The sequence below is a fragment of the Uranotaenia lowii genome, chromosome 3 (genome assembly GCF_029784155.1).
Source record: "Uranotaenia lowii strain MFRU-FL chromosome 3, ASM2978415v1, whole genome shotgun sequence".
Lineage (NCBI taxonomy): Eukaryota > Metazoa > Arthropoda > Insecta > Diptera > Culicidae > Uranotaenia > Uranotaenia lowii.
Genome location: NC_073693.1, coordinates 51,604,182 through 51,676,270, shown reverse-complemented (window position 1 = coordinate 51,676,270; position 72,089 = coordinate 51,604,182). Strand labels below are relative to the sequence as shown.

General features: G+C 34.7%; 1 protein-coding gene, 2 long non-coding RNA genes and 1 other non-coding gene across 4 annotated transcripts; 1 reads left to right on the top strand and 3 right to left on the bottom strand.

Moving 5' to 3' along the window:
* Positions 1–20,060: 20,060 nt before the first annotated feature.
* Positions 20,061–20,166, bottom strand: LOC129758891 (U6 spliceosomal RNA). The gene has a single exon (XR_008740115.1). It is a non-coding gene; the product is annotated as a U6 spliceosomal RNA (small nuclear RNA).
* Positions 20,167–29,273: 9,107 nt separating this feature from the next.
* Positions 29,274–47,392, top strand: LOC129758306 (uncharacterized). Its single transcript, XR_008739942.1, has 5 exons — positions 29,274–29,650; positions 29,711–29,802; positions 29,868–30,354; positions 46,102–46,245; positions 47,274–47,392. It is a non-coding gene; the product is annotated as an uncharacterized LOC129758306 (long non-coding RNA).
* On the bottom strand, positions 34,292–34,834 carry LOC129758308 (uncharacterized). Its single transcript, XR_008739943.1, has 2 exons — positions 34,697–34,834; positions 34,292–34,492 (listed from the first exon to the last, which is right to left on the bottom strand). It is a non-coding gene; the product is annotated as an uncharacterized LOC129758308 (long non-coding RNA).
* Positions 47,393–62,115: 14,723 nt separating the features above from the next.
* Positions 62,116–67,287, bottom strand: LOC129752177 (uncharacterized). The gene has a single exon (XM_055747967.1). It carries the CDS (start codon positions 67,285–67,287, stop codon positions 62,116–62,118), a length of 5,172 nt encoding a protein of 1,723 aa, XP_055603942.1.
* Positions 67,288–72,089: the final 4,802 nt, after the last annotated feature.

Below are 72,089 nucleotides of genomic sequence, written 5' to 3'. Positions count from 1 at the left end.
GTCATTTTTGTCATTTTTGTCATTTTTGTCATTTTTGTCATTTTTGTCATTTTTGTCATTTTTGTCATTTTTGTCATTTTTGTCATTTTTGTCATTTTTGTCATTTTTGTCATTTTTGTTATTTTTGTCATTTTCGTCATTTTTGTCCTTTGTGTCATTTTCGTCATTTTTCTCATTTTTGTAATGATTATGAAAAAATTTCAAGTTAACCTGTTTATTGCTTCGAAAGAAAGCAAAAATAAAGCATGGTAAATTATTTTCCTTTGGACCGTTGAAAGAGTCGACAAAATGTATCCTAAAATCAGTTGCTAGCTTTGGCTATATTTTAGGTAAAGCGCTGTCAAAGTTAAAAATGAAAATATTAATTTTTTATACAGATTGAATCAAGCATAGTTAGCGGTAAGCATATGCGAATTCATTATAAAACATCAGCTTTAATATTCATGCTACTGACCCGGAAAAGTTTTGAAGTCTTTACTTAGTTTAACAAAAATATTCATGTATAAATAAAAATAATCACTTTTTTAGTATTAAGCTCAAAACTAATTTTTGTATCACAGAAAAAAAATAGAAAAATTAAAAAAAAAATTGTCACTTTCTTCTTTCTATCAACTTTTTATTCATAATCTTTGGTAATAAAAAATATTTAAATAATTTTTGCCAACATTTTTGGATTTTGAACCAGTGTTCTGCGGTAGGGATCGCTCTGAAAACCACTGGTTTAGTCAATGTATTCCTAACAGGCTAGTAGTATTTTTCAATCCTAGATGAAAGCTCATTATTTCAATCAAAACCTCGTAGCGTTTTGAACAGTAGAAGGAACAAAAAAGCCCATCAAAAATTTCGCTATCAATTTTTCAATCACTAGCAGGCTTTGATTTGCTGTCCAGAATACGTGAACTCTGCACACACTAAGAATGCAATTCTTCGGCTCGGGATACTGATTCTTCGAATCACAGGAAAATTGATAAATTATCACGAAAATCGAACGAAACCCCACCCGAATCTCGTGACATTCCATTTCTCCTGAAATAAAGGATGACATCTTTACAAGAGCCAATTATAATTACTAAATCCGGGTAAAATCTGGGCATTTCTCTACGAAATTCGGGCAACCGGGTCTTTCCCTAAATTTTCTATCGAATTTTTGGGCAAGTCCGGGTAAAACCGGGTAATCTTTCACGCTGCCTATAAGGTAAGCTTGAAACTTGAAATGTCCAAATGAGCTAAAATTTGCCAGGTAATTTTGTCATGTGTAACACGGCTGATAAGCTGTTCTGTGATCAAGCATAAAATTTTCCTAGTAAATTCCAAAAAAACAGCAAATAATTTATTCTAGTAGTCTAACATGGACTGACTTTCGTGCATTCCTTTCATTATCCTCGTTAAACATCCGGTCTCATTCATCACCTCCGATTAACTTCCGTTTCGTGAGCAGACTCTGGCCACTGCATGCACCTCTTCATTCTCTTTAATAAGAAAGAAAAAAAGAGTCTGTTTGTCTCGCGCTATATTAAAAGCAAACTGTTGCATCAAATCACTTTGTTCCGAGGTCCACTTTGGAATAATTAAAACATAATTAAATTACACGCTTCTCGGTGCATTCGATTGCCCCGCTTCACTCTTGGCTAACTGCAGAATAAATTTCGGCAAGACTCCTCACAACCGACGGACCTTAATAATTAAGCAAAAATGAGTGTGGAGATTTATCAAAGGCGGAGAACTATTGTCCTTCGAACAGGGGGTTTGAAACTAAACTTTCATTTTTTTTTTCAAATTTTAAATTATTGTTTCACTTTGTTCCTCCGGCCATGCCTACAAAGTGTTGAAATTAAATTTTAAAATCATGAAAAACACGCCTTTGGAAAGCCCTAATGAGTGCAGCATGAAGTCTTACACGAAATGACTTTATCATCAAGATTTGCATCAAACGAAGGGCAAAAACGACGATACAACGAAAAATCCAAGTAAAAATGTTCCCCACACCTACATCAGCCCGAAGGAAGTTGTTGGCTGACACCTTATTATTTTCATAACTTTCCCTTCTGAGCTGCTCATCCTGATTTTGCCCCACTAATGTATACCCTCGGAGGTTCGAGTAGAAAAAATGATAGCAAATTACAAAAAAAATATACATCTACAAGGAAACTCCCAAAGTGGGGTGGGAGGCATACTGTTTTCTTTTATCAACGCTAAGCTTTCAACGATGCACTTGACTCCAAGTAATTTTCCTTCGCCGCTTCGCAAGTACCTTGGTAGGACTTTTCCCATCTTGGTTAGTGGATTTTAGGCACGGAAGTCGACCGTCTCAAGCGGCCCTCCTGCTGTTAGCGAGCAAGCAAAAAAGGGGGTTAAAAAACGCCCTGAACTGCATTTTCTTGCGTTGTTTGCTGCTTCGTGAAAAAATAGTAAAAAAAAAACACCCAGCACGTCCCATAAAATTGTGGAAAATAAACATAATAAAAACGACGTTTATTAAAAGCGATTGCAGAAGAAGGCTCTATCCCATTGTTTCATCAAGGACCTTGCGGGTAAGTTGAAGAAACAAGGGGAAAAAATCATGCTGAGACAACATAATTTCTTTACTCATTTTCTTGGATTCTTCATTAAGGTAGAAAAAATGGTTCAATGTCAGACTTGAAGGTTTGACAAACAAAGAACGCATTGTACGTAAATGGGTTTATTATTCACTTGAAAGAAAAATTTCCTTGGCAAAGTTATATGTAAAACCCCATTTAATACACTTGACAGTAGATTCTAGCCTTTCTTACAGACTGTTTGGATACATATTTATGTCACAAAATATTAAACGAAGTTTAAAAGATTTCGAAATTTTAAATCATTAATTTATGGATAAATAATTTCGAAAGCAGTAAATCCAAAAAGAATAAAAAAAAAATAAAGATAAGAAATTGTTTATAGCATAAAAATATTTCATGGTAACAGCCAGGCCCGTGCGAAATTCAAATTCAAATAAAGCTAAAAATAATAGCAATACCAAAAATAAACAATAAAAAAGGAAATAAATTTCTAACACCTTTTCTTACTCATGATTACCACACAAACTGAAAAAAATATTTACTGATAAAAAAATCATATCACACAATGGAAGTTTAAAATTTTTGATAAGTCATTGATACACAATTAACACACGACGTATTACAGGACACGACACTTAACGTTCTTACAAACGGAAAAAAGGATTCAAAATTACCTTTTTTGTCGACCGGTTTCGGGCTCGATGTTGCCCATCTACAGGACGATGTCCGACTGATCACACGAAGAAATTACTGGCAGGATCGTACTACGAGTGTCATAGTATTCGTCGAAGGATGGTTCCTTTTTAAATTTTTCTTTTGGTGAAGGTGAAAAGCGGCGACATAATTGGTGGGTCATCTTCATTCATTAGCGGTTTCTCTGAAGTGCTAATGAACATAGACTCCCATGCGTTCAAATGTGAGGCTTTTCTTACACATTTCTAGAAATGTGTAAGAAAAGCCTCACATTTGATACACATTTCTAGAAATGTGTAAGAAAAGCCTCACATTTGAACGCATGGGAGTCTATGTTCATTAGCACTTCAGAGAAACCGCTAATGAATGAAGATGACCCACCAATTATGTCGCCGCTTTTCACCTTCACCAAAAGAAAAATTTAAAAAGGAACCATCCTTCGACGAATACTATGACACTCGTAGTACGATCCTGCCAGTAATTTCTTCGTGTGATCAGTCGGACATCGTCCTGTAGATGGGCAACATCGAGCCCGAAACCGGTCGACAAAAAAGGTAATTTTGAATCCTTTTTTCCGTTTGTAAGAACGTTAAGTGTCGTGTCCTGTAATACGTCGTGTGTTAATTGTGTAGTTAAGTTCTTACGTTGGCACAAATCCGCTTGAAAATGAGTAAGTCATTGATAATTTATTTCAAAATGATTTTCTTTATTCCAAACTAGAAATTTCAAGGCGAATTTAAAAAAAAAGTTTCCAAAACACAGAGTTTTAAACAAATCTGAATTCTCAAATAAATGTCCAATCAGATAAAAACTTACTAAGCGAGAAAGAATGACCTTAATGGATTAAATTCCTATAAAAAAGGAAACAAATATCAAAAACTAACCATGATTAGTTGATGATAAAATGATAATAATTGTTAATTTTTATTTATCTAAATTTAAATTCTTTTCTTCATTTTAATCTTAAGGGTTGATAGAAAAATTCTGCTTTAGTATTTTGAATTTGAACAAAAAAAATATTTAATTGTGATTTAAAATGTGAATATTCGATAACTGAAAAAAATCAATTTTAAATTTTGAAGAATTTATTCAATGATTGATGGTTTAATTTAATTTGATGGAAAAAATAATATATTTATTATAATTTGAGAAGTGCCAGTGATAGAAGCCAGAGATAAAACCTTTTTTATGAAAAAAATCCTCCAGTTGTCAAAAAAACGGCTTAAAAAGTTCATTTTTGAAGTTCCAAATTATAACTTCATGTTCACAAGGAAATGTGTTCAATCATTTTTCAAACTTTTTTACGATTAATTTAAAAATTCGTGATCGATTTATATAACACGATTTTAATTAAAAAATCAATGAAAAGTTTTTACACTTTCAATCGCAGGTTTAAAATTGCAAGCTCTAAATTTTTGGTCACTTTTGAATGAAATATTGGGTCCTGTAAAGAACAAAAGGTTGAAATTATGTTTTTCTTATTACAAATCTATATTTAAAGGCTTATGTGTCAAGTACACAAAAATTCAGAATTAAAACACAAAGATGAATTTGTTAAAATTATTTCTAAAATTTAATAAGATCGACTACAAAATTCGGCAAGTTAATAAAAGAAATGAAAACACTGTACTTTAAAACTCGGTAAATTTATTAGAAAATTTGAACAAAATATGAAAATGAAAAATATAAGTGTTTAAAAATATTTAAGCTTTTACATAGTTTTATTGATGACTCAAGGCAACAGCATTTTGCTGTTTTTTTAAACGTTTGATTTGGTAGATTTTAGCGTCCTGAGCTCGAATCTTTTATCAAATTTGGTCGAACACTTTTAGTTTTGGTGATAAGGAGATTTGAAATGTATGTATCAGTTTTAAGTAAAATCGAACATTGATAACTGTTAAACCAACAAACCTACATGTATGTATGTATGTATGTATGTATCCACCTTGGGTTTGCGGCAGCGCCGCAGTTATGGCCAAAAAAATAACCTACGCGTCCATCTTGGCTACCACGCAACACAGTCATAACCCCTCAATGAGACTTCTAAGGGAATGGAGTCGCAAGCAGAGTCACTTACGGTATCCAGGGTTGTAATGGGGAAAAGTCTCGAGAAACTATAACAATATTGTTGACTAACCAAAATAGCTTGCAAATTATAATCCCGCCGCCAAGGCTTCCGAAAAAAGAGTGCGTCCTTATTTTACAAAAAGTAATCAAATACTATCTTTTTCTCAGCCATGCCAAATTCCCTTGACATAAATTGAGAAACGTCCAGTATTCGAAACGGGTAACGAGCACATACCGCTACCTGTTCCTTTTGCAAAAGAAGGTTACCCTGATGCCCCTACCCTAGTTGTTCAAATTTGTAATAATGATAATATGAATATTACAACAATATAATAAAATTAAATACAATATATGTTATATAATAGATATATTAATATGATATCACGTAATACGAAATACTACAATATAATCTAATATGGCAATGTAATACATAAGATAATATAGTAAAATATGTGTATTATAATGTTATCTAATATATGATATGATGTTCCTGGTGATTTTGATTCTGCTGAAAAACTGTAAAATGATAACTAATTAAATTAAAATCTGTTGGTTTTCAAGAATTTTAAAGAAAATAAAAGAAATAAATTATATTGATAGTATAAGAAAAATAATTTAAAACTATGATCTGATTTACTAGAATATCTGCAGACAAACGAAGCTATAATAGTTAAAATATAATTAAAGTAGTATAACATCATTGAGCGAACATCATCTGAGAAAAAATATCTAAAATACATGTTGAATGAATGTGGGCTGAAACTGAAAAGAATGTGTAAATTAAAATAAATCAATTGTTTAGCCGGTTAACTGCTAGAATTAAAAAATAGTTATCAAAATTAATGAATGGTAAAATAATAAATATTACTTATTAATTTGAATTGCGCGTTAACCCAGGCTGAAAAAATAGAGGGATACTGATCATCATTTATTGTAAGCTTATAAATATTCAAAATCATCTGAAAAATAAATACAAACAATTAATAATTCAAATGACTTTGTCATGAGAAGAGTAGAAATATAATAAACTATACGTTCAATAATATAATTTCAGCAGCTCCGCAAGTTTTCCGCATTTAAACTGAAAGTTCTGTAACTAAGTTTATAAAATTATCAAAACATTAATGATAATGAAATCCTCTTCCTCAATCAGTCAATGTTTGAAATGTTTAGAAATGTTTGAATCAGTAAAAATGTTTGAATAGTATTGAATAGTTTTGAATGACCTCAATTAATATTACATAATTATGAAATATTGATTAAAGGTAGATGCCATCACACAGCCTAAAATACTAAAAAATAAATAAAAATAATAAGAAAAGAATAAAGTTGAACATGCTGCCAGAAATTTATGAATAAATACCCCCGGCACAAAAAAACCTTAATAAGACCATTTTTAAATAAAAAAATAATCAATAAAAAACACTGAAATAGAAGATGATTAAATATGATTAATAATTAGTTTTACACAATTGCTAAAATTCTTATTTAAAAATTATTGATGAAGTCTTTTTTAAACAAACTGAAAAGAAGCAATTAGCATGAATGCCTTCGCTAATTGCTTCTTTTCAGCATACCGATTTTTGATTATTTATAATAACAGAAAAGCAACACTGATATTTTGAATATTTTTTTTAATATGATCTGCTGCTTACCTAGACAATCAACCAATTTCAAGTTTAATTCCATAAATATTCAATATAGTTTCACAGATTTATGTTAAAATTCTGTTTGGATAAACTAGTCTATACAAGAATGAAGCTAACATGTTTAAATAGTTTAAATTTGTTTCAAAATATACTTGAGCGAAGTACACTATTTAACAGTCTTAAGGCCGTGAAACTAATAAAATGGTGATTTACCATTTATTTAATTTGGATATTCAGTAATCTATTTTCTTTAATTTTTTTTACGTACCTACAATGAACATCTTCATAATATTTCAGACCATAATAAAAAAAAATAAAAAAAAACAAATCTTTGATGCTTGAATAAATTTGGCAACTATGTAATCGAGATGGTCGGTTCGAACTAAATGAAAATGTTCAAGCTCAGCTCACCTTGGCAGTCGGGCTTCGCATTTTTCTACAGTTAGGACACGAACCAAAAATTATCATAGAGTCTGAGTATTGGAATTTTTGCTGCTTAAAAGAACCATGTGTTAACAAAAATTATTCCAAATAGAACAAAGTTTAGATTTAAATAAGAAAGAACTGTATACTTATCTTTTGATTTGTTCACACAATCTATTTTGAGATGTCATCTTTTTGGATAGCGGGAGGTATCTCATCAGAACTACCATGAATAGAAGCAACACTAGCGCCACTTTTCCAACGAATGTGTGTGGAACTTTCTGGAACTATCTCTCGTCACCAATTTTTACCCGCCTATAACGCTAACGCTAGCTACGACATGCACTTTCTCAAACATTTCTAACTACCGCCATCTCTGTTTACTTTTTGAGAATTAGTAAAATGTCAAAATAAAATGTGGCGTCGCCGGAGATGAATTCGCAGACCCACAATTAAAATGCAAAATTTCACCGGTCACACTTTATTACTGTTAAAAACTTCATAATAAAAACAATCATAAACACTTCACCTATCACTTAAACAAAAAATTTACATTTAAACACGACTGAATAATGCTTAATTTTACTTTGAATCTCCGTCAAAGGGAATTGCGTTGGTCGCTATCCAGTGCTCCCAAACACCTGGTTGTTGCTTCGGTGTTGTTACGAAAAAGGTTTTGACGAAAACATTTGTGGATCTGAAATTCTAAGTTAGATAATTTGTACACTAAAGGAGGTTCCACTCATGAGTACATATCGAACACATATGTATCGGGCGGGTAGGTTTATCAATGACTTTCGGCCAACTGCGACTGTTAAACCAACAAACCTACATATATAAAAAAAATCTGATTCTGCCTCTGTTTATCTCACTTAATCCAATTAAGAAATAATATTATGATGAAAATCATGCATGATCTATAAAAGTAAAATTCATCATTTAAAAAAAATGGAAAGGAATCATTACAAGTATTTTTGACACTACTGCAGAAAGTGTAAAAAAACTTGGTTTCATTTATCATATTTGCTGAAACCTGCAAAAAGATTACATGTATGCCTAAAAATATCTAAAATTCAGTTTGTTTTAAATCTTCTTCAAAATGTGATAAATGAGAAAATGTAAAAAAAAATGTTATTCTTCCATAGCTGTTTATGCAAAACTTAAAATAACTTGAGGTCTTGAGGAAAGTTGATAATACATTTTAAACTTTTATTTTCAAATGATATGTTTTTAATTTAAGTTTTTGTAAAAAAAGTGCAGAAATTTCTCAAATACTTTTAGCTTATTCTTAACAGTCATTTCAAGAACAAAAGCTGATAGAAATATTGCATATTTAGATTCAGGGTCCAAAAGTCAAAATTACCTTTTGAATTCATTGCACCTCAGAGAAAAGTACATTTTGTGGACTTGTGTAAATTATGTGTTGTGTTGGGCATTTAGAGGAACAAAACCACGAAATTAAATTTAGTTTGAAATTCGTTTCTTGAAGAATATTTCATATCAGCATAACATTTGTAATGAAATTAACCGTTTTAAACTCTGTTCTTATTTGGTTCCTCATAAAAACCCATTCTGAAAAGGTAGGCAGTTAGGGTTTTTGTATGTCATGTTTTGAGTTCCTATGCAAAAGATTAATTGTAATTAAGAATCAAAGTTAGCTTCAATTCGTAAAAGTCGAATAGTGTCGTAGATCGAAATGTCTAAAGCCAAGGGTGATTTAAAACTAAATGCCGCCGGAGGCGAGAAAAATTTCTGACTTGCTTCTTAATACTTATTTTCAAATACATTTGAGATCAAGTAATTTTCCGTTACTAGAGTGAAAATTTTTTCTTAGAAAAAATCTTCATGGGGGGGGGGGGGTTAAACCCACCCCTAGCCCCCCCCCCCCCCCCCGTTCGCACGGCCTTGGTAACAGCACAGACTTAACTTGTACCCTAGAATAAATATTCAATTTTATACAATTTTTTTCAATATTTATTTATTCTTAATTTTAGCGTTTTCGACTGCTTATTTGGAAGCTGTATAACCGTAAAATGAGAAGAAAAAAACTCAAAAAAACTGCTCTGCATAGATAGGGAATTTTTTGATTTATATAACCTTTGCAGAAACATTTCATGACATTATTAAAAGCTCTAGCTAACAAAGTCCATCATTTTTTAATACTTTCCAATGGATTCAGATTTTTTATTTTTAAATGCTTAAAACTTTTCTTATGAAATGTTTAGCTGCTTGTCATATTAGCAAAAAATTAGGTCAAAACCAAAAATCGAAGACCAACTTCATTTCAAGCTCATTTGAATTTTATGAATGATTCAATGTGCAAAAAATTCTTCTTCCATTCAAATTTCCATACAAAATTGAAACACAAACTAAATTTAACTCAGGAATCAATAAAATCATCTAAAATTTGACACTGATGCTTGGTGACCCTGAAGGCATCGAAAAAACATATGGGAGCAAAAAGTCATTTTTTGCAGCGGTCTAATGCCCAACCATGTGTTTCAAATAATTCAACGTTTGCTCTAAGAACCTCCGAAGTGAATGAACCGAATATATTGAAATAATAATTGGGTGAAATTATCTGTGACAAAATTTTTAAATTTTATAAAATTTGCCAACATATTTTTTTTGCACTAATAGACAAATTTGTTAAAAATGACAAAAATCGAAAAAGCCTAAACTTACAAAATAATCAAACGACAAAGTTTACAAAATAAATAAATTGAAAAAATTTACGAATTCTTACAAAACTAACAAAAATTACAAGACTTGACAAAACTGCAAAACAAAATAACGTTGACAAAATAAACAAAAAATGACAAAATTTGCCAAACTGGCAATAATTGACATAAATATAAATACTGACAAAATTTAGCAAAATTCACAAAAATGACCGAAACGACAATATCATTGTCAAAAAAACAAAATTGACAAAATTTACAACATTGACCAAACTGACAATAATGGTCAAAGTGACAAAATTAATTGAATTAATCAATAACAAAATTGACCAATTTAACAAAATTGACAAAGTGGACAAAAAGAAAAAATTACAAAATTGCCACTTTTGGCAAAATGGACCAAATTGACATATTGAAAACAACAAGCCAAATTATAAATCAATGACATAAATTATGAAACTGACAATATTGACAAAAATGGCAAAATAGATGAAATTGAAGAATTGTCAAAAATAACAAAATATACAAGGTTGTAAAAAATGTTTAAATTGGCGAAATTGACAAAGTGCCCAAATTGACCGATTTGCCTGTATTGAAAAAATTAATAAAACTGCAAAATTGACCAAATTGAAAGAATTGCAAAAATTGATTAAGTTATCCAAATCTCTTCTTTTTTCCATTTGATATTCTTTTTTTAAATATTGTGTTAAATTGACTATTATTTTAAGTTTTTTAAATATTTTAAATTTTGTCAGTTGTATAATTTATGTCAATTTTTTCACTGTTGTCAATTTCGTCTATTTGTCTAATTGTCATTTATGTAATTTTTTTTCCAATTCGGTCAATTTTGTCATTTATGTCTTTGTGTCAATTATGTCAAATTTTTTTCATTTTTTCAATATTGTCAATTTCGTAAATTTGATCAATTTTGTCAATTTATCAATTTTGTCCTTTGGGTCAACAATGTCAATTTTGTCCATTTTGTAATTTTTTTTCAAATTATGTAAATTTTGCTATTTTATGCAATTTTGATAATTTTCCAATTTTGTCATTTTTATCATTAGTGACACTTTTGTTAATTTTGTTAATTTCGTCATTTTTATAAAATTTTCATTTTTATCCACTTGTCAATTTAATCATTTTTTTCAATTCTCTCAACTTTGGCATTCTTGTCAAATTTTATAATTTTGTCAACTTGTCAATTGGAACTGAGACAATTTTATCAATTTTGTTATTTTTGACAAATTTGTCATTTTTGTAATTTTGTCATTTGTGTTTTTTTTTACTAATTTTGTTAATTTTTTGTTGTTTTTTTTTCACTGTTGTCGATTTTAGCGTTTTTGTCACTTAGGTAACTTTTTGTTAATTTTTTCACTGTTGTCAATTTTTTCCTTCTTGTCAATTTTTCCAATTTTGTCAGTTTTGTCGTTTATTAACAAATTTGTGAAAAATTCCAATAATTGGCGAAATTGACAAAGTGGCCAAATTGACCAAATTGGCTGCATTGACAAAATTGACAAAACTGACATATTTAACCAAATCGACATAATTGCAGAAATTGTTATTCAATTTGACCAAATTGACTACTTTCAAAACATTTCGGTGAAAATTGATGAAATGGAATCTCAAAATTAACCAATTTAACCAAACTGAAAAATTGCTGAAATTGACAAAAATGCCTAAATTTTATATTTGAAATTTTATCATTAATGTCAATTTTATGAATTTTGACCATCTCTTCCAATTGTAAAATTTGTTTTAAATTAACAAAATAATTTTTTTTAATTTGGTCAATTTTGTAATTTATGTCACATTTGTCGATTCTGTAATTTTTTTCTTCTATTTATGTCATTCTAGTAAATTTTGTATTTTGTGTCAATTATGTCAAATTTATTCATTTTTTCAATATTGTCATTTTCGCAAATTTGATCAATTTGATCAATTTTATCAATTTATCAATTTGGTCCTTTTGGTCAACAATGACAATTTTGTTCATTTTGTTAATTGTGTCAATTTTGTTATTTTAGACAGTGAGTTTTGAAAATTTTGTCAAATTTGTCGATAGTGTCAATTTTGTCGAATTTGTCATTTTTTGCAATATTGTCAATCTTGCAAGTTTGATTAATTTTGTCAATTAAATTACTTTTGTCCTTTTGGTCAACAAGGTGAATTTTATGAAATTGACAAACTTCGTCAATTTTGTTATTTTAGACATTTTTTCAATTTTCTCAATACCTACTGTCATTTTTGTCATTTTTGTTAATTTGGTCAATTTTATGTATGTATGTATGTATGTAGATAATCCACCATGGGTGCACGGATTCACCGCAGTTTCGCCAACGTATGCGCTAAATTGCATTCTTTAGATTATTAGTTCGGCCAATCTTCAATGCAAAATACCACATACCCGACACCATGGCTTCGTTTGAACTGTCATGTAATGGATGTATTTCGTATATGTGTATGTCTTATTTGTAGAACAAGCAAACAGTTTCGCAACCGTATAAAATTCATAACATTTTCAGTGTTATAAATCTTTGACAGGTATTCCGCATGCGTGTAGATACCTGCCCAGCTGGCAACTGATTGAACGTTCTTATATAATATAGTGAATAAATGAAATAGTTATACAACAGAATAACCTTACCTTTATACCCATCTTACCTCAAAACACTCTAATCTTACCTTAAGATATAACCGACCTTGTTCAGTATTATAACCATATTTATTTTCATCTTATCTAAAATAAACAATTTTTAAACTATTAAAAAATTGCGAAGAGAAATATTTGAACAAAGAATCGAAAATGATAAATTCAGTTTAAGTACAAAAAACTAAGAAAAGTAAACAGGACCACAAATACAACCTATTCCACACTAGGTAACGGTTGAATCGCTTTGTAGCCTGCGGCGAATCGTATGTAGTTCCACCGACCCGTAACTCGTCGCTGCATCTAGAAAAGCCCAGTGATGACTTGAATTAAACGTTAAAATAGTTAAAATATCATAGGCCGGGATATTTTTTTACTAAGCAATTGAGTGAAAAGTATATGGAACTACGTTTTATAATAATATTATTGTTATAGCAGAGATTTGGATTGTAATGAGCCCTTAAGTTGAGCATACTATGGATTAAAATGGATTATATAGATGACCTCCAGATCCCATACCCGGCACCATGTCTTCGTGTGAACTGTTATGATGTGTATCTTTTTTGTGTTAATGTAAGTAAATATTTGGATGAACAATCCAATCCAGTGCACACCCAGTTCAAAATTAATAACATGTACAGTGTTATATATTTACTGCAGGTATTCCGGCATCCGTGTATATACCAAGGTTGCCGAAATCACAGAAAAATCTGTATTATAACAGAATTTTGAACATAATTTCGTCACAGAATCTGTGTCACAGAACACAATTTTTTTTTAAATTTTCACACAATTCACAGATTTTTGAACAGATTTTTAAAATTATAATTTTTTTTGTCATTTTCGACTTTATATTTCTGACTTCAATTCATGAAAATATTAAAACAAGGTAATGTAGATTTATTGTTTTAATAACTATAAGAAAATTCCAATTTGTTGATATTTAACATGATTTCCCTATGAATTTCATAGAAAAAACGTCACAGAAAACCGTCACAGAATTTTAGGTTTAAATCACAGTTCGAGATTTTTTTTTGACGAAAACACAGATTTTTTTTCGGCAACCTTGGTATATACCTGGCGATTTGGCACCTGACTGAACGCTCTAATTTAAATATCCGAAACCAAAATTTCATGTCATGAAAACAAAAAAGAACAATCTTACCAAATAACAGGCATTCATTCTTACGTTTTTCGTATGCGTTCATTGTAGTGCCATAACGCCAATCCGCATTTCTTCTTCGGCACACGTTCAAACTCTGGATTCGTCCGTTGATACTTAGGGTACGACAAGGTTCACACATCTATCCACTCAATCTCGCCAAACGCGATATTACTAAGAGAAAATTAGGCTTTCCGCACCACGCGCAACACAAATTCTGCGAGCCGATTATTAACAACCGAATAGCAGTAATAACCGGAGAAACCATGCATTCACGAAAACCCCGCCGAACCTGCCTTTTTTGGAAGCGATTGAACATTGCTCTTCTAATTGCAATTTCACCGCTACGTCATAGTAGGCCGAGAGCGTGTCACATATATGAGCTAACTATCATCTCGTATCATTAATTTATTTACCGGCCGCTTCAGATACTTTTCAAGTTCAAAATTCCAACTACCACCATTCGCGTATTTTTGTCACATCACAGCAAGCTGTTCGGAAATTCAAAACTGCTTGTAAATTTCAGGAACCTCTCTGATTATGATTCTCTCTTTCGTGTTTTCGTAGCCATGATTTCCCTTGCCCCATACATATATTTTCTCGGGCAACTTTTCTTTCAAATTTTCTACATATTTTATCAATGTCACCAAATTATAGCATACTTTTCCACTTGCTAAAATAGTCTAAGAAGTAAGCCCTTCACAATTTCCCTGGTTCACAATAACACCATTTTTTCACACACTGCTTCGCGAAAAAAAAACGCCCCAGCCACTTTTCATTGAATTTTATTTTTCACATAATTTTGAGGGCCTTCTTTCCTCACAAACCAAATCCTTATGTAAAACCACCATTTAAATCCTCTCATCAGGAGTAGTATCAAATTTCACTTTCCTATGCAAGCACTTTCTTAAAATTTCACTACTATTATATGACAAGGCAGCTATCGGAAAACGCGTCCGTTCACAAGCAAAGCTCGAGAGAGAATCCTTTTTGTTAATTTGGTCAATTTTATCATTTTAATTCATTAATGTCATTTTTGTAAAAAATTGTCATTTTTATCTACTTTGTCAATTTCATCATTTTTTTAAATTCTGTCAACTTTGTCATTCTTTGAAATTTTATAATTTTGTCAATTTAGTAAAAAATACGTCAAACTTGTCAATTAAGCAAATTTTCTGAATTTTGTTTTTTTTTTATATTTTTGTTATTTTGTCATTAGTGTTTTTTTTATTATGGGACAGTGGGGAATCATTTGCCACTTTTTTCCATGCTCCATAACTTCTTTATCACAAAAGATAAAATGAAAAAATAAATGGAATGGTTTTTTACATTTCTAACCCAAATTTTGAAAAATGGTGAAGATTCGTAGGCCACCAAATCCAAATTGACCAAATGACATGCAATGTTTATGAGTTGATCCAAAACTGTAATTTCATAATTCATTTCGTGTTTTTAAAGTAATTTCAGATGATGAAATTAAAAAGAGAGTTGTGTATGATCGAATAGTTTCAAAAACCTGGCTCACGAACTTTTCGGCGAAATTCCTTAAATAGAATGGATAAAATATTTTTCGTAACTCTTCATTTAGCATGAAGAAACTATACATATAGGAAAAAAACGTTGTTTTAACTTCTGAATGTATATAAAAACATAAAAATATTGGTGGCCCACGATTCCCCACAAGCTAAAATTGTTTGCGTTTGTGTGACTTATTGATGTTTCATCGAAAATTCCTTTTCCATGTGAAAGAACATGACAAAACTCAGATCATCAGCGTGTGAGCATATTATTGTTATTAACTTTAGGTTCCCCATCGATGCAATTAGCGGGTGCTTGTTTAATTATGTGAGTAAATTTTTTTTAGGGCTTGATAAATTAAAGAAGCATATGCTGCTTATTTAAGTCAACAGCATATTGAAAAATATGCTTACGCAAAGCGACGGCGATGACAGTTGGATTGAGATTTTTATCTCAACACACATCTGAGATATTCAGAGTAGCCCATGTTTCCCTATGGCCCACGATACCCCACTCTCCGTTACTTTAGTTAATTTTTTGTCGGTTTTTTCACTGTTGTCAATTTCTTCAATTTAGCCAATTTTGTCAATTTTGTAAATTTTGGCAAATTTTGCAATCAAGAGAGCATGCAAGCTTAGGACTTAAACATTATCAAAGAATAGGGTAGGGTGGTAAAGAATCATGATTACTAATTCCTCGATCAATCAACCTATTAAGTCGTTTTTCGTAGGGTTATCTTGGACTTTGGTTCTTGACAATCATTCAACTCATCAGCCTATTTTCTAGACCTACGAAGTCGACTGATTAATCGGCCCATGCAATGCATTTCTTTTTTTTATTTTTTTTTTCAATCAGGGAATAGTGAAATAAAAATCAGGATATCTACGTCAAAGTAACAGAAATTTCGCTCAAAGTGATGACCTTTTTTTTTTTTGATCATCTATCCACATTTTCACTTTAGCAATGGTATCTTATGCAGTTCCTACCAACCCGTTTTTCATCACATTCGCAAAAGTCTGGAAAAACCAGGAAAATCCAATGGCTTATCAGGTTGTCAGACTGAGCCTCGAAAAATCAGGCAAATCCTGAAAAATCATGCACATTGGCATCTCTGATCATCATAATCAGGTTTCGTTCATCAGGTTTCTGATGTCGTTTTCCCCTTCCCATAGCAATTTGTGCTTGCGAGCAGGGTTGCCAATGAGATGTTTTTTCCAGGATTTGCCTTATTTTTGAAGACTGATTTTCTCTGATTTTTGAGAAAATGAGTAGTACGGAGCTGCATTCAAGACATTGCATGGTGGAGGTCTAATTGTGGATTGACAACCAAAAAACAGGTCCTCACTTCGACCGAAATTTCCGTTAAACCATGTATCCTGATTTTTATTTCTCGTGTCCCTGTTTAAAATGAAAATCCCATAATACTCCCATAATTCTCTTAGAAAATGTTGGCAACCCTGCTTGCGAGTATAGCGTTGAGCGCAGTATTGATTTTACAATTGCTTGAAGGATATTCCTTATCGGACGACGCTTTTAATCTCTACCCTGCCAGAGGGTCTGGGTTCGTTCCTGGTACCTGGTATTCTATCGTTTGGTTCGTAAGGTATCGTCCTCAGGTTATTGAACGGGTACACGGACTCGGTTCCTGCAAGTGGCGTATAATAGCAGTTCTCTTGAACCGGACAGTAGTGACTTGTCGATATTCACTTTTCTTAAATTTTCTCGAAACTTTATCTGAAACTTGAATTCACGAATTTTTATTAATTGGTGCTAGAGTGTCCATTTCCCGGCCGTTTTCTCATTCCCGGGAATCGGGAAATCTGGTGGCCTGTTTCCCGGGAATTCCCGGGATCCCGGGAAATATTCAAAATCATGTATGTATGCTATTCGATTCAAACCTGTAGTGCATACAAGCCCATAATTTGTTCAAAATGTACTCTTCATAATGTTTTTCAACTTATTTTTAATCAAATAACTCAACCTGTTTTCAACAATAATAAATTTAAAACAGTCAAATGAACAATAAAATAGCCGGAATAAGTCAAATGAAGAATTCATTCATGCAACTAGGGGTTAATAAAAAAATTATCTTTTAGTTTGTTTGATTTTTCCAACCTTTTTGCTTTTCATATGAAGAAAGCGATGTCTTCTTCATTTTTAAGTTTTCAAACAAATGCATAAATATTACTTTCAAGAAAACGCAATCTACCGACCAGCTGCGCGATTTTTCATATGTTTTTCGAAGTGTTGTGGGTTTTCGTTCAATGAAAACGGTGAGGAAATACATATTATATTTTTAAACTTATCTATTTGAGAAATAAAAAATGCACCAAATGGCTCCAAAGCGTCTACTACTTCAGGAATCGGCATATTTTCAATGAGTTTTGTATGACTACATTTTCAAAAAGATCAATAAGAATAGTTCCGGAGGCTATTAGGCTTTCCCAGAGTTATAATTTCATACATGTCGGGATTTCCCGGGAATGAAACTATGATTCCCGGGAATCGGGAATTCCCGAATTTTTAAAATTCCCGGGTATTCCCGACCGGGAAAACCCGGGACGGACACTCTAATTGGTGCATATCGGTTAGGATTGTTCGATCTTCGGAAAAAGATCGATCTCCAAGATCGATTCAGATGAACGGTTGTGAGATCGATCCATCTAAAAGATCGGAGCTTGAAGATCGATCTCCGATTAATCGATCTTTTTCATTTGTAACAATATGCTAAAGAGACATAAACTTTCAAATTTATATAGTCCTTCTACATATGGAAAGAAGAAAAATTCAAGCGCTTTTATGAAAGGTGAACCGTAGTTAGTGTTTTAAAACAACATTAATCATTTTTTTATTAAAATATTTTGATATACCTATATGAAAAATATCGAACAAAATAAGCAGAAAACATTAAATATAAATTTTCTTTTTGAAAAAAGAAACTTTTGGCAAATAGCTGTTATTTCATAAAATTAGCGAATTCTAGCATTTTTTTTTATCTTAATCAATCACAAACACCTTTCTGCACCCAATTCACAAGGTTTGTAAAAAATTTGACAAATTTTATTGACATGAATTTTTAATTTCGAAAATTATTTTTCAACTGATCATAATGCTAAATGAAAAAAAAATCGGCTCGACCAGGAATCGAACTCAAGTTTTCTGGTTATATCTCCGAGACCTTACCAATAAGTAAATCGTCAGATGTAAACTAGTCAAGCTGTAGCTCCATAATTCAGTTGACTTCATCAAATTAAATTCGCTGCTAGATTCTATGGCAGAAAATGCACATCGTGCCCCGATTGATGGTGCTGATACTGCCCATATTACTGATTTTCAGCATTCAGCACAATGATTTAAAATGCATTTTTAAACGTTTATAGGTATCTACATTTTTCAAGTTTCATCCAGTTAGGAAATTGACTTTTTAAGTGACTTAACACGAAACAATGATGTAACTTACATATTATAGCTGTTTTATATGGTTAAATAAGCGTCCTCCTTAAGCTGATCATTATGCCCTTATTTTCGCTAAATGAAAAAAAGATCGAAAAATCGAATCGAAAATAAACTGATCTAATCGATTTTCTCCTGGCCGAAGAATCGATCCAAAAAATCGAAAATCGGAGTTGAAAAGATCGATCTTTCAAGGATCGATCCAAGACCGACCAATCCTAATATCGGTACTTGAATATTCGCAAAATTTTAAAAATTTGGTGATTTCAGGTATCAGGTATCAGAATGGGGGTAGGCTTAATAGCGGCACGTTATCCAAACATACGGGAAAATTGTGCCTAGCCTTTTTTTTATCCAAGATTTCATCATTTACCTGAGAAACCTGAAAAACCTATAAAAGGAAGAAATAAATTCAATCTATTTAAGATGGCATAAAGCCTTTCCACTAGGGATTATTAGCATGAAAGCTCTTTTCTACATTCGGTAAGGAATGTTAGAATGTTTTTTAAGTTTAATTTCTTAAACTCAGATTCGCTTAAAGCGTAAGATCCCAGAGTACGAAAACGTAGTCTGGCAAATGAGGGACAGTTACATATAAGATGGAAGGGATCTTCCACATCTGATTCACAACTACCACATACTGGAGATTCAGCACGCTGAATGTTGTGCATGTGATAGTTGAGTTTACAATGACCGGAGAGTGCTCTGATCAAGATGCTGCAATGAGATTTATTTAAAGTTAATAAGTAACTCGATATGATTGGAGATGGTTTTTCTAAAAATAATTTAGTTTGACGACAAGTGTCCAACTCTTCCCAGTATCGTTCATGCTGGTTAGAGGACCAAGTTTGAATTTGGTTTCTGAACCAACATGGTGATATTGGGACAGCCGGCTCTGGTCCGTAAAATTCCTTTTCCGACCCAGCTCTAGCGAGTTCGTCGGCGCATTCGTTTCCAAAAATTCCTTTATGTCCGGGTACCCATAGAAGGTTTAATCCATTGCCTTCAGCAAGTTCTTCGATTGCTTTCCGGCATGCGATTACCAGTTTTGATCTAGAACTGGAAGCACTGAGTGATTTGATAGCTGCTTGGCTATCTGAACAGAAATAAATTGTTCTGAACATAATCTTCTTTTGAAGTGCAATTTGCACTCCATACATAATAGCATATAGCTCAGCCTGAAAGACTGTACAATATTTACCTAGAGGTTGAGCATGTTCTATGAAAAATGTGGAACGCTTCACGATTTTGCGTGTCATCCTTGCGCAGGGCCATGCTAATCTTCTCTGTATCGTTCCAATTTTAGTATATGTCCAGCCGAAGCTAGGACAAAGGATCATCCAAGACCGACCAATCCTAATATCGGTACTTGAATATTCGCAAAATTTTAAAAATTTGGTGATTTAGTAAATTTTGTCGATTGGACTTCCAATTCATTCAAAATGTGTTTGGTCAATGTTGTAATTTTTGTCCTTATTGTCATGTTCGTCATTTTGTAAAATTTTTTGAGGCTAATGCGAGCACGCCCATCGTCTATCGTGCCTATGACGCCATGAAAAATATGACGTTTTATTTTTTATCATCTTTATTAGTGATTGCTGCATGTTGCTTGCAAGCCAAATGAATACGTTTTTGGATTGATCATTTCAATTCACACTTATAGACACAAATACACAGACATCGTCATAACTTGTCAAGCTGATTCAATAGGTGCATATAAAGGTATATTTATTAAATTAAAATTGTCAGACTTTGGATTAAGTTTTCTCACAATACATCAAATGGAGTCAGAAAAGGGTATCCGAAATAGGCTTAATAGCGGCACGTTCTTAAACATACGAGGAATAAACAATAAACATCTAAGGAAATCAAACCGAATAACTCAGTCATATGAACTTCCAATTTCATCTACAACTATGCATCATTTAAACGAACATTGACGTTCTCGTCTAAGACTCCAATCAAGCAATTTTCGTCGCTACTCACTCGTATCATTACTAGCTTCATTAACCCGATGCAAATATGCTTCGGTTGCACTTTTTCCTAAATCCCATTCCAAGAATTCAATTATGTACAACAATCAGCAGCAACACAAGCGAAATGTCCTCGACACTCACTGCTTAGCCGCCATAAGCACTCCACCAATCCGCACGATAACAAAAATCTGATAAATCCTTTCAATTTCACTGAAAAGCTACCCCCCAACCCGCGAAAACTATGCTGCTGTTGGATGCAATGTTTTCCATCTATTTTTTTCTTTTTTGAGGGAAAAACAACAAAAGAGCACGACATATTCGACATAGTCTTCCGAAACTCGCTGGCTCTGGCTGGCACCAGGGATCGTTTTTATGCTCCGATGGTGCTGATATGGCTATGACACGAATAAAAAGAAGTGAGATAAAAAATAAAAACACGCATAAATAAAATTGAATAAAACCTGAATAAATTCGCCACTGACTGGAAAACATTGAGGGTTTGGGGTGTTGGAGTGGAGTCATGCAGTTTTGTAGAGCGTATAGCAAGCAAAAGATAACTGGTTTAAACCCCCAAAAAAAAATGAACGGTTTGGGACCAAGTGCTCCAACAGAAGAGCAAATTTTTATTGAGCCTTCTTGTTGACTTGACTCAGCGCAACTACTATTTGGATTTTACATTTGTGAAAGCAAATTTCCTGGAAGTCCAACAGCTATTGGTTTTTTTATGCTGATGGCGATTTAAAATTCACATAAAAAATAATCATCAATAAGAACAAGAATAACAGTTCTATTGTCAGCAATAAAATTTGTCCAAAATTGTCAAATGTCAAAATTGTCAAAATTGTCAAAATTGTCAAAATCGTCAAAATTGTCAAAATTGTCAAAATTGTCAAAATTGTCAAAATTGTCAAAATTGTCAAAATTGTCAAAATTGTCAAAATTGTCAAAATTGTCAAAATTGTCAAAATTGTCAAAATTGTCAAAATTGTCAAAATTGTCAAAATTGTCAAAATTGTCAAAATTGTCAAAATTGTCAAAATTGTCAAAATTGTCAAAATTGTCAAAATTGTCAAAATTGTCAAAATTGTCAAAATTGTCAAAATTGTCAAAATTGTCAAAATTGTCAAAATTGTCAAAATTGTCAAAATTGTCAAAATTGTCAAAATTGTCAAAATTGTCAAAATTGTCAAAATTGTCAAAATTGTCAAAATTGTCAAAATTGTCAAAATTGTCAAAATTGTCAAAATTGTCAAAATTGTCAAAATTGTCAAAATTGTCAAAATTGTCAAAATTGTCAAAATTGTCAAAATTGTCAAAATTGTCAAAATTGTCAAAATTGTCAAAATTGTCAAAATTGTCAAAATTGTCAAACTTGTCAAAATTGTCAAAATTGTCAAAATTGTCAAAATTGTCAAAATTGTCAAAATTGTCAAAATTGTCAAAATTGTCAAAATTGTCAAAATTGTCAAAATTGTCAAAATTGTCAAAATTGTCAAAATTGTCAAAATTGTCAAAATTGTCAAAATTGTCAAAATTGTCAAAATTGTCAAAATTGTCAAAATTGTCAAAATTGTCAAAATTGTCAAAATTGTCAAAATTGTCAAAATTGTCAAAATTGTCAAAATTGTCAAAATTGTCAAAATTGTCAAAATTGTCAAAATTGTCAAAATTGTCAAAATTGTCAAAATTGTCAAAATTGTCAAAATTGTCAAAATTGTCAAAATTGTCAAAATTGTCAAAATTGTCAAAATTGTCAAAATTGTCAAAATTGTCAAAATTGTCAAAATTGTCAAAATTGTCAAAATTGTCAAAATTGTCAAAATTGTCAAAATTGTCAAAATTGTCAAAATTGTCAAAATTGTCAAAATTGTCAAAATTGTCAAAATTGTCAAAATTGTCAAAATTGTCAAAATTGTCAAAATTGTCAAAATTGTCAAAATTGTCAAAATTGTCAAAATTGTCAAAATTGTCAAAATTGTCAAAATTGTCAAAATTGTCAAAATTGTCAAAATTGTCAAAATTGTCAAAATTGTCAAAATTGTCAAAATTGTCAAAATTGTCAAAATTGTCAAAATTGTCAAAATTGTCAAAATTGTCAAAATTGTCAAAATTGTCAAAATTGTCAAAATAGTCAAAATTGTCAAAACTGTCAAAATTGTCAAAATTGTCAAAATTGTCAAAATTGTCAAAATTGTCAAAATTGTCAAAATTGTCAAAATTGTCAAAATTGTCAAAATTGTCAAAATTGTCAAAATTGTCCAAATTTTCAAAATTGTCCAAATTGTCAAATTGTCAAAATTGTCAATATTGTCAAAATGACAAAAACGACAAAAATGACAAAAATGACAAAAATGACAAAAATGACAAAAATGACAAAAATGACAAAAATGACAAAAATGACAAAAATGACAAAAATGACAAAAATGACAAAAATGACAAAAATGACAAAAATGACAAAAATGACAAAAATGACAAAAATGACAAAAATGACAAAAATGACAAAAATGACAAAAATGACAAAAATGACAAAAATGACAAAAATGACAAAAATGACAAAAATGACAAAAATGACAAAAATGACAAAAATGACAAAAATGACAAAAATGACAAAAATGACAAAAATGACAAAAATGACAAAAATGACAAAAATGACAAAAATGACAAAAATGACAAAAATGACAAAAATGACAAAAATGACAAAAATGACAAAAATGACAAAAATGACAAAAATGACAAAAATGACAAAAATGACAAAAATGACAAAAATGACAAAAATGACAAAAATGACAAAAATGACAAAAATGACAAAAATGACAAAAATGACAAAAATGACAAAAATGACAAAAATGACAAAAATGACAAAAATGACAAAAATGACAAAAATGACAAAAATGACAAAAATGACAAAAATGACAAAAATGACAAAAATGACAAAAATGACAAAAATGACAAAAATGACAAAAATGACAAAAATGACAAAAATGACAAAAATGACAAAAATGACAAAAATGACAAAAATGACAAAAATGACAAAAATGACAAAAATGACAAAAATGACAAAAATGACAAAAATGACAAAAATGACAAAAATGACAAAAATGACAAAAATGACAAAAATGACAAAAATGACAAAAATGACAAAAATGACAAAAATGACAAAAATGACAAAAATGACAAAAATGACAAAAATGACAAAAATGACAAAAATGACAAAAATGACAAAAATGACAAAAATGACAAAAATGACAAAAATGACAAAAATGACAAAAATGACAAAAATGACAAAAATGACAAAAATGACAAAAATGACAAAAATGACAAAAATGACAAAAATGACAAAAATGACAAAAATGACAAAAATGACAAAAATGACAAAAATGACAAAAATGACAAAAATGACAAAAATGACAAAAATGACAAAAATGACAAAAATGACAAAAATGACAAAAATGACAAAAATGACAAAAATGACAAAAATGACAAAAATGACAAAAATGACAAAAATGACAAAAATGACAAAAATGACAAAAATGACAAAAATGACAAAAATGACAAAAATGACAAAAATGACAAAAATGACAAAAATGACAAAAATGACAAAAATGACAAAAATGACAAAAATGACAAAAATGACAAAAATGACAAAAATGACAAAAATGACAAAAATGACAAAAATGACAAAAATGACAAAAATGACAAAAATGACAAAAATGACAAAAATGACAAAAATGACAAAAATGACAAAAATGACAAAAATGACAAAAATGACAAAAATGACAAAAATGACAAAAATGACAAAAATGACAAAAATGACAAAAATGACAAAAATGACAAAAATGACAAAAATGACAAAAATGACAAAAATGACAAAAATGACAAAAATGACAAAAATGACAAAAATGACAAAAATGACAAAAATGACAAAAATGACAAAAATGACAAAAATGTCAAAAATGTCAAAAATGACAAAAATGACAAAAATGACAAAAATGACAAAAATGACAAAAATGACAAAAATGACAAAAATGACAAAAATGACAAAAATGACAAAAATGACAAAAATGACAAAAATGACAAAAATGTCAAAAATGACAAAAATGACAAAAATGACAAAAATGACAAAAATGACAAAAATGACAAAAATGACAAAAGTGGCAAAATTATAAAAATTATAAAAATTGATAGGATGAATGTACTTCTTTCAAAATGTTCTCACAAAGCGTTTAAAATTAAACAAGTATAGACAACAAAATGATTGAAGTCAGTGCGACTTATGTATGATGACATAAATTTTGAGCACACATTGAGTGGAACCGTTTGAGTGAATTGTAGCCTGTAGTAGTATCACCTCTTTATCAGGGTTACAGACTGTTGCTCCCTTCCCGTATTGAGAACTCTATTAGTACAAATATGGCTCATAAATCGTAAAAGACTTGTGAATCAGTGTAAGGACCACACCATACATCACCCACGCATGCAGTCCCTCTTATTCCGGATCCCAATTTTTATATGTATCTCGAAGGAGATTTACTTCCATCGTCGATAAAACCTACCGGAGAGCGAAGTAAAAGGAAGACTAGCGCTTGGTGAAAGTGTTTCCGTGACTGGACAGAGTGCTGGCTCCGCGGCAAAAGGAAGGCAAAAAACATACTCCTACATACGACGAACGACGGTCCTGGGTAGGTAATCTGTTTTAATGCTCGAAAGGCAATAAAAATCGTTCATCGACCATGTGGGACTTTGATGATGGGCTTTCGGTACGCCACAAGAAGTGCCGGAAGGAATCAGGACAGAAGAAAACAAACGGGATTCGCAATCCCGCATAACTTTGGATCATATGGAAGGAAAAAATCCGTCCCTTTCGAGTAGGGAAGAGCTGATAACAGCAAGACCGATGGACCAACAGTGGCAAACGTAGTGATTTGACCAGTTTTATAGATTAACTTCACTCAAAATCGAAAATTTCAATTAAAAAGTTTGAATCATCACCGCAGGAATCTTTCTTCGGCAAGCTACCATTGTAATTTTCAATATACCGTAGGGGTCTCGATTAGGACCGCTTCTTTAAAGACAGTGAATGAATAAATTTATCAGACCTTAACTGATTTTTCACCAGTATTCTGATTTCAAATTGTATTTCTTACGTCAATCACTGTACCCTAGAACAGAATCGATGCAGGTTCCCACTTGTTTGAATGTTAAGCTCCATCTCAAGGTAACATTTGCTGATACTGGCAAAAAGTGTGTTGGTACCTACCAAGATTTTTTTCCCCTCACCCTAACAGCTGCCATCGTCGACAATAAGAGTCGTTTCATTACGCCAAGTGGGAGTTTCCAGGCTGCCGAAGATTTCTTGCTGCAAGGATTTGGTTATCGTTTTGCTGCCGTCGTCGGCCGTTGCGTTGATGTCCTCGAACCATTTATGGCCGGCAGTTGGGCCTTCAAATGTGGCAGCTAACTGTAGGAAATCTGCTGACCACCAGCATTGGCCTCAGAGACGTCGTCGTTGCTTTTTACGGGCTCATACTAAGAACGTTAGCCCAGCAGCGGATTTTCTCTATCGACGGAACGACTGAATGCTTTAATAAGATATTTGTTTAAGGGGGTGAGCTGGATTCAATTCTGGAACAAACAAAAATAATGAAAGTTGTTAAAGAAATTTATTTTTTTCAGCTCGATTTTGTTTAGTTAAAATCACTTATTTTAAAATAGTTAAATGAACGTGAATGACAAAAAAGGTTCTTAATCAATAAAAAAAATCAATCTTGTTAATTTTCTTTTGGAAAATATTTTCCTGAAAAATCACATCATTGGGAAATATATCCCTGTGTCATTAAATTAAAAACAAAAAATTTGATACATGGGAATTTTGATATGAAATTTGAAGCTTTTGTATTTTTTTTATAAATGCACACACTGTTCTACAATTCCTAAATCTTATATCTTCTTCCAGTTTTTTGTCACTTTTTGCCGCATTTACACGAATTATTCCTGGCAAAAACTGGAGATTGGATTGCAAACTTCGCAATCCTAGTTTTCACAAAAAAAAAGTTACAGAGGTTGTATATAAGAAACGACCGAGAAGTTCACGTAGAATTACAATGTCTTTGTGCGTCAATGTGCTTTTCGTCTTAAACTAGCATTCTAGAATAAAGTACGTCGAATTTTTGTTAAAGGAATTTATCTTCAAGAAAAGTCATTCTTCCCCAAATTGTCGTTTGATACCTATTAATGATCTAAAATGACCCATAAAGATAGTATGCAGCATTTTCAACTGCATAACAAAAGTCGAATTAAATATTAGTATAAGCAGAAACAAGGCAGATGTCGTCGAAATGATTGCGCCCGGCAGTTATGCAAGTAATGTGATCAACACACGAGCTTTGTATCAAACGCTTGCGAGAAAAGTTTACAACGACTGCTTTGATCTAAACGCTTGACTCAATGCAAAAGCTTTCAAACTGTTTAGCCTCATGCGTCTCGTTGGAATCAGTATCTTGTTTTTATTTCCCCCTTCAGATCACGTAGCAATCACTAGCTAAAACTGTTGCTTTTACCTAGGATTCCGGAGCAATCGTTGGATCAATTATGTTTTCATATATCAAACTTCTAAAAACGGTCCTTTTCAGGGCCAAAATCTCAAAAAGAGAGAGTCTTGACTTTTCTATTACATTCAGAGATAAAGAGTGTGATGGAAGGGTGGTATGGATGGGTCGGTAATGGTGGTGTGCGATGGTTGGGTGGGTGTTTGTTGTGTGCGATGGGTGAGTGGGTGGTGGTGGTGTGCGATCGGTGGGTGGTAAGGATGGATAGTAATGTTCGAAGGGCCAGTAGCATGGAAGGCCGGGTGGTGGTGTGCGATGGGTGAAAAGGATGGGTGGAGCGATAGGTGGGTGGTATGCTATAGGTGGTTGGTGAGCGATGGTTGGTGTTTGGAAGTGTGGTAGGGAGGTGTACGGTGGGTAATGGTGGGAAATAGGCTGCGGGGGGCGGGTGGTGTTTGTGTGTGTGGTGTTTGTTTGTGTGTGTGTGTGTGTGTGTGTGTGTGTGTGTGTGTGTGTGTGTGTGTGTGTGTGTGTGTGTGTGTGTGTTTGTGTGTGTGTGTTTGTGTGTGTGTGTGTGTGTGTGTGTGTGTGTGTGTGTGTGTGTGTGTGTGTGTGTGTGTGTGTGTGTGTGTGTGTGTGTGTGTGTGTGTGTGTGTGTGTGTGTGTGTGTGTGTGTGTGTGTGTGTGTGTGTGTGTGTGTGTGTTTGTGTCTTAGGTGGTGTGGATGGGTAATTGGTGTCGCAGGTGATCTGAGCTATCACTACTTGCTCCTGCCGCTGTTGGCCATCTCTGCTCTGCTCGGCCCATGCCACAGGTTTGAATTTCTCTACAAAAATGAAACAAACCGTCAGTCGACCCCTTCTTTTATACCTTTCGTAGGCTGGAAAAAAACAAAACTCAAGAAGGGGCGGGGCGTCATAGTTTTTTTTCACTTTCGAATAGCCAATCAACGTTGAGCAGGCTTGGTATGTCTTTTAAGAAAGATGTCTTTGAAAGAGGCGTTTTTCGTGACGCGAGATCCGTTCGCGAATTTCAATTTGCCCCCCTATAGTGTTGCCGTAAGACGTAATTCTACGTCAAAAAAAATCAAAAGGAATGTGAAGATAATTACTTCGAAATTTTTCATCGGAAAACACCAGCAAGGTTCAAACCTTATTCAAGGCTTTTTATAACATGTAGATGTTTTTTTGCAAGTTCTAAACTTTGCTGAAGGGTGTCCACGATGAAATTGCCGCACACAAAATTGATTCACAAAATTCAAGTTTTCATCCGATTGCCATCAAATTTTCAGGGATTGAAAAATAACTATTAAACTTTTATCATTTTACTCATATTTTATTCACAGTCCAGACGCAAATGCCCGCACCTTGGCCTTAATCCCGACACAACCTGTGAATCAACCGTTTTTTTTTTCATGTAAACCTATACTTTCTCCAGTTCCTCAACTGTCTTCACTACCTTAGGTCGTTTAAGAAGGTGCTGCTTCATAATCGCCCAGTACTTCTCGATGGGGCGGAGCTCCGGAGTGTTGGAAGGGTCGAATATTTTAGCACAAAATTGACCTTATTGTCCGCATACCACTCCAGTACGTCCTTGGAGTAGTGGCATGAGGCCAAATCTAGCCAGAAGATATTTGGGACGTTGTGGGCTGTAACAGTTTAATTATACTTGGTTCTTTTGTTAATATGTAGAACCAATTCGGATAAAAAACATGCTAATTAAAACTAAATAGATTTAGGCAAACCATAATCAACAATATTCGAAACAGATTTTGTTCAGTGCATCCACTGGTGTGAACCGACCTCAACCACAAACAACATTCTGCTGCGATCACCAAGAAAAAAGAAAGCACAAAGCATATTTCAAGACAACAAGACGTCACTGGACGTGTCAGTCAATTTTCCGGTTTGGCGACAAAAAGAGAAGACCAAAGGTGAGTCGTCATTGTTCGCCGCGTGCACATCAGAAAAGCACCAAAAACCGCTCTGCGGGGGCAAAGTGCAAGTTTACTTTACGGTTTCACGGAACCGAGTGCTGAAAGTTGTGCTGTTTAGTTTGGGTGGCCTAGTGCGTGTTGGCAAAACGTACGGAATAACTGCATGTCCGATTATCGATAGCCGCAAATTTAGTCCCGTTATTCAGTCGGAAATTTTCAACCGCGTGTTCGGTAATTCGGTGAAAAAGAGCATCACAAAACTGATCCCGAAGGTACTCGCCCGGAGGCTTTTGGGAAACACGGCCAGAATCAAGCAGAAGGGCAAAACACCATTCCACGGACCATCCGGCAAGCGAGGTAAAAGTTTTATTTTCATTTTTATGAGAGAAACTAAGTTCTCTATCCCCTTCGACACAGCCAACGCACAAAGCCACAAGCCAACAGCAAACATAGCGCGAGGATTACTTCCTTCGTGCAATTTAAGCAAAGACACAACATCCAGGAGTCAGGTAAAAAAATCAGTAAATTCAAATTATTTAAAAGGAGGCTGATCTTCCTTTTCCTGCTCCATCAGCACACACGCCAAGACATCGGCCAATGACGCATGACAAAAGAAAGCTACCGTTAGCAAAGACAAGCAAAGAATAAGAAGACACATTTGCCAAAGAGCCCCTCATTGAAGGCTTTGTGTAGGACGAGCGAAGGTGGACAACCGAAGACGAGGTCGGTTCGGACTGGGAGCCAATAAGGTGCAACGCATGATGACCTGCAGCATGTTTTAAGGAAGCTCCTGCCGGAAGAACATCGTCGATAGATCGAGCATTAGAAGAACTACTCCCAGGCACTAGTCGCCGAGATTGCATCAATTCGGCGAAGCAAATCGTTGCTGTGAGGTCTGGGAGCAGCTACACTGGGATGTCGACAATCGTGAGCCACACCGAGATGGAAGGAGGAAGCCAGCCAGCCTTTGGTGTCCTGATGACATCGTCCGCCTGTGAACGAGATTTTGTGCTGGTAGCCAACTCCACTAGCATGTCGGTGTCCTGCAGAACTGTATGCATGTAAGTTCCCAGTGTTGATATTAGTATTGTTGCCCTCTCGCCCAATCATTATGTTTTTCATTGACTGCCCAAGGAGGCAAATTAAGAGGGAGGTTTGACCTCATGAAAATCTATCAAATAAAGCATGTAAAATTAAATAAAATTTGTTTGCCCTCCATGAGCTAGCCGGAGGCTTGAAGGAAGAAATCTTCTACATCCTTTTCCTTCAGCCAAATCAAATTGTATAGGGCCTTCAAGAGAGGAAGCAGCCGCTTTTGGAGGTAGTCTTTCATGTTCACCTGTCCGTTCATCGTGTCCTGGATCACGAAAGGTGCTCTCCGCTTCCCGCACGTGCAGATGGCTTTCCAAATCAGGAATTTATTCGCAAATTTGGACATCTTCTGAGTGCGAACATGCTCCAGAACGCTGAGCTTATCCTTGGCCGTGAAAAGCGGGTTGCCGGGGATCTGTTTGAAGTCGGCCTTCACATATGTTTCGTCGTTCATGATGCAGCATTCAATTTCCGTCAGCATGTTGAGGTACAACTTACTGGCACGGGTTTTGGCAGACTTGTTCTGCTCCTCATCGCGATTAGAGGCCTTTTGTACCTTGAACGTTCGAAACCCATGCCTTAGTTTTGGCTTTCTGGACAAAACTTCGGGTTTCGGTTGAAGGCCCCAGCTAAGCGGTTGTGATTTTTGGTGTTGTACGGAATACTTTTTCCTTCACTTCTGGGCTTCCGATCGATGATCAATCGTTCCTCGAACCGCTCAATCACTCGCGATTCCCAACGTTTTAGCGATGGAACGTTGCGAGAGAACCTTGTTGCGCAATATTTTATCACGCACGAGCTGATCTTTCTACTCCATTTCCGCGAGTTTTGATCACAGGACTTAAAAACTTGCAGAATGTAAACAATGCACTATGAACTCCACCCAGATTTTCATTAAATTCTACCCAACGGTTTAATAGTTAGAGTAATTTCATTGTGTGGCCCTTCAAAAAATATCTGCATTTAGGAAAAAAAAAGTTATGTAGTAAAATTTGCGAGAAAACAGTTACATTTGAGCACCTGCAACGGTACTGGCGTAAATATTGGTTTTAGGTACACCAGTTTTAGCACAATTTCAAATTTTGGAATCGGCTAAAACACGCGCTCCCCACCGATGTGAGAGCAAATTTTAAACGGATACACTTTCATTGTAGACACCCAACAATTGAGAAGAAAAAAACCCATTTAATCAGAAAAAATACATAAGTTTGAGTTTTACACAATCTAAAATTTCAGAACTCATTCTACGAATATTATTTTTGCCAGAACGGTCATTTTAATTATTCTACCAGGATTTCGTTACAAAAGTGTGTATTTTAAAAACTATTCATTTGATTGAAAAACTTTCTATGGAGGAAATGAAGGTGTCAATATGACATTTAATGTAAAAAAAAAACTATCAATGATTTCAGGAAATCTTTTTTTCATAAAATCTCTTTTTTTTTATCTTTGCATACTTTTTTCAGTCATATATTGATTTTTTTTTACCACAGAAGCAAAACCTTTGTAAAATCATGATATTTTACACAAACTCACCTGGAAAAAGCAATTGGAATCTGGTTTGAACCTTTTCATGAGTAGGCATCTCGAAGAATTTGATCTCTTAAATCCGGTTTTAACATTAATTTTTTTGTCCATCAGAATACATCTGTCATATTGCGTAAAAACCGGATGCACAGATTGCGATCTTTGGAACTAATCATTATTAGTTATTTAATTGGTGTCTACGGCAACACTTTTTGCCTGCCGGAAATGGATTTTTTGCATTATTTAGGGAGTCTGCATTCTGTTATCCCCAATAACCATAGACTTTTTACCATATTTAAGATAAAGGGTTGAACTCAGATGGTTGGATTGAGCTTCGTGTGGATCCTAGAGTGATTCCTTATACTTCTTAACCATTTGGTCCGAAAAAAAATCAGAAAAAATCAACAGTTCATGAGCAACAATGTAGAATTTTCGAGGCGCAAAATGCGTAAAAGGAGCAAATTTGTGCAAAATTATTTTTACCATGTCTTTTTGCATCGTAAATATCTCAAACACACGTTAACTTAAAAATCTATCAAAAATAGGCAAAGTAGTCCTTTTCATAACCAACACAACGCTATTAAAGTTAAAGTCAGAGCTCTATTAACGAAGCTATCACCGAAATAAAGTGCCCGGATACTAAATAATCATAGCCTTAATCGATCAATTTTGACTATTCGAACGGACTAAACAGCTATTTATTTATTGATACTAAGTCAAAAATAGTGTGACATGCATTATTTATACTGGATATGGTTTTTATTAACATCTTTTCTCAATTTATGTTACGTATAGGTTGATTGAAGTGAAAAAAAAACTTTCAAATAATATCCAAAAAGAAGCAATTATCACACCCAATGTTACCCGAACATGTGTGAAAATAATCATCGTTGGCTAAAATTTTCTCACCGTGAACCCAAACGTCAAAATCTATCCGTCGTATTTCTTAGAATCCTGTTTCAAACTTGCATGAATTTGGAACAAAGGCGTATAACGGTTGGGAATTTTGAAATCGATAACTGTGCTAAAACAGCAATTTAAGCCACCGGTGCCAGGCGGACTGTTTTAGCGTGGTCCAAAACCGTGTTTTCCATACGCCGTTGGGACCGACCTTATGCGTCATGTAAAATTTAAAACACGTCATTTCAAACACATTTTAATTTCTTCACTAACTGAATTTACTCAATCATTCAAAAGAGTAATAATTTTTTTAGGATTCAGATTATTCATCAAATTTGTAGTGAATAAAGCACTGAAAATTTTGAATGATTAATATCGGATAGAGTGAGGGTTTCCTAAAACTTAGTTATACATTTGAAATAAACTATGCTCCTATGAAAATTGAAGAGGGTTAGATCGCAACTTGCAAACATAAATATCATTAAACAACGAAAAAAAAATATTGTCATTTCGATTTAAAATTCCAAAGTTTGAAAAATAAGTTGAAAATACAAAATACAACCAAAAGAAGATTTATAAAAAACATTAGTAATCCAAAGAAGAAATTTTAATAGAGAATTAAGAATTCAGCTATAAAATTTCTATGTTTCCATTTGAGTGAAAAATTCCAATTGAATTTTGTAACGAAAAATAACGAAAAAATACTCAAGAAAATTGTGATGTAACTGAGTCGGCTAGTCAATTGCCCCCTGATCCGAGGTTCGTGAGTTCGAGCCCTAGGGAACACGTCGGAAACAGTTGTGTGTTTTTTTAGTAGCTGTCCGCCAGCTGCAACGATGATATAAAGTCGCGAATGACAAATTAATTACTTTATTCGAAACAAAAAAAAATGATACTCAGTTAAAATGCGCCCAAAGCAAAAATTGGGAAAACTTTAAGAAACTATTTCTTATTTTTAAATTCCATTCAGACATTCCATTGAAAAATTGCTGACGATTGCCAAATCTTCGAAAACAGCCTACGGGCATGGTTGGAAACGTGTCGCGTGCCTGCCCTGCCAGTTTGTAGAACCATGTGTTCTTACATGTCATATTTCCTTGATAATGGCCCTTTTCGACTTGCACCATGATGGGTCGATAAAAGTTTCCCATCTCTGAATGAATCCGATGGATGGATGGATGGAAGTGCCCCGTTCAGAAGAAATAAAAACAAAGCGTCCCCACACGAAAGAAGAAGCTAGTGGGTAGCAGGTCGCATTGAAAATATTATTTGCGGGCCGCCTTGTTTCGTCCAAGCCAAAATGTTGGCAATAAATATATTTGAGCTATCCTTTGGAGTTTTTCGACGAGGGAACTGAAAGTGCGGGATGTGTGTTTAGGAAGTATGTTTGTACACAGGAACAGCAAAAAAAAATCGTTCATCACCCCATTCTGACGCCCTGCTTCCGTTTTTACGACCGTGTTAAATCATCTTATCAAATTTTATTGCCTTCTGCAACTTGCTCTTTTTTTATTTTCTCTAATTTATTGTCCGAAAACGGCAGATATTTTGATTCAGGCGCATTTCATCTTGCTAAATATGAGAGTGTTTTTTCCTTTATTTTCTCGAAACCAGTAGCCTCCGGACTGACCATCTTCATTGACCCTTCAGGACAACATAAAACGGAATCTTGAAGCGTCTCTACAAGGAAGAAAAATCTTTTAAACGGCGCAATATTTGACTCGGCACAGTAAATTATAATATCATTCAATATGTCAAAACACTCTTCCAAACGCTGCGGAACTCAACATTCACGGTAATTTCAGATTGATATCTAGAAAATTTGGAATATTTTCACCCTTACTTCCCCTAAAAAAAATAGGTTACGTTTTACGATAGGCAAACCTGGTGGCGTCTTCGGCAGGAATTTTTGTTGCAGAACTAAAAAACGTGCTACGCTCTGGAACCATCCCGTTTTCATCCGGCTTGGAAGTAGTGAAGCTTCAAAGAGACAGACTGTTTCTGTTTCTGCTGTTTTTTTTTATTTCCAGGATAATACGTGAGTGAATCTGCTGCACACATAATATGGAGGAAAAAAATGAACCTTCTTAAAGAAGGCTTCTTTTACGACTGCAGCAGCACTTGCTCCTCGCTCGATAAGATAAGGAAGATGATGGGCGCTAGAACAGGGTTGAGCAACCTTTTGAACCAACGGGCCAATTTAAATTTGAAATTTTGTCGGCGGGCCGCACTGATAATAACTTTTTTTTTTTTTTTCAATAATAAGCAGAGCTTCGTGGCATTTTTATAACCGAAAGTTTTTAGCGAAAACAAATCTGAAAAAGGAAAGATAAATCGAATTCACTTTTTTAACATCAGAAATTCAACACGACATTTTGAATACCCGATATTGAGAAGGTGTATCATTAACTGTTTGACATTTTTCAATTCTCTCGATTTTTTTTAAATTACTTCTTGGCAAACATTCGTTCATAAAACATTTTTTTAAAACCGATGGTACTACAACTCGTCATCACTTCCATTTAAAAATCTCCTGGAGCCTCCCACAGTGATAACTTAAAGTGTGAAAAATATGTATTCGAAGAAATTGCTGTCTTCTTAGCGTTGGAAGTTGAATCGCTAATTGACTTTGTAGGATTTTTTTCCACAGTTAAAACTTGTCCTCAAAGCCTAGATTTTCTCCTTCAAACGGTAAAACCCCCGTTTTTTAAATTGAAATTGAACAGGGTGGTCAAAATCACAGAAAAAATTTCAATTTCACATATTTTTAAGCAATTATCTACAAAACTACATTCTTAATTCTAGAATTTTTATGCAGATTTTTTAATTTTTTCATCTTATTTAGATATTATTGGGATATAATTTCTCTAGTAATATAATGACTTTGGTAATGGGGAATGCGATTGAAAAGTGAAATAACTCAATTTATCGATGTTTGTTATAAATTTTCTATCAAATTTCTAAAAAAACATCACAGATAATTCTCAAAGACCTTTTGGGTCGAATCACAGAATTTCAGATATCTATTGCTTTTATCAAAAACTTTGATTTTTGTCGGTAACTTTGATGCCGGATAATTCAAGTTGATAAAAAATTCAAAAACGTTCACCCAGTCATTATTATTAAACTTTCGTAATTTTCGCCAATATTCAGAAATAAAAAATATTTCACAAGGTTTTGGTTTTAATTTTTTCCAGTATTTTAATGCTAACCGAACCATCCTTTTTGCCGAATTCGATAGAATAATTTAAAAATATTTTCTGCTGAGCATATTTTTTATCATAAAACTTTATTTTTACTTGAAACGAAAATAATGACTTGACTAACGGGCTTCGAAATTCCTTTGATTATGTGTAGCTTCCGAATTTTAGCTGCTCTTCCTCACTTTAATGGATTTTGTTTTTCAAATTTGAAGGAGTTGAATTATTAGGAAAAATGTATCCTGATTCCTGAATAATAAAAAAAAAAAACTCCAATATTACATTATGCCAATAAACAATATTGCATTTATGCCTTAAACAGAACATAATAAATGCTTTAAAAGCTAGGGAAAAGGTCAACGATCTGAATGACTATTGGGAAAATGCATATAAGCGCATATTTGACCATGTCATATTCATTTTTCCTAGTAATCCATTGAAGAAAAAAGTTTAGGCATGAACATTTGAAAAAAGCTTCGCGGGCCGCACATAAGGGTCTCGCGGGCCACATGCGGCCCGCGGGCCGCGGGTTGCTCACCCCTGCGCTAGAAGATTCCTAGCACAAAAAATTTGCATGTGTCATTCGATATTATTCTAAGTTTTACTTCCCGGAAGGGATTCCTAGAAGATATGCAGAAAGGTTTTTTTTAAACAAGGATTGCGGTTGATTTTTATTTAAGGATCTATGGAAATTTTTCAATAAGAATAAGACCAATTAAGAAGCTTGATAGCTAGATTTTTTCTTGAAAAGCATTTGTTTTCTAAAAAATTAAGGTTTGTTTTCAAACTACTCAAAAGTGCTCACGGCTTCGTGTGCGGAAATAAACTCCGCGTATGTACCTACAGAAGGTACGAGGGAAATTGAAAAGAAAACAGGAAAACCATCAGGTTGTTGTCCTACGTAAAAGAGGACTGAATCAATCATTGTACATTTTCAAAAATAGTGACGCTTCGTAAGATATTTTCAAGAATGTTAACCTCTGCATTTTTTTTAAACAAAGAGTTCTATGTAAAAAGTTTTTAATTGAAAAAACTGTAATATGAAGTACTTTTTTTAAATACTTGGCATGAAAAAGAAAAAAGTATCTTAGTTATTTGCCACTATAAACATCCAATCTTTTCCAGAAATTTTGTGTGTTCTCGTATCCTAACAGGTTGCTCACAACAAAAAAAAATCTCCTCAAGCTAGATATTCCTATTTTTTCATATATTTGATCCAAATTGCAATTCGTAGAAAAAAAAAATCAGTGTTTCACAATGGTAGACCCGAGATCCCAAGGAATTTTCAAGGTGGCAATCAAAGCCGGAACACTGGAGCATAAAAATCGTTTACCAGAAATTGCAAAGCGTAACCGGGAAAGTGTAGTTTTGGCTTCACTTTTTGCTCCCTTGCACCTGACACTTGGAAGTTTCGATTCAAGGAGTAGGATTTAAATTCTCTTTCAAAACATGGATACAGGATGGATTCTTTTGCTCTTTTAGAAAGAAAAAAAAACTGAGAAAACCAGACGCCGTCTCGCACTTTACTTTTATGGATAAAGTTTATAATTTTCTTCAATCCTGTTCTGTCATAGCGTTAAATGGGGAAGAACAAGGTCAGTTTATCTATATTGGCAAAACTCGATATAAGTTTAAAATTTTTGTTTGTACATTTATATATTTGAGTTGCTCAGAGCCATAGAGGAATAAGTGCAAAAGTCATTTTTCATTATTTTTACAAGCAAAAATCTATAATTGTAACATTTCCGTTAATTTTAATTTTATCATGTGACATTAAACGCAAAAGATACAGATACAAAAGAGGAATGCAGCGAGGAGTTTCCTTTTAATAGCTTTATAGAATTCGGGTATGAAGTAATAATGTAAATTTGTAAAGAAAAAATTTTGAAAACAAATAAAAAAAATGGATTGATCTCACCCGAAAGATCCACAGTTTGACCACTGACCACACTGACATGAAACTTAGAACAAAAATTCAACCAGTTTCTGTCTATACTGACGGCAGGTGGCGAACCTGAAAAATTTGACAAAAAATGCCCTGTAGGAAAAACGGTCCTGTTTAGCCCGATTTACGTTACTTCCACAGGCCAATCTTTGCCACCGTTGACCTTTCCCAGTTGTTCACAGACAATGTTTCACAATTTTCACTGAACCTTAAGCTCGGCTCCTGTTCCTTCAAACTGTGATTTTTATACTGTTTTTTTTTATATCATCATGATGATGTAGAAAATTTTCGGAAAAGGCTGTCAAACACGTCTTCAAACGATCGATGCTTACTTAGATCCCTTACAATTTCATCTTGTATTGTCAACTTTACTCAATTTAACTGAACTTTAATTTTTGAAAATGATACTTAATGAAAAAAAAACAGAGTGAATCTAGATTATGGTGGAGTTTTGGAGCATAATGCGGCGCTTTAAAATTTTTATATTTATGTGATAAATTTACAAACAGACCATAATTTTTAAGTTCATTAATTTAGGTGAATCTGAAATTTTTTATCTCAAAATTTAACTTGTTCAAATTTCCATTCGAACACACGTTTTCCCCTAAAATCGAGCGATATGTTAAAAAAAATCATTATGACAATCGACAATGCATCAGAAAATGCACAAAAATGATTGAAACAGGTGTAAAATTCATTGCTGAATCGAATGATGTTCACCGCTTAGCATTAAGTTGACGAGAAGAGCCTCAATCACCCCGATTTCTCCTAAATTCATCCAATTTTTTTTGAAAAATACATGATTACAAACAAGAAATGAATTCAAGAGATGCAAAAAACATTGTTTCGGGTGTAACACTTACAGCTGAATCAAGTGATGTTCACCGCTAAACGTGAAGTTGACGAGAAGACCCTCAATCAACCCGATTTCCCCTAAATTCATGCAATTTATTCAAAAATAACATTTTAACAAACGAAAATGCTATTAAACAGATGAAAAAAAAACGTTGAATCAGGTGGTGGTGGTTGGATTATACTTTGTTTGACTGCATTTCTTTTTTCAAAAAATTCTTATTTTTAGAGGAAAATAGGCAAAATGAACCGCTTTTCTTAGTTAAAACAGAAATAGTGCAAAAAGCGACATGGTGAGCTAGAGAATAAATAAATTTACAAAAAAATATAATTCATGATAAAAAATTGTTGGATTATACTTTGTTTGACTGCATTTCTTTGAAAAATTTCTTTTTTTTAGGGGAAAAGAGGCAAAATGAACCGCTTTTCGTTGTTAAAACAAAAATTGGAATGTACCAATCGATTCAGCCAACATTTTTACGTAAAAAAGTATGGTTTACATGACTTTTTTTGTTTCAAGGTACAATTGGAATTATAACTTTACACCTTAAAATGGGGGAAATCGGGCAAAACGAGACGTTCAGAGTCTTTTAATCAGAAAGCTGTGTGGACCATTCGATTCCTCGTGTTTTTTACATAAGAAATGATAGCATACCAGGATTTAGTACTGTTTAGGCGATCGTCACAGTAATAGATACATACCTTTTTTTGATCAAAAATCCCCACTGTGCAACGGGTGGATTTTGTCAAAAAGGACATCAACCCATACAACTGCCCTCAATTCCGCCCTTTGAAAAAATTTTGCAATTGTCAAACAGAAGATGAAAAAGAATGGTAGGAAGACTCGGGATGCAACAGAGATGAAGAAAAAAATGGTCGCTGAGGTCAGCAAATAGGGTGTCTAAACTATGATGAGTGATCCTCCGGAAGAGAATTTATTTTCCGCAGATGGATCGATTTCAGGGTACGATCGTAATCCTCCGGAGGCGATCCGGTCAGGTCAGTATACTATCAGATTTAAAAAAAAAAATAACTATAAAAACATAATTTATTTTGACAGGAACTGCGAAAACGCGTCAGACCGGATGCTGTGGCCTCTCCGCTTCGTTGCCTAGAGAAACTGAAAAAGATCGATGCCAACCGATAATGACGGGATTCGCTCCAAAAAACCTGCTGGCCTTCAGCAGGGTTAGATTTTCCGGGTTATTTAATCCTTTATGATTTATATGACCCCTAAAATTGATGGATTGATGCTTAAAGTACTGTACATAAACTGGAAGTTGACCATTTGACGAATAGAACCCCGCAGCTGTATCATGTTGGTTAGCAGGCCCGTGCGAAGGCCTCGTCCATGGGGGGGGTTTTCAAAATTCAAAATTTAGCCGAAAATAATATCAATACCAAAAATATACCATAAATAAGGTAATTGATTTCTCAACAAATTCTTACTTATGATCAACCCACAAACTTAAAAAATAATAAATTTTACTGATAAAATAAATCAAAATTTTATGGAGAATTAATCACCGTAATTTATGTTTGTTACTTTAATTTATAGGCCTTATCGGTGAAAGGTGATGTAGGGACACCTAAAGATTATGAAATTTTTATAGATGGGTAGAAGGTTATTTCATAATCTTCAGATGTCCCTGCTAAAAAGGACATCACATTTCACCGATAAGGCCGATAAATTAAAGTAACATAAATCAAAATTTTCAAAACAAATCAGAATGCTTGTTTCAAATCAAAATGATGTTCCTTATTCGAAACTAGAAATTTCCTTTAAAATGAATTTAAAGCAGAAAAGTTTTCAAATTTGCAATCAATGTTTCCGAAACACCAGAAAAAGAATAAAAATCAAAATTTTGACTGAAGCTTCGGGCACAAGAGGCACAGAAATAGAATAGATAAAATATAACACCAGTTTTAAAAAGAAAATCTGAATTCTCAAATAAATGTTAGATCAGGTTAAAAATTGACCATTATTAAAAATTGTTAGAAATGTTAAAATTATCACTATTTACTATTGATTTTAATTTACATTAATTTTCTTCATTTTCAGTGGAAGGAATGATTAAAAATTCCGCTGTACTTTCTTCAACAAACAAATAAAAAAAATAACGATTTGAAATGTGGGAATCAGGAAAAAAAAACAATTTTGAACTTAGAAGAATTTATTCAATAGTTGATAACTGAATTTTATTTGGAAGAAGAAGGAAACATTTCAGTTTATTTCAAGACTGCCAGTGAACAAGTCAAAGATAAAACCCTTTTCTATTTTAAAATTCTTCCAGTTAGTAAAGTAAAAAGATTAAAAAGTTCTGAAGTTCAAAATAATAGCTCTTCATATTTAAAGTACAACATGTTCAATTATACTGACAAATTACAGATTGTGAAATGATCAAAAAGAAATTGAAAAAATAAAAATAAAATTAATGTTTTCTTATTAATATTGAATGCACAGAGTTTATATCAGTGATTGAATTTTGCTGAGCATGAATTGATCAACCATCTCTCGCTCAACGGTTTACTCGGAAGCAAAGGTTGCTTTGAGGCAGCGAAAACGACAAAACCGATGATGCATACGCTCTCACATGGCCCATCTTCAAGAAGCAATATACATTCGAGGCAGCGAATCCAAAAAACCAAACGAATGGCTCTCACTCATCTCCTGTTACATTCTTGAAGGAGCCGAATTTAAAAGGCAGAGCAAACCCGAGTCTCCTCGTTTGTGCCTGGATCGAATACCCGAAGTTTTTCTGCTATTGCTATTATTGCACAGCAACCGCACGCAGGCAGCAAGTTTTTTCGTTTCTTTTCCTCCCCTCTCCTTGCTCCATACGTTGCGGGCCTATGCTATGCAATAAGTTCGGTTCTCCTCAACGAAAGCTATCGGCTTGAGTCCATCAAATTCAATAACGTAAATGAGTATGTGTGCCTCGTTTACTTCATGCATCATGTAGCGACCGAACGTTGAGAGAGTTCGTTCTGAGCAGCGAACGGATAGTGTCTCTCGGAGCAGATCCTCCTCATGGGGGGAGGTTTGAATGAATGTATATGTATCGTCTCCTGTATTACTATACGAGGCCTCAAAGTGTGTATTTTGAATGTCTCTGATGAGAAAATGGTTGAGGATTTCAATCACTGGTTTATATAGATTAAGTTAACATTGGCATAAAAATTTAACTTTTAAGTTGCTACTTGAAATAATTTTCGAACTTTCTAAAGATAAGTTAACAATTATGATCGATTAAAAAAATGATTTAATATTATATTTAGTTTATTAAAATAAAAAAAATAAAATTTATAAATTTATAAGTTTATAAATTTTTAACAGAAGTTTTAAGAGTTTAAAATTTCTAGCTCTGTATATTTTGTCGGTTTCAATTGGAATATTGGGTCCTGGAAAGGACGGAAGGTGAAAACTATATTTTTCTTATTACAGATTTAGTTCCAAAGGCTTCCAAGAAAATAATGATTTCAGAACACAAAAATTTTTAATTAAAAAAAACAAAAACAAAATAGTTTAATATTAAAATTCGGTGAATGTATTTGAAAATTAAAACAAAATATGAAGAAGAAAATGATTAGTTTTTAAACATTTTAGAATATTTCTTCTTTTATAAACTTGTCTTACCATTTTAAAAACTAATAAATAGAATTCAATTGAATCAAAGAAACAGCATTTGGGTGCCTATAATTGAATAATTTATTTGGTAGATTTAAGCGCATTATTTTTGTTTTGTTTGCTTAGTTTTTTGCTTTGAAAATATCTAAAACTCAATTTGATTTAAAACTTCATTCAACGCTTTCGAATGTGATGTTGAGCATATAGAAGAAAAAGAAACAAAAAATAAAATTGAGACTGTAATTGGTTTCGTGAAGAACATTTCATATCAGCAAGATGTTTTGTAAATCAAAATTTTTAGTAATAAAGTAGAGAATACTAGGTTTTAGATTTAATTTTGCTTATTCTGATGACCATCATGAGTCATGTTACAGTCATGATACATGGCTGTTAATTTTATAAAATTAATATTTGGTGAATCAATTTTGATGTTAAAATGGTTGATATTTCAAACTCACAATTTGTTTCATTACACTTCTCAATAAAAATTCATTCTAAAGACGAGGTAGTGTTTTTGAATGTCAAGTTTAGGGTTTCAATAAAAAATGTTGATTGAATTGCAAATCGAAATTTACAATAAAAAAATAGCTTGAATTCGTGAACGGCAATATAAATGTAATTTCGTTAAATGAAATGTCTCCAGTGTAGGGTGAGTTAATACTTATTTCTGCCGGAGGCGAGAAAAATTTCTGACTTTCATGTTAACACTTATTTCACACCTTCTAAGATCAAGTTATTTCTCTTAACTACGGTGAAAATTTTGCTTGGAAAAAATCTCCATGGGGGGGGGGGGGGGGGTTAAACCCCTAAAACCCCCCCCGTTCGCACGGCCTTGTTGGTTAGAGTGTCCATTTCCCGGCCATTTTCTCATTCCCGGGAATCGGGAAATCGTGTGGCCTATTTCCCGGGAATTCCCGGGATCCCGGGAAAAATTCAAAATCATGTAAAATATATGCACTTCGATTCAAATATACATAGCTTATCGAACCTTTCATGCATACGAGCCCATAATTTGTTCAAAATGTAAACTTAACAATGTTTCTTTTAACTTATTTTTAATCAAATTGATCAAACTGTTTCAACAATGATAAATTAAAAACAGTCTAACGAACAATAAAATAATCTGAATAAGTCAAATGAAAAATTCATCCATGCTACTAGGGGTTGATAAAAAAATTATGTTTTTATTTGTTTGATTATTCCAATAATTTTTCGTTTTTCTCAACACTTTACATATTTACTCTTCATATGAAAAAAAAAGAATATATTCTTCAATTTGAGGTTTTGAAGTTCATCTGGCTTCCAAAGCCAAAGGGAAACAAGTGCATGAATGTTATTTTCGAGAAAACACAATATTTCTACCTGGTGCGCGATTTTTCATATATTTTTCGAACTTTTGTGGGTTTTCGTTCAATAAATACGGCGTGATTAACCCTCATCCGCATTAGATTTCATTACCCTAATCAGCACTTGTGGGGTCAATTTGACACCACAAGCTCAAATCGTTATAACTTTTGATGTATTAGACCGATTTAAACAAAACTTACATCAAAAGAAACCTTGTAATGTCAGTAAAATATGTTTCGAACATTATATACAGCTAAAGTTACAAGTTTTCTCGTTATTCAGCATGAAAGAAAAAAAATCCGAAAAAAACATGCCTTACGAAAACTGCTGTAGTTCATATGTTACACGTCCAAAAAAATATTTACCTTATGCATATGAAAGCTGAAGTTAATGCCTATATCATGAAGACAATAAATATTTTTTTAAATTTTTCTTAATGAAATGGTCACAAAAAGTTCAAAAAAGTGGTCTAAAAAACCTACTTTTCATTCGATTGCTAGTAAATACTGTTTGAGCGATGGTAGAGTTTTAAAAAAATATGAATACAAAATGCATTAAAATTCCAACATTTTGCTGTCTTTAGATTTTGGATGCAACAAAAATTGAATTTACTGGAATTTTTCAAAGTTCACTACTTTGCGCGATTTTTTTACAAATTGAAATTTCATCTGTTTTTGTGGTCCACCGTCAGGTTGTACCCGGATTATCAGTGCTTTTACTTTGTTTGGACCAACCAAGAATATATTCATAGGAAAGCACATTTAATCTTCATTCTAGTGAGGTGCAACAAATCACGCTGTGAGATTTCACAAAAATATGAAAATTATAAACGTAAAATCATTCCTGAATTTATAGAACTACAAGCAGCCGTCCAGCAAAACGTGTTTGTTTGCTCTCCGAGTAGGTACGGTGGGTGGTGATTCGGGCAGAGAGCGAAGCCGAAAGACGAAATAATGATGCGTGTCGTGAATAGCAAATGCAAACTACTCTCAATAGAATATTTTCAACCAAGAAATGTACGACACGCATCATTATTTCGTTTGTCGGCTTCGCTCTCTGCCCGAATCACCACCCACCGTACCTACTCGGAGAGCAAACAAACACGTTTTGCTGGACGAGGTGCTTGTAGTTCTAGAAATTCAGGAATGATTTTACGTTTATAATTTTCATATTTTTGTGAAATCTCACAGCGTGAATTGCAGCACCTCACTAGAATGAAGATTAAATGTGCTTTCCAATGAATATACTCTTGGTTGGTCCAAACAAAGTAAAAACACTGATAATCCGGGTACAACCTGACGGTGGACCACAAAAAGAGATGAAATTTCAATTTGTAAAAAAATCGCGCAGAGTAGTGAACTTTGAAAAATTCCAGTAAATTCAATTTTTGTTGCATCAAAAATCTAAAGACAGCAAAATGTTGGAATTTTAATGTATTTTGTAGTCATATTTTTTCCAAAACTCTACCATCGCTCAAACAGTATTTACTAGCAATCGAATGAAAAGTAGGTTTTTTAGACCACTTTTTTGAACTTTTTGTGACCATTTCATTAAAAAAAATTTAAAAAAATATTTCTTGTCTTCATGATGTAGACATTAACTTCAGCTTTCATATGCATAAGGCAAATATTTTTTTGGACGTGTAACATATGAACTACAGCAGTTTTCGTGAGGCATGTTTTTTCAGATTTTTTTTCTTTCATGCTGAATAACGAGAAAATTTGTAACTTTAGCTGTATATAATGTTCTAAACATATTTTACTGACATTACAAGGTTTCTATTGATATAAGTTTTATATGAAGTTTATAATAATTCAAACGACTTAAATAGATTTTACTGTTGTGGTGTCAAAATGACACCAAAAGTCGGAACAGGGAGTTTTTTTGTCCAGGCTTCCAGGGTTCGTCCATAAAAAAAGTAAAGATGCAATATTGAAGAACTTTTGAATTCATTTAGGGTCCCCGAAGAAATTTTTGTATTTTGAAGCTTCTGAAAAAAGTTACAAGCCTTCAAACTTGCAATGGTGTCAAAATGACACCCTAATGCGGATGAGGGTTAAAAAATGATCACGGAGGCTTTCAGACTTTTCCAAAGAAATAATTTCATACATGTCGGGAATTCCCGGGAATGAAACTACGATTCCCGGGAATCGGGAATTCTCGAATTTTTAAAATTCCCGGGAATTTCCGACCGGGAAATCACGGGACGGACATTCTATTGTTGATACGTAAATAGAATTTCGTTTATTACCTAACAAACAATTTAAAGTCTGAAAGGTACTACAAATAAAATAGTGACTTTTACTTTTGGTTTTAGGATTACAAAGAAAATATACAGGCGACTGGCCGAAAATATCACCTATTTGAGCCAAGACGAGCAAGTTAAAAAGGAAACAGATAGAAAGGCTACTGACCGTTTCAATCTGGATGCGCATATTCGCATTATATGAGGACGACTAAGGTGAGTTGACCCGAAATCCCTGTTTTAGTTTTAATAAATTATAGTTAGGATTTGGAAAAGAAATATTAGGTTGGATGTCTCAAAGCTAAGGGCCCAGAAAAATTTCTGTGCTTAAAGATTCAAAGTGTATAAGGGATCAATCTATTTAACTGATGGCTTTCGTTTAAATATGAACCACAAATTGCTTTACAAAAATCCAAATCGATCAGAACTTAATGATAAAATTCAATCTTCGCTTGGTCAACACTTCCCAGAAACAACGATATGAAGTGAAGTGGCTATCGAGTACCAAGGTACCGAATACCTTAGTGTACTAATGAAGAACCTCAGTAGTATCCGAAATTTTCAAGAATTTGATGCACGCAAAATAAATAATTAGCACGTAACGGCTACGTGAAAAACTCATGATTTTTATCCTATTGATTTTCACGAAAAAGCTATGGGAAGATTATGTAGCACGTCACTATAAGAATTTGTGATTCATTAAACTCACTACATATTACATACATATTACGTGAATTTTTAATGAGTTCAACGCGATGTGATGGTGAACGCTACGTAGAATGTATTTAGTATTGACATGATTTATTAGGATTTGCTCCTTTTCTGTTTTCAATCATAATAATAGAAATCCAACTAATTTTCTTCGAAAATAAGATTTATTTATTAGTTTAAAAGTACCATAAATGTACACTATCACTACACTTATTGCGTTATGAAATGAATCCTTAATTCTGGGGAAGGGTGGGGGGTCTCTTACCAGCGAATTGGGTCGTTAAATTCTGTTAAAAATTCAAAAATTATTGAATAAAAAAGAATCCATTAAATAAATAATTAATAAATTACCTTGTTATAACCATGCAGCAGCACAAATTTCGAAGCGAAAAGTTATCAGCAATATATCAATATGACCTGACCAAATAAAACGATAGATAAAAAAATAATTTAAAAATAATATTAAGAAAATCGCAACACTTATTTATCAATTTTTTTCGAACGTTTTATTTTCCAACGAATTGTCAATTCAGCTTATTTATCCTACGGCACGAAAAAATCCCGTAAAATTAAATTCTAAATTCTTTTGCGTGTGGAAACCGGAAACTTCCCGGATGTAGACGGAAGAAAACTAGTACTGGTCCGGTCCCGAACTGAGTCAAGTCTCCAGGAAGCAATAAATACTTTATTGTGAAAACAGATCAATAAACACATTGTAATGTAATTCCTTTTAAATGTTGTCATTTAGACCCTTTAATCCGAATAAAATCCCAAATTTTTACGATTTTTTGAGTTTACGCAACGGCGAGATAACCAGGAAAAACTTTCTGCTGAGTAAAGTGCATTTAACTTCACGTAGAGTTAAACACGCTGAACTTAGAGTTGAGTTTAATGCATTAAACTTAACGTTGAGTCCCTACACTTTTTGTCCGAGATGCGTACAAAAAACTTACTGTGAAGTTTATTTTTTTTACCGTGTTAACTTGCAGGATGTAAACAATGCACTATGAACTAAAATCAACCAAATTTTCATTAAATTCTACCCAACGTTTAAAAAGTTAGAGCAATTTCATAAGTACGTCTCGGTGGTCGAGTGGTTAGCGTGCCCGCATAGATCCTACCTACCTACCTAAGGGTCCAGCGCCGATTGACCGGCGCATAGGGCTGAGATAAAAGATCTCCACTGCTGGCGATCCGGAGCCAGCGTCTTCACTTGCTGCCAGCCAAGGTTCTCGTCAACTGTGCGGATTTCAGCGGCTAGACTGCGCCGCCACGAGCTTTTGGGCCTGCCTCTTCTTCGATGCCCATCTGGATTCCAGTCAAGCGCTTCTCTGCAAATCTCGTTTTCATCTCTTCGCAGCGTGTGCCCAATCCATCTCCACTTACGTTCTCGAATCTCCCGCATAGATCAGTATCATAAAATAACCGTTACTGTAATCTTTCTCCTGAGACACCCAAAAGATTACCCTAATGATTATCAGATTATTCAAGTATGATTATATGAATCGTTTTGGGTATCGTTTGGACACACTTTACGATACAGTGAACGGGTTGTTAAGTAGAGTTACGATTCAACAACGATTCAAATGCAACGAACCGGTTGGATCATACATGTTTTCTTTTGTTAATAAACTACCCATAAAACGAGGATGATACGATGTATCTTCAATTATTAATAATAAGATCAATAAAAATAAATAAAAGTTCGTGTTATTAGGGTTTGTTTATTCAACATTTAATCACAACATATTATAAAAATCACACTACACCAAAAACGTACACTTAAAAAGCGGTTCCACTAAGGCAGTATGTTCCCGAGATGCTGAGATGGTGCCGAGGATGTAGACCGGAAGGGTTGGTGTTACCTATAGTGGCCAAAGTGTTGCTACCGTTTCCATCTTTATTTTTCTGCGCTCCCGTCGGATTCGTTTATCGCAGTTCCAGTTGCGATTTTGCGCCCTCGTCTGAAGCTGCCAAAAATTGCTTTACAGCTCCTGGAAGAAAACATATTTTTAATATGCATCCTTTTTTGGTTACTATTACTTTAAATATAAGTTACTCACCATTACCATCAGAGCAGGTGCCATCTCCGAATGTTCCGATTTCTTGAAAATAGTCCCGATGAGTCCCGGGAGATTTTTTCACAACCCGGGCCAACTCAGCCACGTGTTTTGACATGACAGCAGAAAAATTGATGGCGTGTTGCAAAAAAACTCAATTTGTTTTCAGGACCATTGATTGAATCTTTCAAAAATAATTCGTTATCGCGTTTTATCGCGTTGCAAAAATTATCTTTTTGGGTTTTAGAATATCAATCGTATCTTTCGGAAATAATATTTTTCTGTTCTAGCAAAGACACATTGAGCCAAGATGCTATTTGACACGTTACTATTAATGTAATCAGAATGGAATAATACGGACGTTTAGGTGTATCATACTTTACTATGCGGGTGGTAAGACGGTAATCGCTAGGTCCACTGATGGCATGGGTTCGATTCCCATCTCGGTACTGGGTGTTAAATGTTAATCTTAAGTTGTCCACGTCATTTATTCAGTCTGTAAAGCCTAAATCGGCTAAGACGGTGTATGTCTTTTTTTCAATTTCATAATGTGGCAATTTCATCGTGGACACCCTTTAGTAGTGTAATGTTTACATGTTCAGATTTATTGACAATCTGTTCAATGGTTTTTGAAAAAGCGTTCAATAAAGAAATGTTCGACCAAAATTATTGCGCGTTGGGGGTGACCTAGAACGGCGTGCTGTAATTTGAATGAAAGCTAATATTGAATGATTTCTTAAAGGCAAGGAATGAGGGAGGTTTTAATAAAGTTAAATCCAAGAAGAAGTTAAGGAATGTCAATTTTTCTGTCTGGTTCGTCACACAGATAAAAAGGCTTTAGTCTACAAGTTATAAAATTTTATCAACGGTGAGATAAACAAAATACGGTGGTCAAATCGTGTGAAAACAGTTGAACTTTTAAGCTGGCACCTGGCAGATTTCCAACAAAAAAAATTTTCGTTATCAAGTAACGCATGGATTGCTAGTACCTAATGTGACTGACAATTTGTGAAAGCTGCAACTCAGTTAGTGGTGCACAAAGATGTCACAATTAAACCTAATACGCTCTTGAGCGTCATTATAACACTGGTCCATCTTCAGGGTTCATGTATCGTTCTAACTGTTGTAGAATTTTAACTTAAAATTACACGTTGTCCGAAAATGCAAAAAACGGTGAGTTGCTAAATTTTCATATAAAGATATGATGAAAATAGGAAAAGGGGATCATGTATCTTCATTCTCCACTACTTAAAGAAACTTTTTTTTTTATTTTTCGTTAAACGTTATTTCCAAGGGTTTAAAAGATACAGAACAGTGCACCGAATATGTTCTGATTCATCCTGTTAATTCACAACGATTGTGACTCTGTAACAAGTGTGTCAAAGATTATTTTGTGAAAAGAAATTTAAAATTTAGAAATTTATATTAATTTTTGAGAACCACTCGATCTAAAACTATGAGCCTTTGAACCATATGAATGAAATAAGTTGAAAATTATGCCAAAGCAGATTGGCAAGAAGGCAAATAAAAACTTTATTGAAAACTATTTTGTTTTGTATGGTAATGTGAAATTTGTTGGTGAGTTTTCATTTTTCTAAGGAACTTTATGATTTATTACTCCATTCCTCAACTAGAGAAAAAAATATTAACTATTTTTTATGGGGAAATTCCTTTTTTTGTAGAAAGCCTAATGTCTCCAGTGCGATAACTTTATTTTTATTATGAATTCATACCTGATTTCCACTTGAGCGTATACAGACAGCTAACCCGAAAATTAAAAGATAACATTTCGATGCAAACGACCACGTGTCGTGATATGATATAACTACCACTTTTTCCCTCAGAAAGATTTTTCCCGAGCACCAGATAACATGCCCCAGAGAGGCTCGCGTAGGATTTTTAACTGTTAATTGGCGTGGCTCATGCATGCATAATTTTTATTCAAAACTCTCGAGGGCAGAATGGTTTGGCAGATAAAACCAGATAGCCACTCAGTGCTTTGTTTTAGTTGGTTTGCTATCTTTAGCTTAATTTAAAATTTCATGTGAGCTGATACCTTCAATGAGAGGGAGGCTACTTAGGATGCTGACAAACTCGAAAAATACCTGTATGCCGATAAGGTTCAGTTCTGTAGTCCGATAAGGAATGCTAATGAGAAGCTTTGGAAAAAGTGAGGTTTTTAAACACGAGAAAAAGTGAACTTGGTTTTTAATGCACATTACTGAGAACGTTCAAGGAAGGGCCTGGAAACCTTATCAGTTTCATGGTAGAACTAAAGGTTTTTGAATGAAACATTCAAACAGCGTAATTTCCTGTTAGTATGCTCGAAAAAAATGCGTTCAGAAACCCGTTGGATTGGTTTCTCCTCTTCCAAACGATAGTCTAGAAAATCTGACTTTAACCAGATTCAAATTTTATAACCGGAGCTAAGAATTCACATAGCTAGATAAATTCCAATTTTCTCAGTCATTCAGTCTTCAGAGGAAAAATTAACGACTCAGATTTCTAAATTTTTAAAACTTTTATTCATAAATTCTCCTTCTAAGACGCCTCGATTTACTAAATTTATTTTGGTCAATGACAATAATGAAGATGGGATGTGTTCCTCGCTTTCCTCCTTCAGTATTTGTACTCGAAACGAAACCCCTTATAAAAAAATCTACCCTGTTCATAGCTGCTCTCTATCGTTCAGGTGGAGTGATAAAATCGTGAAACAGTATTTCGATGCGCTGTTCCATCGTTCCAGAAGAATAAAATGTAGTACAGGTATAGAGTGAAATAGAGCACACCGCATTATCCCATCAACGGAAAACGGCAGTCAAAGACGGAGAAGCACAAGGAAATAGGATTGGGCGGGGGTGTAAAATATGCTAAAATGTGTTACCTTTTAGCAGGGCGCTTTTGTCGATGGTCCGGAATGATTTTACAGTCAATAAAGTGATGCACGATTTGGTGATGTGGCGGGTGTTTTTTTTTCTTCCACCCCAGGTTAACACCATCAATGATGCACTCAGGCACACAACTCGATCGTCCTGTCATCACTTGTCTATACTTTGGACTCGAAATTTTGTAGCTTTCCAAACACGTGGAACGTGTCGACAAAATGGAGTGAAAAGCTTTTTGATCAAACGTTATGATGATATTTTTTTTGCTTTGGTGCTTTTTATCCGGCAATGAGGTTTCGATTTTTATTGTTGCACTTAGCGTGGTGAGGTGAGAATTGGATTAAAATAAATCGGATTCCGGAACTCTAACGCATTAAAGGACCGTGTTGCGGAAACAAAGTTCCGAAACAACTGACAAATAAATTTGAAACGAATGTCTACAAATAACTTGAATAAAAAGATTTTGAAATTCACACCAAGAGACGAAATTTTCACATTTATAATTTTAGAGTGGGAACTTAGAGGGGGAACTTGTTTACTACCGGACATTTAAGGTAACTTCAAAAATAACTTTTTGTTAATATTAGTTCCTCTACTGATTTGAAGAGTATCAATAATTTGATCACTAAACTGTATCAGGAAAAAAATCAATTTACAACATGTTCATGTGGTAAGAGAATTCTTTTTATGTTAGTTTTCACTTATTTCCAAAAGTGTTGTCTACGGTCGGACACTACGAATTACTTCACTAAAGTTGGAACCAATGGCATTCTTTCTCAAAAGTCACAAATACAAATACAAAAAATACAAGTACAATTTTTTACATTTTTCGAAGTCGTGAAAAATTTACCCAGTTTGACGGATTGGCTTAATGATATCCCCTACAAACTTCATATCGCTTTTGTTTTTCAATACCAACACTGTTTGTGTAAAAATATTTTTTCGGACAATCACCAATTTTTTTTGCCAAAAAGGGGAATAAGGGCAAAACGAGCACCCAGGGCATAATGAGCAGTCCTTTTTTCTACAAAAGTACGTATTTTCTTAAACAAATTTTCATGAGGATTTGTTTCGTACTACCTATAGCATTAATTTTACACCAAAAAAGAAATATCCTTTTCATCTTTACACAAATATTAAATAATAACCAGCTAGGTTCTCAAGTGACGAAAAAATTATAATTTTTGAGCACCAACAAATTTACACATTGTTTCTCAATTTTCACCATCATAAAATATTTATTTTTCACTTTAATCAATTTTAAAACGCGTTTTTACTTAAATTTGTTGACCTGGGGCGAACAGAGCACTATTAATCAGGGCAAGAGGAGCGCTTTCTGCAGTATAATCTAGCAGCGAATTTAACTCGATAACTCAACTGAATCATAGAGCTACAGTTTCATATGTCGATTTGGCCTATTGGTAAGGTGTCGGAGAGGTAATCAGTAGACTCGAGTTCGATTCCTGTTCGAGGGGATTTGCATCGGTCATGAATGATAAATGAAAAAAAAAAGTCGCCTTGAACAGGAATCGAACTCGAGTCTTCTGATTACCTCTCCGACACCTTACCAATAGGCCAGATGAAACAAATCAAGCTGTAGCTCTATTATTCAGTTGACTTCATCGGGTCGAATTCGCTGCTAGATTCCCCGGCAGAAAACGCTCATCTTGCCTTGATTAATGGTGCTTATACTGCCCCAGGGGGGTTCTCATTATGCCTCTACAGTGGCTAATTTTCAGCTTTCAGCAAAAAATTTAAAATGCATTTTTAAATGTTTTTATCTACTTTTTCAAGTTTCATCCAATCAGGCGATAGACTATTTGAGTGTCTGCGCACGAAACAATGATGTAATTCACATATTAGAGCTGTTCTCTATGGATAAATAAGCGTTTTCCTTAAGGTGGCGATTATGCCCTTATCTCCCCTACTGTTTTTCAGTTCATGACACACACAACGCCACAAATTGTCGAAAATGGGGGGCCTCTTCAAACTTTTTGAGAGGAATTCAATGCATCGTGAGTTGCACCTCATGTGCTTTACATAAGGTGCGGAGATATTTTGATGCTGTCACAAATACATCAGTATCTTCAGACTGGTGTGCGTGTAATGCGGTCTGATTCGCATCAATGACGTCATAAGAGTTTGTTTAATGAAAAAATGACCAAGTGCTGCATAAAATCCTGCAAAATTTTGCATGTCGACGCTAAGAAGCAAAATAGAACAGTGAGTTTTCATCAGCTATCGAAGGAACCCTTGGTATCTGGTAAGTATTTCTAACTTAGGCCATTATCGCAATATTCTTTATGTTTCGTTTTTTCTCTCAGCTTTGCCATCCGTTCGTTGCCCTCCAACTGAGTCTACTCGATCCATCAGAGCTAAAGTGAGGAACCGGAAGCAAGTGGTCGAAGAACTTCTACAGAGAAATGCAAACTTGGGGATCAGTTGAAGTCATCGCCCTCGATTACAATAAAGGATCTTCTAAGATGGTTATTCCACGACGACGGAACAATCCACGGTAAAAAAACGCGTTCTGTAACAACCGAATCACGCTAAAAAAAGCCATTCAATACTCATTTTGAGATGGGAAATTCACTCAACAAGGATATATGTTTCACCTTTTATACGAGTGTTCACTATTTTCAGTATTATAGTACTTTAATCAAGTTAATTTGACAACTTTTCTAGTAAACTGTATTACGCACTGCAGCCCCGATGATGTTATGACGTCATCACTGTTATACACACAATGTTTACGTTTTTTCGATCACCTATACCACGGCAAACCGAGTTCATCCACACCTCTACATCTAGCTCATGGAGTTGCACCGGGGTGAAGAATGCGTTATGACGTCACGAAAATTAATTTCCATTTTTTCGGAAACGTTATGACTTCTTACTTCAACACTATTATAGATTTACTTCAATACAAGTTTTACATAACAATGTGCTTCAATAAATGAATTCAATTATTAAATTTTTAACGAAACTTAGAAACTAATAATAGAAACAAAACCGCGCTTGTTGAACACTTGATTCGATAATAAACAAACTATTATTAACATGAAATCCTCATCGATTTAAAAAAAAATCTTTGTGAATCATAAAGCAGGTAGTTATCAGTGATTTGAAAAAAATCTTGCAAAAAGATTAAGGTCTACTATTTTATAATAAAAAAACGCGCTTATAGCTTCTATTACTTGTTGGCATTATGTTCAAACGAAATATGTATCCATGGAATATCTGATTGAGATTCAAAAAATCCTTAAACACGGTAAATTTTAAAGAGAAGAGAAGAGAACTTTTTAAAAATAAATTTCTAATAAAATAATTCTAAAAAAAACTGTCCTTTATTGAAATTTCCACCCCAAAGAATGTTACTTAAGCTTAGTTCTTTTAGAAATGGGACCCCTTCTTTTACTGATAAGAGCTCATTTACTTGTAACCCGACATTCAAAATTTTGACAGCATTTTGCTGCCTGTAAAAAGTACTATCCGACCTATTTTTTCAAAATTTAATATTAACGCGTTTTTAGATATTTACGCTGCAAGAGAAAAAAAAAATATTTTCCATCATCAAATTGATAGCTGACAAAACCAGTGATTATTCAAAGAATAACTGTATATGAGGGGTGGAAAAGTAAACAAAAACTGTCAAAAATGTTCACAAATTGCAAATCAAGCATTGGAGTGAAGCACATGATCGGCAACTACGGTTAAGGGCCATAAGGGAAGTCTAGTCTCATTCCAAAATTTTAGAAGATCGATGAAATGTCAAATAAAAAAATCCGATAGGCTGAGAGTGCTGCCTAGTTATGAGACATTCAAACCTAGCCTCAAACGACAAATTTTTGCTAGTTCCAGATCTCGTAAGATGTATAGCCGGTACCAAGGTTTTGAGATTTTGACCGGCTTTGAGATGACGAAACTTATGAAAATCCCTATTTCAAACCAACTGCAACGTTTTAATCCTATAACATATCTGCTCGTGGTAAGGTCCCTAGCATATTAAAGTATGTACCGTCAAACGGGGCATCATGCAAAAGCAGGGTTAGATGCAACATTTGTATACCACAACACTCATTCAATTTTTATTTCAATATACTGAAATAAAGTTATAATTGAATGATGACAAATTGACAATGAAATAATTTTTGACATCGTGAAATTTTTTTTTGAAGTTTTTGATTCTCATAAAAAAGTTGAAAAATCGAGCAATAGATGTTCAAATTTTTCTATTTTTCTATGTTGTAAAAAACTTTACCTCGTATGACGGATTGGCTTAATGATATCACCTACAAACTTTTTATTGCTTTCATTATCCAATACCAACACTGTTAGTGTATAAATATTTTTCGAACAATCACCAAATTTTTTAAAATAAAAATTTTTTTAATTCAGTTAGCTGACTGGGGCAAAACGCAACAAAATGCAAAACTGAACTGAATCTCATAAATCGCGTTCTCGTATGCTGAGATATGATTGTGTTGCATTATACGTTTGTTAACATAAAAATTTCATCAACCCCAAGATGTTTTTACATGATTTAAGATAATAGAATATTTTGTAGTATTTTTTACCCCTAAATGTATGCAGCAGATTAACACTTTTTTCTTAAAAACATTTTTGGCAGATAAAATGTAGAATTTAATTCGAACAAAACCAAAAATTACTGCAATTGGTGCTTTATGCGTTATGACATCACATATGTATAAAAAAATTCAATTTTTAAACGTTTTCATTTGATTTTTCATTAATTACAGAATTTGTTGCAAATTACCCCTTTTTCTTAGAAGGGTGAAAATCGCATGTTTTTGTAAATTTAAAAATAACTGGTGAAACCAATAATTTTTCTAACTACGTCAGTTTGATGTCCCATCAACCTTAAAACTTTTGATGTACAAGAGGTATGATTATCTGTAAGCATTAAGATTTTAGAAGCCATTGAAGTTGAAAAGTGTTGCATGTTGCCCCAGTTGACGGAATGTATCTGCTGGTTGTTTTGTATAAAATAGAAATTTTTGCCAGATTCTGCTCCTGTGAAAAAACAACAATATTCAAAACGAAAACTTTTGTTTCCGCTTATTTTTAAAATCCTGAAAAGAGAAGTCTTGTATATGTATTTTGCAACCTACGGTCTATATTATCCGAATATAATTTAAGTTCAATCTCATGGTGATTTTACTTCGTTATTGTCAGACTTTGCCAGCAGACTTTCCATTAAAAACGCTTTAATCGCGGGCTCAAAAATAATCAAGTTTTATTAATTTCGAAACAGCTGTATCCACTCAATTGCCCACAGTTTCTTTTAAAAAGGAGTATTGGACCGAAAAGTAGCAGAAATTGATGGAGGAGGTGTGGTATCCTGACGAAAGAGGTAAACAGCAAGAGTAAAGAGAACATAAAAAGCGAGCATAGGCGAGAGCAGAGGCTCAGTCTAGATAGAACCGGCAAGCAGTTCAGATGGGGACATCATATTGGCGACCGTGACAGGACCACTGCCCCTCTCGAAGAAAGAGAAGTCTTGATCCGATTAGCTGTGCGAGAGGGGTAGTGCTAGAGTTGGTAGTGCGAGAGTCGTTGCGATGCGAAGGTGCTGCGGAAAGTTGGAGAGGCGCTACGAGCAGTGATGTCAACCTTCCAGATTTTGTCTGGATCTTCCAGACTTTTTGGACTTTTGCCAGACATTTTTGTAGGTTTCCAGACTTCCAGACTTTTGGCATTTCTTCCAGACAATTCCAGACTTTTGTGTTTGGACATACATTGTTCTAAGATTCTATGAAAATTCGATTTTGTCATGTGTAATATGGCAGGAAACAGTGTGGCCACCCATTCGGGAAATGCGGGAAAAAGACGGGATTTGGAATCCACCGGGAAAAATGCAGGAGAAAGCCGGGAATTCCTCCCGAAAAGTCGGGAATTTTTGGCTCGGTGAAAGTTTGTTCAATGAAGTTTGAACGAAAAAGGCGAAACAAGTAAAAATTGATTCACAGTTGATCATCAATCTCTTTCCGATTGGCTTCGACCGATTTCTACCAGGTCGAAATGGATCCTCCTACCGTGTTGGATCGGTTTTGACTAGTTTTAACTTTCTTCATTGAACAACGGGAATAACCGTAACGAAATCGTTAATCCAGTATGCTCACTCGAGAGATGTCGAGTCCTATTAAAAAAAAGGAAAACAATCTGTTATAGAAACTATTGCAAATCGGAAGCGAGAGGCGGTTGAGGAGGCGAAACAATTGAAGCTTCTATCCGACGCTCATAGAGAGGAAGCATGATGGACGAAAACATTTGTACTCGGCCAACGGCCAAATACCGAATATTGACCTTTTAAACTATTCGGCCAAACGAATATTCGGTCGAGATCATTTCCAATCAGATGATATTACCATATGATGTATTACGAGGTCTTTTTCAGGTAGGGGTTTCTCTGATATTCAAAATGTCTCAAAGAATTGAAAGGACATCAGATGACTTGTCGCTGCTAGGGCGTTGGTTACCAAAGATATTTGGATCCTGTGAAATCTGGAACAAAACATGTCAAAGCAGGTGCTAAGCAATTTGAAATTGCTTATTTGATATTGAATTATATGAAGGTCGGATTTGAGGAAAATATCTTCAAAATAGTAGTTTCAAAGAACGATGATTTTTTAACTTAAAAATACCATACTTTCCATCACGCGTTTCTACATGGTCAGGCAATTCAGGACGATTTTTGAAAAAAATATAAAAACAAAGGCAAATCTTAGAAATCTAGGTCTAGGTAGGTGGTTTCAAAAATAAATATTCGGATTTTTGTTTTGTTTCCTGTTTTACAAAATTGAGAATTTCATGTTAACATGCGGGAAAAAGTCGAGAAAAATGCGAGAAATCCAAAATGGATTTCGAGTGGCCACCCTGAGGAAATGATTAGTAGAACCTATGAACTATGAATTCAATAACGGTTCGAAGCCTTGGCAAATGCTTTGAGGATGTATGTTAAATTGAGACTCAGACAGAGCACGTGACTGATATAGTGACAGAAAAAAACTATTGTAACATTGAGATCTGGGGACCAAAAAAAAGGTCGTCACCTTCAAAACATAGGTGTCCAGACATTTGCAGAAATTTCCAGAATTTTTTTTAAAATCTTCCAGATTTTTCTGAAAAATAGTTGGCAACCCTGGCTACGAGACGTTTTTATTAAATGTTTGAGAGCCGTTGCGTAAGGTTCTCCGAGAGGTTTGAGAGGCGCTGCGTAAGATGCAAGAAGTGTGAGGAGTGGGGACGTAATATAAGAGTTGTTGCGCGATATAATGACAGGAGCTGCGGGATGGCGTGCAGCACGTGAGTGATGTGTGAGCAAGGGGGTGTGCTAGATTTAGTGGTGCGCAAAATGTTCTACAGTGAATATGCAAGAAAGAAATGAGAACACTAGTCCGGGTTAGGCCCAAGGCAGTGTTATTATTTGCAGTCGGGGTTAGCCCAAGGCGCAAATAGTTGAAACTATAACACTAGTCTGAGTTGAGCTCAAGGCAGTGTAGATTTGAAGAAATTTGCAGTCGGGATTGGCCCATGGCGCAAATTAATGGAACGAAACACTAGTCAGAGTTAAGCTCAAGGCAGTGTTCGAGTTTGCAGTCGGGTTTTAGCCCAAGGCGCAAAAAAAAGGAAAAAGAAAGATGAAGGCAAGAAAGATGATGGAAAGAAAGAAGATGTCAAGTTGAAAGAAAAAGGATGATGGACAGGAAGATGATGGGAAGAGTATAATTCAAAAAGAAAGATAATGGAAAAAGGAATTTAAGAGAAAGAAAACGGAAGAGAAAGATAATGTATAAAGACAGATTATGGAAAAGGAAAATAATGAAAAGCATAAGATAATCCAAAGAGGAAGATGACAAGGAAGATTAAAGAAAAAGGAAGACGATGGACTAAAGGATAATTAGGATTGTGGAAGGAGAATGTTTATGGAAATAACAATCGAACAATCGGGAGAAATAGTTGAAAGTGAAAATCATTACCTAAAGCTTCGAAAAGAAAATAAAGGAGGGAAATGACATAGTTGAGGAGAACGCTGAATAGAGAAAACATTTCAATTTATAGATAGTAAAATAATAACATGCATGAATTAAGCGTAGAAGAGAAGGATTTTGAATAAAGACCTGAATGCAATTAGGCAGCTTTTTGTGCAAGCGGAGGATGTGGTATCCTGACGTAAGAGATAAACAGCAAGAGTAAAGAGAACATAAAAAGCGAGCATAGGCGAGAGCAGAGGCTCAGTCTAGATAGAACCGGCAAGCAGTTCAGATGGGGACATCATAGGAGGATGCAGCCACATAAAAAATAGATTAGACGAAGTATAAGTTGGAAAAACTGATCGATATCATAACCAAAAATGTGTGCGCCGGCCTATGGGAGATCCCAAAAATAGAGTTTTTTCTTACAAAAAACTATAAATATTTCTATTTTAAAATTTTTGCATGGATTGTCGTAAGATTACCTTCATTTCCTCAACAGAAAGTGTTTCGATCAAACGAATGGTTTTTACGCGCATTCGTAACTGTCTCATTTCTAAAAGAACTAAGCTTTAATTAAACAAATTCCCTAAAGATTTCGATACCTCTTTTGCTTTAACTTCCCTTTGACTTAAAGTGATTATGGTCTCGGGGTGGTCAACCATATCGGGCAGCATGTGACCACCGAATAGCAGAACTATCACAGCACAAAAAAGACACACTTCTTGCCTTCGACTGTCGTCGTCCGCCCGCATCGAAGGGCGATAAATCATTTTTATCTCGCATTTATTTCATTACCTCCATCACACATTCAAATGGGGGGAAGCCCATTAGTTAGGGGTTCGCTAAGAAGCAGAAGAAAAACGTCCTTCCAGCAGGAATGGGGGGATGTTTTGCTTCCGGATCCGGACGATTTTCTTGGCCATCGTTCATATAATTGGTGGGTTCAACGTGCGAAACCAGAGCCAGATTTTGGGCCATGGTCAGCAGAAAAACTATGACTCGGACTGATTTCGTGAAGGAGTTTTTTCGCTGATAGTTTTTTTTCTTGCTAGTGAGGGGGGATGAGGCTGTTGAATTAAATATTCCTCTATTCTTCCTCAATGTTTTTGGGGATATGTTTTTGTCTTATCGGACACGAGAATGAATGTCATTATAGCCGAATAAGATTTTACTAATTATCGCTTTTAATGCCGCAGAACTCAAACTTCCATCAGTGTAACTTAGCAGAAATTCAGAGATTACTGATTACATCTTCGAAAAACAAAGTTAAGACAAACCTCCTCTCAATCGAAAAAAGTAAACAGGCATATCACAGCTCAATGTTAATTTTATGTACCCGCTCAAAAGAAAAAGTTCAAATCTAAAAGTTCAATCGAAGAACAGATTGAATCGAACAAAAAAAAAACGATTTCAGCTTTCATTAAATTTCACTCTCTTCTGGAGTTTGGCAAAGTGAAATAGCGAAACAGCATCGCCATTTCTTCTGTCTGTCTGAAGACGCCCGACTGATATGCATTACGATAAATCACGAGCGAGAGAGAGAAAGATTCCGACATCAGTACAAAGTGAAATTGATAGAGGAAAAATCTATAGGGTAAAAAAGAAATCAACGGAAATGTACTTTTCTTCGAAGGATTCTCGTTTTGAGTTTAGGGTAGTGGAATTTAGTAACAGCTTTACAAAAAAAAATTAGTTTTTATTTTTTTAAAAGCTTTAATTATAATGTAAATTTTTTTAAATTTTAATTTAATTTTTTTAACCGAAAATTGTTCAATTACCCTTACACATATGCTGCTCGCGCTAGTTCAAATGAAAATCTTCACATACATCATGCATTGCTCTGTTTCAAAGCTTGCAGACAGAGTGTAATTGCAATCGTCTTTTTCTTATTAAAAAGAGAAAACCTTCTTAATGTGTCTAGTAAAAGCAGCAGCAGCAAAGCCTTAAATAAAAATGCAGTCGAAAAGATTCAATGAAGGGTAAAAACGCCACGAGTGATGTGGAAATCTGCTGAAAAAAAAAACACATTTTAAGCTGTTGAAGGCGAATGGGGGAAAAGTTTCTTATACTTGCCAATTTCTCTGATGCACGATATCCATACACATTCAAAGATGGAAAGGATAAGTTGAGGAACGTCATTCCCTAAACTGGATTCGGAATATTTCGTTTCGAAGACGGAGCCTTACTCGATTGATGAGGAAAAAATATGAGAGAAACCCTGTAGATTTAGGATAAATGCACTGGTTTGGATAATGGATTTTCGGATGGTTTGGTGACGAGTAAAAAGACGCGCGTGTGATCTTAACGAGAGTTCTATTTCAACTGACTTGGTAACAAAAGTATGTGTGTAGATGGTGTGGATGTTATAGCAAATTTATGGCACAAAGTGCACTGTAAGAAATGTGGACTGTAGCATCACTTTTTTTTATTTATTCATACTCCCCCCGTTGAGTCGTCAGAGTCAACATCAGGAAGCAGGCAAACCTTGGTTACAGCACGCTGGTATTCACCTTTGGCTGTACGAACTGTTACCACCCTGACGATGCCGTCCTTGCCAGGATGCGTTGAGATGATTCGACCTAATTTCCATTGTTGTGGTGGGCTATTTTCGTCTCGTAGAAGAACCAATGCGCCTTCATGGATTTCCAACACACGGCCCTTCCATTTCTGACGTGTCTGGAGCGTATGCAAGTAGTCGGCTGACCACTTTTTCCAAAAATGGTCTCGCATCATTTGAATGTGTTGCCACCTTGATAGTCTTCCAACCTTGAGATCGTCATAACTTGGTTCCGGTAATGCCTTTGAGGATCGTCCAGTCAAAAAATGTGATGGAGTCAAAGCGCAAAAATCGTTAGGATTATCCGAATACGGTGATAACGGACGTGAATTGAGGATTGCCTCTGCTTGGACCAGGAATGTATACATTTCTTCGTAGGTTAAACGCGTTTCGCCAACAACACGTTTCATCAGATATTTCATCGATTTTACTCCAGCCTCCCAGATGCCTCCAAAGTGAGGACTTCTTGGCGGAATAAAATGCCATGTTACGCCTTCAGAACTACAGTAGTCCTTCAATTTTCTTTGGTGGAGTTGATCTTCAAACAATTTTCGCAAGGCTGCAAGTTCGTGGTTCGCTCCCACAAACGTTGTTCCGTTATCCGAGTACATATCACACGGAAAACCACGACGACCATTAAAACGTTGAAGCGCAGCGATAAAAGTTTCCGTCCGCATATCTGTCACGAGCTCGAAGTGCAGTGCCTTGGTTGTCATACATACGAATACTGCGACGTAGGAGTTGTAGTACTTCGGCTTGCGTCCTCCTTCCCTGAGTACAAACGGACCAGCAAAGTCGACACCTGTACGGCTGAAAGGTGGGGCTGGCGTGACACGATAGCTTGGTAAATTGCCCATGTATTGCTGCAGTTGTGGAGGTTTACATTTAAAACAGCGATAGCATCTTCCAATGACTTTCTTGATGACTGACTTAGCTTTGATTGGCCAGAAAGACTGGCGCACGAACGAGAGCAGGCCACTGTGCCCGACATGGAAGTGCTTCTCGTGCAAATGACGAACTATCATTTCCGTTATAGGATGCTTTTCTGGCATAAGGATTTGATGCTTACCGTCATAAGGAATGTCAGAATATTTCAATCTACCTCCAACTCGAATCAATCCGTCTTCGTCGATAAATGGTGCCAAACTTGAATAGTTGGTTCGTTTCATAGAACCTGATGACAAATCTTTTTTAAGATCGCCGAATGCTTGGTTCTGAACTAATCTGCAAATTATGCGGGATGCTCTGGAAAGCTCTTCTGCTGTAAGTGGCTCATAATTCCTCGTCTTGGTACATTTGTTGGCAATGAACCTTAACACGTATCCCCATGCTCGGTTTAATCGGTTAAAGTTGCTTAGACGTGACAAATCAAACGGTTGTTGCTTTGGAGCCATTATCAGCGTGTGTTTCACTTTCCGTATTTCAGGCAGACTTTCAATTGCAAGAATCTCAAATGTGGGTTCTTCAATCGATTCCATTTTGTGTAGTGCGACTGGGCCTGTCCACCACTGCTCGTTCTCCAAAAGTTGCTCTGGAAGCTCTCCACGGGATAAAGAATCCGCTGGATTGCATTGGGATCGTACATATCTCCATTCGTAATCGTGAGTAAACTCTACGATAGTAGCCACTCGGTTGCATACAAATTCATTTAACGTTAATGGACTCTTCTTCAGCCAACTCAGGACGATTTGTGAGTCTGACCAAAGCGTAATACTGTCGAATTTAATGTTGAGAGCTTCTTTCACCTTCTTAGTAAGTTGAGCCAACAAGAGGGCTCCGCAGAGTTCCAGTCGAGGAATGGTCATAGGCTTGAGTGGTGCGACACGGGATTTACTGCAGATCAAACGTACTTCGATTTCTTCATTTTCAGATACACTTCGAACATACAGACAGGCACCGTAAGCGACCTTAGAGGCGTCACAATACCCGTGTAGTTCAACACTTTTCACTTTTACAGGAATAACACATCGTTGCTTCCGAATATTCTTCACTGAACACAATTGTTGCCGGAACGATTTCCAGATTTCCAGTTGCTCTTGTGGAAGTTCATCTTCCCAATCCATTTTCAATCGCCATAGTTCTTGCATAGTAAGTTTCGCCAAAGTCACCACTGGACCCAAAAATCCCAGTGGGTCGAAGAGACGTCCAATTTCAGCCAAAACTATGCGCTTCGTTGGTTTGATGCTGCTATCTAGCGGTGGTACGTTGAACACGAAGTAGTCTTCACTCGGATTCCATATCAGTCCAAGTGTCTTGATTGTGTTGTTGATGTCCGATCCTTCAAAATCCATCTGCTTTTCTTGAAGTTCTGCAGGAATCATTTTTAAAACTTCCTCGCTGTTGGAGCAGAACTTGTGGACACCAAAACCACCTTTCTCGAGAATTCCGTTGAGCTGCTTGTATATTTCAATTACGTCAGCTATTGTTTTGCCACCCGTAATGAAATCATCAATGTAGCTGTCTTTTCGAATTACTTCCGCCGCAAGCGGGAATGTTTCAGATTCATCAGATGCCAACTGGATAAGCGAGCGTGTTGCCAAATAGGGCGCACTTGAGCAACCATAGGTGACCGTCGATAATTCGAAAGTAGACATTTCACCCTTCTTGTTGAGCCATAAGATACGTTGAAATCGTCTATCGTCTTCATGAATCTGAACTTGACGGTACATCTTGGGAATATCGGCTGTCAGAACCACCTGATGAATGCAGAATCTTAAAATGATAGTGACTAAATCACTTTGCACCGTTGGGCCGACCAATTGGGTGTCATTCAGCGAAATGCCTGTTGACGACGCTGCCGAAGCGTCGAACACGACTCGAATCTTCGTGGTGGAACTTGATTCCTTAAAGACCGCATGGTGCGGTAGGAAGTAACATTCCTTGGGACTGTCATTAACTTCCTTCATGTGGCCGAGGGCCAGATATTCGTTCATGAAATTCTCATATTGTTCCCGCTTGGCAGGATTTCTGGAAAAACTCATCATTAGCTTGTTGAATCTTTGCTTGGCAGTTTCAAAGGAATCGCCTAGTTGACTCCTGAGATCATTGAAAGGCATGCGCACGATAAAACGGCCATCAGATGAACGACGGTGCGTTTCTTCAAAATGCTTTTCTACGGCGCGTTCCACCGCAGTCATAGTAGAAGAGTTACAACAATTTTCGAGCTCCCAAAACTTCATAAGCGTTCGATTAACATCATCATGGGTGGTGTTCACTTGGCAAACACGCTGGGAGGATCGTTTATTTGTTGTCTTTGCTGAACCGCTAACAACCCAGCCGAACACAGTTTCAGCGAGAGTAGGAAGGTTGCTACCGATTTTCATTCGTCCTTTCTTCAGAACGTCATAGAAAACTTCTGCGCCGATTATCATGTCCACCTCACGTGGAACGTTAAAAGAAGGATCGGCGAGTTCAAAATCTCGAGGAAAGTTCCAAGAATTAATGTCTACTTTACCTGTAGGCAGCTCGGTGATCGAAGGGGTGATTAAAAAATCCAGACTGGCAGAATAGGCTCGATTTCGCGACGAAACATTCGTCCGAACAGTCTTGCATGACATCGTCTTCATGCCATTCAATCCGCAGATTGTAATCGGTGGGTTCAAATCAGTGGGTGTGATATTCAATTTTGCAGCTAAATTCTCGGTTATCAAATTTGCCTCGGAGCAGCAATCAAGCAAAGCTCTGCATTTGATTTTCCTGTTGCCAGCACCGGCAACCAATACTAAAGCAGTCGAGAGAAAAATCTGTTCAGCAGTTGCTTGAGTTTGCGTGCAGCAGTTAACAATTTGCGTATCAGCTGTTCCATCTTGTTTCTTGTTGTGTTGGTGAGTGGATGTGCTTGGATTCGGAGAGTTTTCAAATTGCGTTGTCGTAGTTTCGCTCAAATGCAAGAGAGTGTGATGTGGCTTACCACAACTTTTGCAACATTGATCAGTTTTGCATTGAGCTGTGCGGTGGCCTTTACGCAGACAATTAAAGCAAAGACCCGCCTTCTTGACTCTCTCGAATCGTTCCTTTGCTGAGAGTTTCTTAAACGAGAGACACTTGTAAATGGACTCACCTTTACAGCAAGGACATGTTTCGCTCGTCGATTGCACAAACACTTTTGCTTGCTTGCTTCTTGATGCTGATGTGTTGGTTGGCTGTTGAGTTTGACCTTGAAGTTTCTGCAAAACTCGGCTTCGTTCCTTCAGGAATTCGACTAATTGCTGGTAGCTCGGCAATGTTCCACTTTTCATCGAAGATTCCCAAAGTTTCCTCGTTTCTCGATCCATACATTTGCCAACAACATTAATCAGCATCATTTCCGATAGTCCCTCCACAGGAAGATTCCTATTCTTCAAAGCATCGACATTTTTCGATAAAGCCTCTACTAGCTTGCGCAACTCATCACCGTTTTCTTTGGATAACTTTGGCAATTCTAATAATGCATCGATGTGGGTGTCGATGATGAGTCGTTCATCCTCATATGCGTCTTCCAGCAGACGCCATGCCGATTCGTAATCATTATTATTGATCACATCTTGATCAATTTTCCCAGCTGCACCACCGATCAAGGAATTTTTGAGGTGATGCAACTTGATTGCAGGGGATTCATTCGGGTAGCGATTCATGATTGTTTGGAACATACATTTAAAAGAAAACCAATTTTCTAGCTTACCATCGAATGTAGGGAGCGGAACCTGGAGGTGAGCAATCGGATTAATTGGCTGTGGCTTGGGCTGAAATTCAAGGGCGGCAGAATTCATAACGGGAGCATTCTTCATGTCGGCTATCATCGTCTGCAATCGTACATACAGTCCGTCGTGCAAGTTCTCAAAATTAGCATATTCCGATTCCACGTCATCTTTTTCTTCTGCCGACACTTGGCCAAAAATGGCTTCATGTGTGGATTCGAAATCATCGTAGCAACGACGAACTGTTTCGAGATGCAGGTTGAGACGATGGATGTTTGGTTCTGCCTCATTTTCGATTGAATCCTGCACGCGCAGCAATTTCCGAACAATGCGATCACGGCGATCCATTAATAGCAGCAGTTGCTTCTTCATGTTTCGTTTTTCTGCGGCTTGCGCTGCCACTAACACACTGCTATTTGAATCGAACTCCACTTCTCCAAAGTTTTCTTCAGTACACTCAACCAACTGTCGTGGTTGTATGTTTTCAATTACTCTCTTGGGAGTATCACTATCTTGCTTTCTCGCACTTTTTGTTTTCCTCTTTCCACTCATAGAGGTTCACTTGGAAGAGTTCCACAAAGGATATTTCCCCCACTTATGCACACATGCATCCAACACTTGTCGGATAGGTTTTTCTGTTCTTCCTTTGTGCTTTGCTTCTTCGGCCAATCGGCGACGATTCAATTGTCCATGGTCAAACGACGACAATGTTCACACACACACTCATTCACTTGCATCATTCAGTAGCAACCGGCTTTTTGCGTTCTTCTTTGTTCTCGGCCAATCGGCGACAAGACAAAATTCACATATGTTTGTGTGTGTGATCGGATAGCATTGCACTACCGATTCGGTTTTCTTCGGCCAAACGGCGACTCACTAACACAACTAAACTTTGTTCGCTGCTTTGCGCAACGGTTACCGAATGATGCAAGAAATGGCGGAGCACAAATTCACACGCGGTTCAAGAACTTTTGCGACTAAAATCACCGAAAACCATCACAAAATTCGCTCGGAATTCTTCTTAAAACACGATTTATCCAAATCCGGAATCGAACGGACCAAAATAATGTAGATTTAGGATAAATGCACTGGTTTGGATAATGGATTTTCGGATGGTTTGGTGACGAGTAAAAAGACGCGCGTGTGATCTTAACGAGAGTTCTATTTCAACTGACTTGGTAACAAAAGTATGTGTGTAGATGGTGTGGATGTTATAGCAAATTTATGGCACAAAGTGCACTGTAAGAAATGTGGACTGTAGCATCACTTTTTTTATTTATTCAAACCCTCATTGGTTCAAGAAGGTTCAGCTTTGATTTTTTGGGATTAACATTTGAAATGTTCAGTCATGTTCCTTCAAAATTTAAAAGACGGTCCTACAGCTCTCAACACCCTGTCTGGTATAACAAAGATTTGAAAAACTTACAAAATAAGGCTATGATCATTTAGTATCCGGGCAGTTACAAACGTGTGTATTTTAAAAACCATTCATTTGATCGAAAAACTTTCTATGGAGGAAATGAAGGTGTTAATATGACATTTAATGTAAAAATATAAAAAAAATATATTTATTAATGATTTCAAGAAATACTTGAACTTTTACATAAAATCTCTTTTTTATCTTTGCACACTTTTTTCAGTCATGTATTGATATATTATTTTTACCACAGAAGCAAAAACCAATTGGAATCTTGTTCGAACCTTTTCATGAGTAGGCATCTCGAAAAATTTGACTTCTTAAATTCGGTTGTATCATAAATTTCTTTGTCCAGCAGAACACATCTGTTACATTGCGTAAAAATCGGTTGCACAGATTGCGATCCATGGAACTTCTTATTATTAATTATTTACTCGGTGTCTACTAGTCAGGCAACACTTTTTGCCAGCCGGAAACGGATTTACTGCATACTCAAGCGGTCTACTTCTAGTTATTCTCAATAACCATAGTATTTTACCCATATTTGAGATCAAGGGTCCCACTCCGATGCTTGGTTTGAACTTCGTGAGCATCCTAAAGTGGCTCCTTATGCTTCTTAACCATTTGAGATAAAATTTTTTTTAGAAAAAATCAACAGTTCATGAGCTTTCAAGTCAACAGTGAAGAATTTTCGAGTCGCATAATGCGTAAAAGGAGCACATTTGTGCAAAATTATTTTCACCATCTCTTTTTGCATCGTAAATATCTCAAACACACGTTAACTTAAAAATCTATCAAAAATAGGCAAGATAGTCCTTTTCATAACCAACACAACGCTATTAAAGTTTTGCATATCCGAGCTCTAGTAATGTAGCTATCACCGAAATAAAGTGCCCGGATACTAAATGATCATAGCCTTAGGAAGCAAAAAGCTCATAAAGTCTACAGAAGTGATAGAAGTGTTACAAATCATCAAAATTATATAAATTTATGCAACCAGCTTAATTCATGTATAAAAAGTTCTTTTGAAAAATACAATCAGAAAATTGAAAAAGAAATTAAGCAAAACCCAATAGCGTTCTTTGGCTATACTAAAACGCAGATGAAAAATTCAAACTTTCCTACTCAATTGACACTTGACGGGAGCATTGGAAATAATCCACTGGAAATTTCTAACTTATTTGCAACTTTTTTTCAAGAAGTGTATACTTCTTTCACTGAGGCTGACCGAGATAGGGAATACTTTTCAGTCATTCCAGATTTAGCGTGTGACATTCAGGTCAATGAAATTGATTACAACAATGTTTCCGAAGGACTTAGAAAACTTGATGCTTCCAAAGGAGCAGGGCCTGATGGACTTCCCCCATGTTTCCTTAAAAACTTGGCGGTCGAATTGACAGAGCCTCTTCTGAAAAAATCTTTTTTAATTCCGATTTTCAAGTCCGGGAAAAAATCAGATGTCCGAAATTATAGAGGAATAGCTATTTTGTCTTGCATCCCAAAACTCTTTGAATCAATAATAAATGAAAAAATTTATCAACAAGTAAAAAATATTATAACGAGCAAACAACATGGTTTCTTCAAAGGACGCTCTACAGCATCAAATCTTCTCGAATTCGTTACATACGTTATTGATTCTATGCGCAAAGGCTTTCATGTTGAGGCTATTTATACCGACTTTAGCAAAGCCTTTGATCGCATTGACATACCCCTTTTAATCTTCAAATTAAAAAAAATTGGCTTTCATCCAAATCTTCTCTCCTGGTTACAATCATACTTAACTGATCGAACACAAATCGTTCGTTTCCAAAACGAATTATCCAAATCTGTAGCTGTGACCTCTGGTGTGCCTCAGGGGTCTCATTTAGGACCTCTCCTTTTCATACTGTTCGTTAACGACATTTCCTTTATTCTAAAACGGATTGAATACCTAATATACGCCGACGATATTAAACTATTTCTGAAAATAAAAACAACCGAAGATGCTGAAGCATTTCAAAACGAAATCAATGTTTTCTTTGAATGGTGCAACAAAAGTTTACTTCAATTGAATGTTAAAAAATGCAACTCTATATCATTTAGCAGAAAGCAAAGTTACCCTATCATTGAAACAAAATTAGGCAATCAACCAGTACAAAAATGCAAAATTGTAAGGGATCTCGACGTCATATTGGATTCAAAACTCACGTTTGTAGAACATCAGAACAATATCATCAATAAAGCAAATTGCATGCTAGGATTTGTAAAACGTTTCAGCAAACACTTTCAAGACCCATACACCATAAAATCACTTTATATATCCTATGTTCGTTCGATATTGGAGTATTGTGTATCATATGGAATCCTTATTCAAATATTCACGAGCAACGTCTCGAATCAGTTCAAAAACAATTTTTGTTATATGCGCTACGTAAAATAAATTGGACCACTTTTCCTCTGCCATCGTATGAATCTCGTTGTAAGCTTATTGATATAGAACCTCTCAGTAAACGCAGAGAATTTTCCCAAATTGCATTTGTAAATGATGTTGTTACACAAAGAATAGACAGTCCTGAATTACTTTCAAAACTAAATTTTTACGCACCCTCCCGTCCATTGAGAAATAAACATTTGTTCTACATTAAACTTTACGACAAAGACTATGCAAAACATCAACCTATTAATAAAATGATGTACAAATTCAATTTACAAAGTGAAATTTTAGACGTAGCGATGAACAAAACACAATTAAAAAAGGCATTCAAAAACAATTTCATAGAACAACAAAACAATAGCTTACATTAGTTTTAAGTAGTTTTAAGTATTGTAGTCTACATAGTTTGACTTAAATAAATGAAAAAAAAAAGAAATAAACTACTCGTATGACTTGCATGTAAGCCGTGATTGGTACATATATTGATAAACTTGCTGAATTCATTCTACAAAAAAATATTTCTGGTATATTTCTGTTCAGTTGAATATTCCCAAATTTACGAAATTTGTGGATCTGAAATGACAGAAATGACAAAAATGACAAAAATGACAAAAATGACAAAAATGACAAAAATGACAAAAATGACAAAAATGACAAAAATGACAAAAATGACAAAAATGACAAAAATGACAAAAATGACAAAAATGACAAAAATGACAAAAATGACAAAAATGACAAAAATGACAAAAATGACAAAAATGACAAAAATGACAAAAATGACAAAAATGACAAAAATGACAAAAATGACAAAAATGACAAAAATGACAAAAATGACAAAAATGACAAAAATGACAAAAATGACAAAAATGACAAAAATGACCAAAATGACAAAAGTGACAAAAATGACAAAAATGACAAAAATGACAAAAATGACAAAAATGACAAAAATGACAAAAATGACAAAAATGACAAAAATGGCAACCTGTTTTTTTCACATATTCACATATGTACATGTGAGAGATTATTAAAGCTTGACGTTTCTTTGAAGACATCCTGTAGTTTTTCTTAACTACTACCTAATATTGAAATACGAAAGTGGCTCCACAGATTTTAATAAGGTGTTTTTTTTTTCAATAATCTAAGCTTGCACTGTGATGGTATTTCATTTGTTTTCATAAAATCACATAAAGATGTTATCTTAAAACGACAGGAAAATACTCAATAAAATTGTTAATGTCACTCAGTTTTCATTATTTTTAGCAAACATTTTAACTTGCTAGAATCAAACTAAATATTTAAAATAAAATCAGTCTTGGAATATTCTCGTTTTAATTATTTATTTAA

Coding starts and splice junctions, on each gene's coding strand:
- LOC129752177 (XM_055747967.1), bottom strand. CDS start 67,287: ATGAAGAAGCAACTGCTGCTATTAATGGATCGCCGTGATCGCATTGTT.